The sequence below is a fragment of the Ptychodera flava genome, chromosome 17 (genome assembly GCF_041260155.1).
Source record: "Ptychodera flava strain L36383 chromosome 17, AS_Pfla_20210202, whole genome shotgun sequence".
Taxonomy (NCBI): domain Eukaryota; kingdom Metazoa; phylum Hemichordata; class Enteropneusta; family Ptychoderidae; genus Ptychodera; species Ptychodera flava.
Genome location: NC_091944.1, coordinates 25,250,647 through 25,322,735, shown reverse-complemented (window position 1 = coordinate 25,322,735; position 72,089 = coordinate 25,250,647). Strand labels below are relative to the sequence as shown.

The window sequence follows — 72,089 nt, the reverse complement described above, 5'->3', positions numbered from 1 at the left end:
AGGAATTGTAGGTCTTATGCTTATGCAAGTATCAATTTCCAACACTATATTTCTGCCATTCATAAGTATTTCTACCTATTACTGGCACAAGAGAAATACTTGCAGTAACAGCATCGCTTTAAAAGATTAAAAATAAATGCATTCTATGTAAGACATGGGCAGAAACACAGAGAACTCATCGCCTGTCAACAGCTTGCAGCATTCTTCCATTACCAATAAGTTGGTTTCAATTTATATCACAGGCTATAGACATATGGATGGTCACGTGTCAGGTCTTCGTATTTGCGGCGCTACTAGAATTTGCCATCGTCTACTACCTGAATTCGTTGCAGAAGATCATCAACAACATGCAACCAAAACCAACGCATCGGCTCACTCCGAGCAACGGCGTACATGTATATCCAACAAGGGGTCCGCGGTACGCCGTACCGACGAATCCGGTAGGTATGCACCGGCGATACATATACATTGTGTGGCTGCTTACAAAAATCTAAGTGCGGGCACCTTCGTACCATGAAGAATAGCAGTCTCTGTATTGGCACTCTTTCAGAGCATCGTCCTCTGCACAAAGTTGTCGTCGCACACCTTCGTGTGCGCTGCTCTGACATGTACACGGAATATACGTTGGACAGTGGCGGAAAATGTGGATGATGGTGACGGTGTTAATGATGATGATAATGATGATAATGATGATGATAGAGAAAGTGGTAATGATAAATTAGATGCAATAAGTACATTTTTGACGATAATGTTTACAGTGGCGACAATGAGAATGCATATATGGAATTGTTTTCCTTAACGTAGACACAGTTCGCACCACTATTTACCAAAAATGTAAGGAGCACCACAATAGCTGTTAAACATGTCTGAAGGTTTTAAGAGCTATGATATAGAGAAAAAATGTTATTAGAGGGCTCAAGGATAGGGGAAATTGTAAGAATTAGTCAGTGTCAGACCAAAGAAACTTGTAAAAGGTGCTATCATAGTGCGATACAATAAAGTTGCTGTTTATTCTTTTCAAACTTTTTTTCCGACCAGGTACCGTGAGGTCATGAGTACATGTTTCCTGCACTGAAACAAAAATGTTGAAAATTCGCTAATTTCTGACATTGATTCGCCCTTTTAAAATTTTCGGATCGTTTGCGCAAAAACGAATACATCAGCCACAATTCAGGTTATCAAAGTTTGTACTGAAAGAAATTTAAAAAAGCCGGTTTAATCAGATGAATGGCGCTGTATTAACCCGTGTCGTGGCTTGACGGCCAAACTGACGGCAAATTATTGTCGCAAAGTACATCATATCGTCAAAGCACTTTAAAAAGTCTCTAGGGTTGTCTCGGTAGTTTCTTTGACGTCTTCACGCTGTGGTAAACTTCTGGCACTCGCTAATAAGAAAAGCCGCACGAATGTGGTCAAGTTGTTTTGAAATTCTTCGTAGCCCAACTAAAATGGACATAATGAATAATTAATATAAGTCTGCTGCTATTCAAACAATGTATGGCCATATGGCCAAGCAATATTGCTAGCACATTAAGTATTTAAAAAACAAAAACAACCCCGGTGACGTTCTTCTTATTCCGCTGAAATTTTACTAACAATAACATCAACCATCAAAGTATAAGCGTTCTAAATATGGATGCATCATATCACTTTTGCGTTTGTTTTTACATGATTATTCTTTGAGAGCTGATAAAAGAAAATACCTCCCCTAGAGACTTACTCTCAACCAATAAAACAGGGCAAAGCCACGTGCAAGTCCAGCCTCATTCGCTTAATATTTACACTGCAATCGTCCATAGATACCGCAAAGTGCTGCCGTTTTTGTTATTTTTTAAAAATCTAATAACTGGATATTTCTCTCCAATCTCCAGTCTTGCAAACAGTGGATAACAAGATCGTCGAGCCTGGGCAACGTTACGCAACACACATTGAATCAGGAACCATCACTGCGCAGGTCCGGAAACATACGGGAACTGGAGGGAAGGAACGACTCTTCTGCGATGGCAGATGCCGCAGTCGAGAAATTGCCAAAACAGTATGGCGAGATGGCAGCTAAAAGTGACAGATACTCACGCATACTTTTTCCAATCATGTTTCTCGTATTTAATGCATTCTATTGGTACAAATTTTTGATTTTACCCGGAAATCATTAATCTGTGACAGTCGGCCATTTTATCTCCAATTATAAGATTACATGTATTCAAGTAGCATTGTACTGTTTTTTGGCTCTGTTGAAATATACATAGCATTAACTTTTTGTAATTTTCGAGAGCATGTTTTTGTATCTTTTCGATATTTTCTACAGAAATAAGAATACATATACATGTCCATACATACATACACACATACATACACATATGCTTGATATACGTTCAGTATATTTATATATATTGATATATACGGAACACAAGGTTAGTGGTATACTTTACGTATATCTTTGTATATGGAACATATCAATACGTTGATATACGTAGCGCATATCTATGCAGAACTAGAGTCTAAGTATTGCAGGTCTTTGCACACCAAGTGTACACTGTATTTGTGCATTTTATAAGTATACGCACATGTATACTTAACGTACTTGACAAATGTACAGAGTCTGTATATGTGTGTATATTGTCGTATATCATGCATTTTGCCCTATACATGCATACATACATACTACATATATGCAATTTTATATATACAAGTATTACATTATATATATAGTAAACCTTATTGTACAATGTCCTTTCTCTCTTCATGTGCTCCATGGTTTGATACTCTCAATTGAACAACTATAAAAAGCTAAAAGAGATATGCTCTTATTTTAAACTTATAAATATCAACCGTCAATAGCTCACTTCGCTCAAAAATACATTAAAATCAATGTAACACAAAGCTTTTCATTTAATGTCTCTGATTGGTGGCAAACAATACCAAAAACATTTTATCTCGTAAAAACGACAATCTATATACAGACTTATTGAACAATCATACCGGGAAGAGACCAACTATGATGTGTTTATCGCATGTGACACGCAATCTAATGCTATTTTTATGTCACGAAATTAACAACATGTGGGGACATCAACCTGCATTTAATTGTAAACATATGGACAGATTTCTAACTACAGATTATCAGATATGACCGCTTGTGTGCGCCAAGAATATAATGACCTCAGATGATCATGATAACAGCGATAAGTTAGTACGCACCTAGAAATTGACTTACATGTAACCTTTTGCTCGCATTCTCCTTAACGACGCTTTCAAACATTCACAATACCAGTAAAGAACAAAAAGCAAGGTTCTCCTTACAAATCTTGGTTTTTAGAAATGCAAATTTACACATTTTTGAAATTCAAAGTGGCCGCTATAATTTTTTACTAAAATTAAGATGGTGAAAACTTCACTGAAGTGCATCAACTCGAGCTCCACAAGCGGTATACCAGAGAATAATAGTGGGAGTTTGAGAAGCTGAATATCCCAAGGCGCATACAACAAGCAACTGACAGCAATACGTTTTTCACTTTTACGTTAAGGAAGGTCCTGTATCTGTTACTGTATTTTCAATCACTTCTTACTACTCTTAGGCCCTTGTTCTGTCCCCCCATAAAAAGAGTGTCGAAATGTCAGACTTTCAACATGCCAACCGAGCCGTTGAAATGAAATTTTGGCTTTGGCTAAAATTCATTTGTCGACGATAATAAGATTGCATATACACTACTATGCATCGTGGTTTCAGGGGTACTACTATCTCGAACAGACTTTAGAAAGAAGAGAAAAATAAGACAAATTAAATTGCTTTCAAGAATATCAATAATAAAACCATGATCACAAGTTACAACATACTGTCACTTAAATACGATTGAGATAAAGTGTTCTATTATGGACACACGTTTTATTCGATCGATCAGTATGGGTCGTTTTAACTTGTCATTCATCGTTGGTGGGAAAAAAATTCACGATTTTTTACCAATTTTCTGATGCCAACATATTCCATTAAGAAAATAGTGCATGTACACACAATCTACACGTGTCGGCTTTATTTTGACTTTGGAAATTTAAAGGAACTTACTGTCATTGCTGCACCTTTCAATATTCCTGTACTTACATGTAAATGTTACGTAAAGTGACAATGATAAAACCATAAAATACATATCATTGATTGATCATTTTACTTCAAATTAAACGTCTTCTTTTGTTTTGTCCTTGCTCATTTTCGTTTATATTTCAGCAGTTCCGAAGGTGCTATTCTGAAGAAGATAACTTAATTTTTTGTTCGCACATTGTATACTGTACTTCGGTCGGCTGATGATGATGACGCCCTCTACGGTAATATGGAAGAACATCGAGACGTCGCCACGGTCGGGTCCATTTCTCCGCTGTCAATCAGAACACTGGCATCTCTCGCTAGTGTTTATAGCACATTTTCGGAGCATTGACCTTTGGTGACCTTGCACAACACAAACAGTCTGTCTTTTTTCTTGTGATTAGTAATGATAGGTGGCTGATTTGAAACTTGACTCGGGGCTACTCGGGTATTCACTCTACATCTACCAGAACTCTAATGCTGTACAATCCTGCACCCCCGGAAGAAACCATTCAATTCCGTTTGTTTTTAAATTCATTCCTTCGTTCCAAAATAAGTCTTGGTTTCTTACATATAATTATATTGACGTTTTAAAATTCAAGGAGGTATGTCATCAGATGAAAGCCTAGAGATATTCTTAGGAGCACGGTAACATCATGTTCAGATAGAGAAAAACAATAATGTCTGTTTCCGGTAAACCGACCGACCCCAGTAGAAATCCCGGCGGACACTAAAACCCCTTTTTCCCGCATTTTCAAAAACATTTTCGAGTTCATTCTTCAAACACTACTGCATTTTGTGGTTCACAGCCAACCCGAAAATTACATTGTAAAAATATCCTCCTTTTTACATACGCTGATTTTCGGAGGCATATTACCGGAAACACACATTTTTTTTACAATTGCCTACAAGGCAAATAAAAAGAGAAATAAATAATGCTGTTCCGATAACATTGTTTCAAAAATAGGGAGGTAGGTCGGCAGGAATATTTTGTTCCAAAATATTTTTAAATATGCATTATTCAGGGTTCACGGCGGTCAAACACTGGCCATTACATTTCCAGAAAAATGTATCATACATATAGAAGAAAAAACCCATAAAAGACATCCTCGTTCAAACAAAATCAAATGCAAAGTAACGAACGCGTGATTTTACAGTTTTTTTTTTCTTTTTTACTTCCGTGTTTACGTAGCTCTAAAACGTTTAGGGTCGGCAGGTAAAAATAGGGTAGGTCGGGTTAGTCGTAACTGCACAATTTGTTTTGTTCGGCCTAATTATAAGCTGAATTTTGATGAAGCGTTTAGAGTTAGGCTGACGAAAATATTTCGAAAGGATCGTTTTCGAAATGTGTAGAGATATAACCATGTTAGCTAACTTGGGGTTATACCGCCCTCTATGCCAGTGATCGGTGTACCGTTTGTCTTTTCATATGAGGGATAAGAACTTGAATTGGGGCAAGGCAATCTGAGCCTAGCATTACATAAGTGAGACTCACTATGTGAAAGAGAGGAAAATAGCCATACAGATTGTATATGACAAACAATTCGTGGACATATCAGATATCGCCCTAATAAATAGTTTGGAAAGAGAGAGGGAAATACCAGAGAGAGAGAGAGAGAGGGGAAGGAAGAGAAAGAGAGAAAGAGAGGGGTAGAAACGGAAACGACAGACCGACAGAGATAGAGAGAGAGGAGACGTAGAAAGATAAAAAGACAGACAGTGGGACACAGAAATATACACATAAGGCAGACTGAGAGGCAGGGAGTCGAGGATGGAAGATGAATGAACAGTAGCCTTTGAAAATAACATGGTTATTGATCCTGGCGCTTTATAAATGTTTCTGATTGATTGATTGATTGATATAGTCCCTTTTGAACTATTGTTCTGTAATGTTATCAGCTGAATACTTCTGACACCCTACCAGAACCTTCTATCTTTTTTTGCCAAATTGACTATTCTGTCAGACTTTATATACCCACAGGGTCAAGTGATCAATAGAACGATATTAGTATATAAATTAGTTAGGCAAAAAATGTTTCTGGTCCTTGACATTCAGCAAACTTTGATGCGGCGACGCGGTTTTCTCTTCTCCCCCCCTTCCTTTTTCCTTTCTTTTTTTATTTTAACAATGCTGGTTTGGCACTATTGATGCAACAGTTATTGTCCTTTATCACCGGCTGAGAAATACTTCCATTTTCTTTTTTGCATTTTGGACATGCAAACAGGCATATCAAGGATAGCTGTACTGATGAGTATAATGACGCGCAGGTTCTGAAATGATGCACGCGGTGAACAGAAACGATTTTTTTTTTGGCCTTTAATATAATTTATTTTCGCCAGTCCCACTTACTCGTTTGACTCCGTTGTACACGAACGTGACTTAGTGTCAGGGTTGAATCCTGACACTGAGTCACGGTTGCCTTGCAATCTTCAATTGAGGCGCGATGCCAAGTTCTTTCTAGATAGATTCAAAAGCACAGCCGTTAAGTTGACTACTAACAGTTGTCGTTTGATATAATAAACGAGATGCCAGGCAACTCTAAACACATGACTTTATTATTTGCGTGCTCATGTTGTAAAAGTGTTCTGTGTACGAGTTCGGCCCTTTGTGAAGTGAAGGCGGTGTACCAACAGTTCCTCGTCAAATCCGTTGCCTGCGGCCCGATGTACGTCTGTTATACAGACAACATAGTCGTCGGAATAGTCCGGATAACAATGTAGGGGCTACCAGTGTACGTTCGTAGTCCGAAAATGGCTTCTTCTGCTGCATAACGTGCGTAATATAAAATGATCTGTCCTTTCCGCTTTGACGGATTGCTCTTCTTACACAGTGTTAGAGAGTCGTGTATGTAGACAAACTCAAGTATTGTAAATATTTGAAGCCCTCATAAAAAGGGTGACAGATGTCTAACAGGAGTACCGTGCCGCGCGAATTAACTAATACAGTCAATATGATGGCACCGGAATTTGGTCAAATAAAATGAGAGAAAATGCCGCGTAACGTATTTTCTTTTCAAAGTCGCTGAAGAAGTAAGACAGAGCAATTAATCAATACAAAATTAATCAACAAATGACAACACTCAAAGGATCGTATGTGTGCAATGTACAATTCTGAAAGGTGAACTCATATTCGTTGGTTATAAGTCGCTATGTCTGAAACAGTCGATGGCATTCGCACTGTCCTGAAGCCTGTCCTCAATGTACTGGCATGATATGGCTAGCGTTTCCCTCGTTGAAATAATCCCGTTGCCATGGGTTAGTTAGGAAATAGCTATATACATCGGATATATGTCATGTGTACAGCATTAGCTGGCGACCGTACGGTAATCAACACAATATGTTACATTGTGTCACATCCGCGTCTTCCACTGACACGCGAATTACCCTCTGAAAAAGATACTGGTATGCCAACCCGTCGAACAATGGAGATGGCGTGTGCGCTGGTGTCACTTAGGTGACCTTTGAAACAATTGCTCATGAGCTATCAGATCTTCGTAACTTATACAGCTAATATTTTTTAAAACATCCGAATCTTCCTAGCCATTCGGATAGTTCATGCAGCAACATTTTATAACATATATGGTATATATTCTGCTTTTTAATCCTGTGTATGGAGGACATGTACAAGAACTTGACGGTAGAATCGATACTTGATCTGTAATATACCGTTAAATCCCGTTAGTCAATCAGCACTGCATTTAAGACATGAATATTTAAAAGGATTGTTCGCCGGTCTCTATCGACGCGATCGCGACCCGCCCACCACCCGATGCGGTACGCGTGGTGTCAGACGCGACAATTAGCGTCATCACTGGCCGGCGCCAGCTAAAAATGTCGGGCAACAGCGGCCACGGTGACCGGGCCGAGCAGAAGTCTGTTAGCTGGCGAAGCATCCTATGGAGTACTGGATTTAGTGTTACGTTCTTCGCTGTCATAATAACGATGTTTTATTTGGAGAGCACCTCGCCGAGGCCACACTTCATTCAAATGGTAAGCGCACGGCAAGTTCAATTGAGGAAAGTTCATGAGATCTTGGGTGGGTCATGGTCACCGGGTAGTTGGATGCTGTACTTAGGCCATGTTTAATTCTGGTTAAAATGTAGTGCCCTGCCTATATATATGTTGGCGCATAGGTCTTGCTCTAGAGTCTATGGTTGGTGCATATGCGTCACTGACCGGCATAAACACTTGCCACGTGTACGGGGATCCAAAGGTCAGTTGCCGCGACTTGCCAGTCAGCTGACGTGTGTCCTTAAAATATCTTCAGACACATTATAAGACCTCGCATACACCGGTTATTGTCTCACTCGATATCAGCCTTATGATTGGTTCACGGTCAACACAATGGTAACGGGTCCACAAGGGGTCAATGTTAACGTTGTGTGGTTGGTACGGAATTTCAATACTATGAAATGTTGTTAGCTTTGTGTTTGGACTGTAGCTGAAATTATCTGTGTGCCACTATGTTGAGACTTGAGGTAGACGTCTCGTTTCTACCCCCATGGTGCTATTAAACTCGGTGGAAATACACAAGTGCAATGCAGTGGGACACTAGTGTAGTGCAGTGGGATATTTGTCAGTATATCATGACCCAGGCGCATGATATTTTTTCATATTTATACTCGTTCAGTGGCATTTGTCAGCATTTTGCGACAACGTTCCTCCATCACACGTTGTAAGCGTTTGGTTACGCAAGAAAGCAAACTTTTAGTTTACACTTTTTTTACAGTGCTTTCGGCGCATTCCAATGGTCATTGTTGTTGCTGGTCAAACGAGGAGGTATAGTTCTTTACTTCTATGCTCAGCGTGATTGTTTTAGTGTTCAGAGAACAAAGCTTTGTCCGAGCATGTACCAATTTAGAGATTGTATTGATTTACGTGATTGTTAATGATTAACGAAATCGTCTGGACGTCCTCGGCGAGGATAACCGTGTGTCCCTCCGCCAGCATCGTGGGATAACGGATCATAGACGCTCGAGCGGATTGATGACATGCGGTTTGGAACATCTCTTTAGGGGAGAGTCATTTGATTTCGGGGGGGGGCTGGAGGATTTTTGGGTTAAAAATTGTCGGCAAGTGAAGAAGAAAATATGATCCAGCAATGCCTTGAGAAATATCGATCATAGCAGCCCAAGGAAAAAAATTGTCACAAATTTTGGGAAATCTGAGTCTCTCCTTCTCACATTCTCTGGAAGTGCTCCGCCTTCGGCGGGGCTGCCATTAACATTTTCAAAATAAATGTCGAAGTCCAATGACTTTTTGCCAGTATCCGTGATATACACACACGCAAAAGTTGGGTCAAAATTTGTTCCACAAAAAGCTTTTATGGTAAGCTACGTCATGGCAAACACATTTCATGGTTTATGTTGCAAGTAACAGACCAAGTTTCTTGGGAAATGGTTATCGAAGGATAGGTACGATTTGTAACACATCTTCCGATTGATTGATAGACCTTATTACATTTATTCCGCTATTTGTAGTTAATTTGTCTGTTGATAATCACTCATGTACTTGCATCTTGAAACTCCCTCTAGACATAATGTAAATTTGTTTTCCTATAGGTAAACACCAATAACGCAAATAAACCAAAACCGAGACCCTCAGCGAATAACAGAAGTGGCAATTCTGCATTTTCCCGTGAAGCATTGCGAAACCTGACTCTCGAGATCCGCAAAGTGGTCGGCGCGTCGGAGAAGCAAGGGCTGGCGTATGGCTTGCTTAAACCTAAGGACCACCACGTGATACCAAATATCGCTCATTTCATCTGGTTTTCTTGCCACCCTTTCAAATTCGAGGACCTTATCAGTGTTCTGAGCGTGCACAGGGTGATGAAAGCAGAAGCGATATACTTCCATACGGACTGCGAACCGACGGGGAAATGGTGGCTTGAGGCCAAGGAATTTATCCCGACACTGAAAGTAGTTCATAGGACGCCCCCTGCCAAAGTTTTTGACAGGAAGCTCGATCAAAAGTTATCCGATCGCTCAGTTGATGTCGCAAAGCTACAGATACTTACCGAAGGGGGCGGTATTTACCTCAATACAAGTATATACGTAGTTGCTCCCCTTGAACCTCTCCGATATTACGACTACGTGGTTGGGAAAGCGGACAAAAATGCTTTCAGCAACGAAATTATCCTTGCAAACAAAGATTCAAAATTTCTTAAACTTTATTACGAGAGCTTTAAAAGATTTAGAGAGAGCTGCTGGGAGTGTACTGTGGTCAAAGGTCACTACGACCTCGCAATGAGAAACAGGAACATTCTGCATATAGAGCCAGACAGTATGGCCAAACCTCCGAGTTCGCGAGGCAGAAATCTCTTCGTCAAGAAATTCGACTGGCAAAACAATCTCTTCACAATACGAAACGTACTTAATCAAAACAAAGACAGCGGCGACGAGCGGGAACTAACCGCAGAAAGTATTAAAACTCTGGACAGTCCTTTGGGACAAATATGCCGTTATATTTACTATGGGTCGACTGATTTGATAAAGAGCGCCACCTAACTGTTATTTATTAACAACTTATGTTTATATTTTAAGAAAAAAGAATGTCTTAAGAGACTTTTTTATCGAGTAATTGTGATTTTTGATATGTGTGCAATTTCGCTGTTTCATCACGTGACTGCAGATGTACAGCATGACATAAATCGAGATATCTGTATTTATGATGCACTGTCATAGCCCCTCGTATGCTCTCACGGCTGGTGACTCACTGCGCACGCCAGGTTGCCAAGCAAACACCGGCCTCACCAAAGGAGCAAAGGAATTCTACCTTCAGTCACCCTGGACCGCTATATCACGAACTTCACATCACATGAGGTTATGATGTCTCCATGGATATACGTGTTCAAACTTACTCAAAAGTCTCTTCTGTAGGTCAAATCTAACCGATAATCAAATACGAAGGTCTGAAATATCAATCGACAATCCATTGTACCTAATATTAGAGAGCGATTTTAAACGTAACTGCATACATATTTGTGGTCATTTCTATGTACACACACACAGCGATACAGACACTGACACACACCACACACACAAACACACACACATATACACACACACATATATATATATATATATATATATATATACAGATATATACATACAGATATATACATACAGATATATATATATATATATTTATATATAATCTCCCAGTATTTCGAACGAGTGTGACGTCATCGAAGACGAGGGTTTCCCCCAACATAGCGGCAGTATCCCTCCGAGCCGGTAGGCGAGGAGGGATACAGCTATGTTGGGGGAAACCCGAGTCTTCGATGACGTCACATGAGTGAGAAATACTGGGAGATTATATATTTATCACATGCATAGACCCACTTTTTTTTATTTTCACTTTCCCGCGCGATGTAATTTGGACCTTTATTATGTCGGCGTGGCGGATGAAGTGGTACGGCTCCAGCTGATTCCGTTCACATTCGGACGCACGTTCCTCTCGATGCGTCAGAGTAGTGTCTCGCTGTCGGATTTTCCGCGCAAAACTTGAATGGATATAGCCGTTATCAGCGAGGACAAGGGAAAGGAGGACGATATAGTATCTTCAGATGTATTATTTTGTTTGAAGGTAAAGTAATAATGTAAATAATGCATCGAAATTTAACCTTGTCTTGCTGTTCATAGCGGTGCTTACACGTTGTTTACACTGTACGATTCGAACGAACACGCTGTGCAATGCTGCAGTCGTCATTCATTTACTGCTGTCAGTTCCTGACTTCGGTCATAATATGTGAATAAAACCACAATTGAACTGTATCACATCGTTCTTGTTGGTCATTTATGCAACCACACTGTACCTAGGAAAGTTATATTGCTCGAAACTGGCGAGGACTGGAGGACTGAGTACGATGCCCTATGAAGATCGTACGTTCGCATATTCTCAACGCCTTGGACGTTGTTTGAAATTGAGAGGAGAAGTGTATCATCGTTCGTTGTAATTATGAATGAAACTAAAATCATAAACAATCACAGTAAACAAAGCGCAAAAAGAAACTTTTAACATTTGCCATGTAATGTTCATTCGATCTCGATTTTACAGGTGTTTTATGAAAACACTTCATTGTGGCCGCGGCTCCTATCGAGCTGTCGACGAAGTGGCACAAGCTACTGTACATGGCTACGGTAAACATTCTCGCTTTATTACAGCCTACCGCAGAAGTTCAACAGCAATACAACACTTTGCCGATGCTAAAAATTTAACCCGTCACCTGACAGGATGAGATGTTGATTTTGATACATCATATTATATGTTGGATTCTTGTTCGGTGATAAATTTGTCGATTTTGAGCGATGACTCGGCTGTTACGGCTCGTGACGAGATAGCACAGTACAGTGGTATAGTAGCAAACGTAGGGAGCAGACGACAGTGAACGCTCTCGTTTTCCCAGTAGGAAAAAAAGACAAACTTTCACAATCGCTACCAAAAGCCTTGACGTTTTCGCTATTTATTACCTTTACCGCATTTTTCAGTAAACTCCTTTGTGCCCACTCAATTTTCATCTGCACGAGAATGCTTACAAACAGTTTCAGTAGAAAAAAAAAGTGCCGACCCCGTATACCCCTACTTCTGACGTCAGAAGTAGGGGTATACGAAATCCTGTAAACCGTATACCTATAGTGTGCTACGTATTAAACCGTGACTCTTAAACGTACTTAAGTTGGCAAACACTCACTGTACCAAAGTGCTAGTCTGACCTCCTATCCCCGGGTGGGCAAATCATGGTTAAATTTTCGGGGCAAACTTTGACTGCAACAAAGGTTTTCTGACAATTATTATACAGTAAAAAAGCAGGGACTTCTTATCATTGATTACGATAGGACGGTCAGAATACGAATTTTCCCAACTTAAAGTAGAACGAGCTTCGGGAAAAGGTATTCGGACTCTCAAGGTAATTTGTTTTCATGGTACTAAATTTTGTACAGTCCTTATTGTCAATCTTCAATTTGGAAAAGAATGGTATAAAATTTTGTTGAGAAAAAAAAACATGAGTGAAAGTTGATGTCTTCCGAGTTAGAGGCGCACAATACCTGAGCGTCCGACTGATACTGGTAAGCGTGGTGAGGCGATGCATTTCAACACTTATGTGCTTTGCTTATAATATGAACCAAAGAACGTAAACTGGGATCGTATTTGTGCAAGGAAAATGCACAAAGGCGCAGATACTCGAGCTTGTAAGCCAATTGTCCATGCATGTATATTTTTACGTATGATATGCAGCAAATTTTAAAGCCGGAATTCATAGAGTTATTGCTGCAATACAAGTGTGAAATTCTGCGCTTTTTTGTATTTTCTCATTTTCTGTGTGTAAATGAAAAATCTACGTTTGTCACGACTCAAAGTTCCTCGGTAGCCTTCACACAATTTTATTTCAAACGTGTTTTTGATAAAAGAAATATCAGCTGGCAAACCTCATATGAGTATTACGAGCGACGACAAAGCTACAGCGCTGCGAGTCACAGTGTTCCCTCTACACCGCATTATGTGTGACCTTCAACCAAATGATATTAAAGAATTACATAAAAGAAATTAGCAAAATGATAAAGACTGTCGCCCTCAAATGCCCTTGATATTGCCAGGACTTGATTCGTACAAAAAGTCGAAGTTCCATAAATTTAAATTCCCGACAGTCTGTTGCATATGAAAGAAGCAAAAACTTTGAACTGGACGTGTACACTAAGGCTATGAACTGTTTTTAGCTCCCATTTGCATATGTATATATGCAAATGGAGGTATTCTAATAAGGTGGCAAAATGTCCTCTGTGTGTATGTATGTATGTATGTATATCCGTCCACGTCAAAAACTCCTAAACCGCAGCACTTACTGTCTTATTTGGTGTACAGGTGCACCTACGGGTGGAGATGTGAATTTGTTCAAATGAACATGTCAGTGACAAAAATATGCACACTCTCAGTGCCTGTAGGCCTATACTTAATTATTTTATCATTACATTCAGCTGTTTTGTTATATCTTTATCACTCTCCATGGGCCAAGGTACACTTGGGGTCAATGTCATCACTCTGTGCCAGTCTGTGTATGTCAGTCTGTCCGTATGTACCGGTATGTCCATGTTTCATACAATTGTTGGCTTGTTTTGATAACTACATGTATATGGGAGCGAACAGTGATATTGTTACTATTTATTTATTTTAAAACTGCATTCGCATAGCATCCTGTATGAATTTTAGAAGAAAACATATCTCTGCGTAAAGCAATCCCTGCAAACCATAATTTTATGACAGCACGACTGCAACCTTCATTAAAATTGAACGACGGTTACTTTGCGTAAGGCATTCTGGCGATTTCCTTGTGGATTACTATCACTTTATGCATTATGCATTTGCCAGAATTTTTAACATCTCTTCATGTTGAGTTTTATCCCATTATTCAATATTTGACGCCTAAACTGGTGCAAATTGAAGTCTGACTGTTTTAATATAGTGATATATTGACGTTGTTAACAAAGTAATCTTAGATCATAAACTGATAGACTGGATATCTTAATCATATCATAAACTAATCATAAGACAGAAATCTGTGCTGTGAACTGAGATTCAAAAAAGTAGCCCCGAGTTTTATTTAAGATAAAATGAAAGCTACAGCTTTATTAGTGGCAATGGAATATTTCGTTCGTATGGTGTACACCATCAAGTCGGACTGAACGGTGTTATTTAACTGACGAAATATTCGAACAGCATCAATAACTCGACTATTTTGTAGTTCGCGCCTCCAAACAAAATGACTTAAACTTTTCTCAGACTTTTCACGAGCAAACCAGCAATAATCATCTTTTAAAATCAAGAATAAAAACTAGTTTTGCCAAGATAATTGTGGTGTCAGACAAAGGAAACGCTATGTACATGCACATTCACAGACACTTGAAATTTAAGATAACCGCTATCCCTGTGTTATGTCCATAGAACACGATTGGAACTAATTTGGGATAATCGGATGGTGAAGTAATGTCGATTTTATGTACAATTGTTATCTTATCTATTTTTCTTTTTATATTACACACTTGTTTTTATGAGTAATTTCCGATTTTGCAACATTAAGCTATATGGCACCTAACACTTTTGAGAAATGTGCAAAATATGAAAATCAAATAATCCCAAATTAATTCCAATCGTGTTATAGGAAAAAAAAATCTTTGTTGAATTACAAATAACCAGTGAAAATGTTCAGTTCATGAGGAAGTGGTAGTATCAAAACACCATAATTGTAAAGGTACGTTAGTTCGATAATCTGTCCCTAGTCCAATTCTTCCTTAGTATGGATGATTGCAATCATTGTCGCTGTATTGTTGTAATAATTTTAAGCAAGAAGATTGCAAATAACCCACAATGGGACAGTAGATTTCATGTAGAATTTGAAAGGAAACAATCTGAGAGGACCAAGACATTAAAAACTAATTGAAGATTCATAGTAATGGTTATTACATTTTAAATATTAAAGGGACATAAGCTGTAACTTCTGGCAAGTTTTTTTTAGTATTCTGCTTCTGTATATCAATTCCCGTGTCTGACCCTCATCCGTTTGTAATGCTGAAATTTCGAGTATTATTTTTGTCAACACAGTTTGTATGTGTATAGTGATCATTGTTTATTGTTTACAAATAAATTCTAGTCCGGACTTGAATACAATTTTCAACAATAACAATGTAGATTATACTCATATAGGTTGTTTTTTAATGCTAAGTGTTTGGCATAAAATTACAGTTTAGGGATTCAATGCAGAAAGTGTAGGGAAACCAAAAAACAACAGTTCTGAAAAAAATAGCCAAAAGTTACTGCTTATGGAGCTTTAAACATTTGATATGACGCAAGACCTAACTGTAAGGCTTTCTAGTCTTTTCAATAACTCTAAAGTATTTCAAAGAATAGGATCTTAAGCTTATCTGTTTACCCGTGTCTTCTGTTAAATAAGTCAGCGCTCTTGATTACTGCTACAACGGGCGGTTGACGCTCGTGCCATGAATAATAATGAGAAAAAACCCAAACTTGTCAACATCTTGTTTGCCGCCAATTTGTTTTCCTGCTACAGTGACAAACTTCGACGTCGAAAATTTGTAGTGACTATTGAATGGGGCATGTCAAGGTCAAGGTGAACAATGAAAAACATGTGGGCAAATTTGTAGTACCCCATAAAATACGCGAAGAACAACAGGAGGTAAAGAGTTCAAGCTGGCTGATATTAAAACGTTAATATTTAACATTTTATGATCATACTAAACAATGTTCATGTTTTAAGAGCGGCCTTTTCCAAACTATAATGACAGTTTCCAAAACTTATGAATAAATCATCATTTGCGGCGTGCTTCAATTAGTATAAACAAAAGAAGACAGCCGGGCCATGTTATTCTGGATGAAATTCAAATAATTGGAACAAGGTTATTCTTCAGTGTGTCATTTTTCTGCCCATGTTACTATGACTACAGAGTTTCTCTTCATTGTACGATATGATTTAACAAAGTAATTTACCCTTTACGAGGCAGTGTATAGCGATAACGTGTTGCCTGTATTCAGAATTAATTGTCAAGTGATCGGTTTTGTTTGTTTTGGCGGGGGAGGGAGGGGCTGATGAATAATTTCAACTCATAAAATGTTGTTCATTATATAATGAATAGTTCAAATAGAGTCACGATATTCCATAGGCTCATGTAGTGTTACAAGTGAACTATTTTTGGGGACATTGACCTTGGAACGGCATGCGTGCAAAACGTGAAACATGGGTGTCTACGTGGTTTGGAGTAAAATGACCAAGGCTATTATAAATTATCATTACTTGCTACCTCCACTAAGAGCTAGATACATAATTTATATGTTTCTGATGCTGCATGTGTTAGTTATTAACCCGTCGTGGTGGTTCAAACTGTTAATTCAATACTTCTACGCAGTGTGGCATTCATATTTATTACAGGCTAGACTTTCTTATGATGTTGTATTTTAAACTAATATCTTAAAATGTTATGGACGTTTCGTTAATTAAACATTTCGCAGTATTATTCGGAAACGATATTTTCGGCGTTAATTACCTTACGTTTGTGGTTTATGTAGGGCAGATAGCATAGCAGAAGTCCTGCTTATGTGCAGCTGGCTCGGCAGGTTATATCTGATTGGTTTATTGTCACAAAGTAGGGAGTCTATTGTATAATAGTATAATAACCGTAAGATTCAGCCAACCAATCGGATAACAGCTTCCGAGATGCCGTCATGACAAGCATTACACATGCGCACCCATGGAAGACAGCGACGACGACAACAAGATGAACATTGCTGCACGTAGAGTACTTTGAAGTGTTTTCTGAACGAAGCTTGTTGCTGGATTTCATCAATCACTTTGAATGGCAGACACTCACTTCGAAGCAAAGATGTCGATCGTCATAATTCGCCTGTTGGTCATTATGGGGTGAGTTACCTTAAACAGGGCGACTGCATGATCTTCGCTGACTCACTATGCCTTGCTTTCCATCGATCCAATTCAAGCGAGTTTATCAAGCTGATATTGCCCTTGAAAAGTTGGATATGACATTTCATGATTTCTTTTTCGATATACATATGCCAACAAGAACTGTGGGCTCATTTTGTTTGTCATGTGGCAATGTAAAACATAGATAGTCGTGAACTATTGTATTGCGTCTGCGTTTAAGATAGTATTTTTGTTTGGTGCAGTTTCCGAGTAGCGTTCTTATGATAGCATTTTGTAATATAAGGGCGACTCCTCCGCCGGCATGCATACCAAAATGACTGAAACTGATCAGCCGGGTAGTTCAAAACTTAAAAAACCATCCCATGTCTACTCATCTCTACAACGATAAGAATCTGGGTTCCAGGTTCCTATTTTTACATATTAAACGTATTTCATTACTGAAGAGTTAAAATTACGTTTAATTCTAATCAGCTGTCGTTCTGCCATGACTATGTTTTATGGTGAACCAATTCCTGTAACTTCAATTATCGCGTAAAGGTAGTTTTGCACGCTTGGAAGTCGCAATATCATTAATAATACAATATTTACAAAATGCGCTTTATTTTCAAGCGTTTTCGTTCTACTTCGGTTCTCGCATACGTACATGCTCTTGTTATCATAAGTGGTTGATACCCTCTAAACAAAGAAGTACAAATACAATGTACAAGTACAAATGTACATGTTGTAGCAATGACGGGTCCACAAATGTCAACAACTCAGAATCCCGATGAGTGATAACACGAGGCTTACAAACTGCATTTATCTAATAATTGTGTATTTTCATAGCTCTGCGTCTGCTTACGTTTGAGCCCACTTAGTAATACGGAAAAAGTAATTTCTTTGAACAATGTTCGTTTATTTCCATAGGTTTACGTACACGTAAAATGTAAAGAGAAACTTAAGAATGTAGGATATATTTTATCACTCCAAACACCCTTCCTTCTGTACATTCATCAATCCACCTTTACATTTATCTATTCATTTAAACATCCATCCATCAATACAGAATATTGACGGAAGTCGAAGGTTTCAATGACGTAGGCCAGAATGCATCAGTTGATGACGAATCAGCGATATTGCGACAACTTGCAGAAATAAACAATATTCGCAAGCGTCCAAGTACACATGGTAAGCGTTTCAGATATTTCACTTTGCACACAAAAACGTCTACTCAAAAAACAGCGTGTAACGCACGAGTTCTTGCTACTTGTTTTAAGCTCTAAACATTGGCTGATTTCGTACTTGATGTCCAGCTTTAATTTTCTAGTCTTTCACTTAAATCAAGCTGTAAATCTGGGTCATGCTAGATTTGTATTAGGCCTTGACAATTTTAAATACCTTAGTATTTTGTCGCAAATACTTAGTTCATCAAAACGATTCCGGAAAGGGTCAGAATTTATACACTTTGCAAAAATGAATATCATAGTAGGGAAAATTTAGCAATAGATTGCCATACAGGCGTGACAGTACCGATAAAAGTATTCGGTATCAAATCTTAAAGATCAATACAGTTCTTCAAGTCATCATACTATGCATCAATTAGTGAAGGCCGAATCATCATGAAGGCTCATATAAAAGAAGCTCGTAAAATATTGCAAATGATGCAGTATCGTTACTTTGGACAGTATGCTCGTAAAAGACAAGTAACCTCATTGTGAATATCGCCGCCAATGACTGAGGTTTGTGGCTACTTTGTCTACAAATTGGCTTATAATTGAGATGCTACTATACTGTTATCATTTATGATCATTAATGACATTGCTATTTGACATTTAGTCTTCTGACGTCTATGAAAAAGTGAAAGAAAATTTTGGAAGAATTCACCTCAGTGACAAGGCTAACGCCGACAAATTTTTCTTAAACAAAACGAGCTTTGACCCTGGATATTGATCAGATTTCCTTGACCTTCAAAAAATGTCTTGACCTTGCGACATACTTGATTTTGGTGAGATTGTTTTAATATGCATAGAAGAGAGGAAAAAAGTCATTAAACGTGCATAAGGCAATGCGGCATACGGTAGCTTCGCCGGCTATCTTTTAAGAGCACAACTGCGTATGCCAACTTTTCCTAAAACATCCTTTTAACGTTTTAAACCATCCGAAATATGAAAAATACAACCTATCTAAAGGGGAATTTCAAAAAGAAAGCACTATCTTTACAGGCAAACCAGTCGACGTTCACATCAATATTTTCGTGGCAAGTTTTCATTCAGTCTCTGAGACAGATACGGTAAGTACCCAGGCCATTGAACACAGATTTCTTTAAACAAAAATTTCAACAATGGATACATGTGACACCCTATCGATAAAATAATACTCGGTAAAACTTCACCATTTTAGGAAAGTCAAGAACAATATCTAATAGCAATCGGGGACACATATAGAAGAAGTCTGTCAAGGCTAAATATGCTCCCTTACTTTTCTACATAGATTTATGGACAGCATTGTTCACAATTAAAAATGGCAATTAAATGCCACAATGCAAGGATATTCAACGAATTCAGTTACTTTCTTTTGCCAGTACCCTGACCTTTCCGCCGAACATGAATGCTCGTATTAGATGGCAGTATATCTAAACTTGACAAAGTATTGCCAATAGAACTAGATGGTAACACAGGGCTCGAAATTAACTTTTTATCCTGGTAGTCCACTTGGGCTACCATTTTCTGAAGTTGGTAGCCCAGTGACAATGGCTGGTAGTCCATGAATATTTTAGTTTAGTATAAGCCCCGGTTCAGCAACACAAAATAGAAGTAGAACTATATAGGGGCTTCAACTCGAGAAACCCCATGTTGTGTGTCACGAACGCTTAATTTATGCTAATTTATGTATATTTTAACACTTTCTATCACTTTCAAAATCGGCTTATACATCCAAAGAAATTGAAACTTGAGTAAAGAAAAAAATATTCTCATGAACTTATGAACTGGCATGCCTTGTTACACCCGAGTCTCTCTGTACAGAACGTAATACATTGATAGTGATCTACAACCATAGATAAAAGACAGCGAAACTCAGTTAACTGACACAGTGTTTTACATTACTATTTCAAATCAAACTGATTACGCACGCCAAGTATTTCATGTCCCGGGCTTTGGTAGTCCGTGTGGGCTACCATTTCATGGACTTTGGTAGCCCCAGGGAAAAGTTGGTAGTCTGTGGACGCGGGACTACCGCTAATTTCGAGCCCTGTAACAGCCTTCTTTGCAGTTTTTTCCTTTGACATTATTTGGAATTTTATCAGTTAAAACATGACAGTTTGGCTTTGTTTTTTTATAACAGCTAACCAAACATATATGGTTCATTTTACGTAACAAACAATGCGTGCGCGCCGGCGGCAGACGGTCGTATTATATGCTACACTAGCGACAAGTATGTTTTGTCCTTTCAAATAGGATTACTCCATAACAATGTACTATAGACAGTTTTGGAACGACCCGCGCCTTAGGCACAACGCCACAGTTCTTTCGGTCGACGACGACGTTAGAACAATGTTCTGGACCCCTGATACCTTCATTTTGAACTCTAAAGAGAGTGTTGTTCATGAATCGCCAAAGCAAAATTCTCTTTTTCAAATCAACCCGAATGGTGATATAGTCTACAGTTTACGGTTGGTACATTTATGTTCAATTATATTTACGTATGTATGTATGTATGTATGTATGTATGTATGTATGTATGTATGTATGTATGTATGTATGTATGTATGTATGTATGTATGTATGTATGTATGTATGTATGTATGTATGTATGTATGTATGTATGTATGTATGTATGTATGTATGTATGTATGTATGTATGTATGTATGTATGTATGTATGTATGTATGTATGTATGTATGTATGTATGTATGTATGGATGTATGTATGTATGTATGTATGTATGTATGTATGGATGTATGTATGTATGTATGTATGTATGTATGTATGTATGTATGTATGTATGTATGTATGTATGTATGTATGTATGTATGCATGCATGCATGCATGCATGTATGTATGTATGTACATACGTCGGTAGGTAGGTAGGTCGATAGGTATGTATGCATGCATGCATACATGCATGCATGCATAAATGTATGTATGTACGTACCTACGTAGGTTCGATTCGTACTTACCTACGTACCTATGTACCTACGTACATGCGTGTCATGGTTAATTCTCCATGATCTTAACTTTCACTTATTTTTCAGGATGTCACTCACGTTAACATGTTACATGAACTTGAGCAAATTTCCATTTGATCAGCAAGACTGTGGAATGAAGATTATGTCCTGTAAGCATGAAACCTAATCGTTGGCATTTTATGCTTTTCAGATTTAATATGTGCAGTTGCCTAACGGTCATGTTGCTATTTTGTTTGACTCTCGGTTTTCTTTCTCGCCTCTAATTATCGTTGTGTGACTGTTCGTGTATTTTTTAAGACAAATGTAATGAGTTCATTTTGTGTAAGCCCCTTCCAAAACTTTTATGCTCAATGCCGTCTACTGAGGTGTGCAAAAGAAATATTCGTTCTTCTTCGACGAGGAAATAATTTTCATGTGTGCTTTAAGGTACTAATTGATATACATTTTAGGTGCAGGCAAGTAGTAGAAAAACATATTAATGACGCTTGGGCATATTCATGGGACTGGGGACGGACGATTTTTCTTTCCTTGCTCCCATTTTTGTCTTTCTTTAGAAAATTAATGTTGCGTACAGTGTATCAATAATATGTCATGACCATGCTACAGTGTATCTGGGAAATAAAACATGATGATAATGATGATGATGGATGTTGTTATTGTTGAAGTTGTTGTTGTTTATATTATACGGAAACAAGTTTATTGAAAAAATTCAGTGACATCTATAAAAGCTTGCTAAATGCCTCCCATATTAAGAGAACTTTTTTCAGAAATAAACTTTCAAACTTGCTCTCCCGACATTTGACATGGCTTTGAATTCTTATTTGTCCAGATGCACATAGAACAGACAAGATAATGTTGCATTGGCTCACAGGCGAGAATGAACCGGTAGAAATTGAACCAAAAGTCTCTTTGCCGCAGTACGCCGTGACTGGAAGCACAGTGGCAGATGGCGTAGAGCAGTATATACCTGGTAAGAACCAATATGTCAAATTAATAGTTGCAATTTGCAATTTCGATTTGCAATTTTAGGATATGGTTGGGTAGGTGACATTATAATACAAAACCATGCTCGTCAATTAGATGAGACACGTTCAGTCGTCAAATAGGGCAAACTGACTGACTTTCATGCACTATATAAGGAATGTCTTCAAACAAGTAAAGTAAAGTAAGCGTACGTGTCTATTGTTGTTCTATAATCAACACTTGCTTGCCGATCTTTTTAGAGCAAGTTGGTCGTACACACAATTTATTTTGAGAAAATGGTGGTTGTTGTGGTTTGTTGGTGCTGACGTTTACGGTTTATCCATTGTTCAGCTGAAAGGATGGCCATATTATGTTACACGTATCCTGTTATTTTTTATTATTTAGTGTATGTATAGTGATTTAGAAGTCTACGCGTTAGCAGGTCAGTACCATGCTGCGCTATTAATGGTCCAGAGGAACGAAGTTCAGAACAACTGTCAAGGTTCTCAGAAAGTAGATTAGTGAAATCATTTAAGAAGTTCTACGGTAGATACGGAGATGTTGTATCAAAATATGACCTGTCTGTTACTCAAATGATGAGTGACAGCATACCAAATTTTGACTCACAAAAGTAATTTGGTGAATTCACCAAATAACAATGGATTTGTCGCTTTGGGTCAATCTTGACGGGTGCGGCTAGCTGGCAGGGTACGCTTACCCATTCCGGACACCTGGTACCACCACTATTTTGTGGTTCAAGATGACCCCATTGCCTTTGTCATTTTCAATATGTTCCTTGGACCTGGTAACTTTCTTAGTTACCTTGAATGATAACGATTATTGGACCTGATTTGATGTCTATTACCCACCTATATAAGACTGACTTATGTAACAGTGTAAATATTTTATCACAATAAAACGATTTCGGTTTTGATTACTATATGTTGCCAATTGACAACGGCTTCTGATTATAACTCCTCTCTACGAAAAAAGGATCTAAATTAAGGACATGCTGCAAGATCTTGTTTGGGGCAATACCAGATATCACATTTATTCTCGACCCACATAGAGATAAATTGGAGATACTTAACTCATATGCACGTGAAACACTTCTACCCTTTACGGAAATCGTACTCGCATGGTTGTGGACACAACGCCTTATGTGATGAACGTTTTACCTTTTGGATTAAGTATTTAATCTTACTAGGGGGAGTTCCGGTAAGCAGTATTGTGATTTCAGGAAATGAGGACTTTTGCTTACCAAGGACTTCATCTTGTATCTGCATTAGGCATTCTATTTGTGAATACAAGTAAGACTTCATTTTAAATAGGTTGACCGTTGTGTTCATATCCTCTCTAATAAAATGAATATATACGTTACATTCGATTGCGCAGGACTGATTACTACTTGCTCAGTGTTCAATTGTTGTGATTGTGAATATTTTCTAAGAGTTCCTCGATAATTTTGTATGTTTTTTTTTATTTTAACAGGAAATTTTAGTTATCTGACAGTCGATTTCCATCTCGAGCGCCTGCTGGGATTCTATCTGCTGGGGGCATTCATACCTAGTTCAGGATTGGTCGTCGTAGCGTGGCTCAGTCTCTGGATAGATCCCGTAGCATCACCGGCAAGGGTGATGCTTGCGATTAGCACACTCCTTGCTCTCATAACTCAGTCCAACCTGTTAAAAAGCGGACTTCCTAAAGTCGCATACATAACGGTATGTCACTCTTATAAGAAGTAGAATGACATCTTATCTGCATGACTGAAGACTTGCTTAGATTTATGATATTATGGACACGGTCGATATGACGACATTGTGGCCAAATATGACACCTCGGTCACCCAAAGGATTAGCGACAGCATGTCCGGCTTTGACTTATTATAGTGATTCATATCCTGTATCATTTCATACAATATTTAGACAATTTTGGGACCAATCCGGACGGGTGTAGCATGCTAGCAGGACACGCTTACCCTTTACGGACACCTGGTATCATCACTAACTATCAGTGGTTCAGGATGGTCCTACTTAAATTTGTAAATCACAATTGTCCCACGGACCTGGTAATATACTACCTTGAATGAAAATGATTATTGGACCATGTCATATTGTATAGCACTGTAATCTTTAGTAATTTTGATATCGTAGTACCAAGCGATATCAAAATTGATTTGCACAATCACGCTTATTTAAATGACCGATACTGAGAGAAATTTTCAAAGCATATACTTGCACATACATACATACATACATACATACATACATACATACATACATACATACATACATACATACATACATACATACATACATACATACATACATACATACATACATACATACATACAGCTTCGATTGGATAGAGCGACGTCCACTGTTCTCACTTACAGAACACGTTCAGTGTAGGAAACACTAATCGTTGTATCGACTCGTACGCACTGTACCGAGAGAAAACCTATTGTTAACGTTCTGTGCATTTTCATAGCCGGGAAATATTATATAGAAAATATAAGAATGTTCTAGCAGTGCACGTGTGATTTTGTCAATGGGAGCGCGGAAACACTGACGTTGACTGTGGCACAGAGAACGGCCTACTGTATTAAAGCCCCAGTATTTGTAACTTTTAATAATTTTTTTTCATATTTTTGATTAAAATGACATCCTCAGTATGTGAAAGTAGACCATAATTGATACTGAATCGCATGGTTTGCATGCCCAGCCCGCCTCACGATTAATAGTAAAAGGAGTGAAAAATGACTTCTTGTCCGGACCAGAAGTCAGGCTTTGTTGACACACGAAACGAAACGTAATCACACCACCGCGCATGCTCAACCACATCTACGCAAGTTTTACTGTGGCGTCCATAGAAACTTACGCTCTTCGAAAAGGTCTGGTCCATCGAAACTGGAGACTCAACTAAAAACGCGCGAAAGTTGGGTGAAATACCGGAAAGATATAAATATGTAAGTGTTTACAGATTGTTCCGACTATAATGAGCCGTGCAAACAAAGTCTTGCACAGCTAAACTAACGACGGAGGCAGTCGATTGCAAGCTTCATGCACTGCATTGCACGTTGTGACCGACGGTACGGAGATCAAGTTTGCTGAATGAATTGAGAGAGAAACAGGAGAAAAACATATATGAATAAAAATTCAACACTTCACCATTGTAATCATTGAACTAGTCGTTTCTTCCATTATGGAGTATAATGAAAATTTCGTTGAAAATAAATGACGGGACTGATTCTGCTCCGTCTACTCAAACGAAGGTTTGTGTACGGCCAGGCTACGCTGCGCGCTGCAGGCAACACAGCCTATCAACTTCGCATATCGTTGCCGTAATTGAAAACGCTCAGAAAGGAAAAACTATATCTTGAATGCAGTGCAAATGTCTTACTTATTAAATTTAAAAGTATTTCCAAATAATATCGAACGTAACGGGCATCTAATCCTCACAAGGACTACAGTTGTGGTACAATTATCGGCTAGCTGCGATCCGATGGAGCTCCAGGCATGGTAGAAGTTTGAACACAAGAGATCCCGGCCTCACTGCAAAGTCGTCCCCTCCGCTTCCGGCCCGACAGCAAACTAACCTTTTGGTTTGATTCTGTTGTTTACATATTTTTTGTATAAAATTCATGATACATACATCTGACTTTCACAACTGTATAATTTGCTTAGGACTGTGATTTTGGCTGTAGTCTACAGACGATCGGAGGGAGCGAAGGCAGGCCCCAAATTTGCATGGATAATGCCCTCAGGGCAATTATACACGCAGCTCGATGAGAAAGTCATTCACATAAACAATACAAAACTTTTAAACATCACTGGTTCTGAAAATTTATGATCAATGGTTCTGACCTACGGATTTTACACTGCGGCGTTTTGTGGTTTTTTTTTGGTTTTTTTTTTGCGTTTGGCCGGCTACTAGTCCTGTAAGGCTGTACTACATGGTAGTAGACTGTACAAGTGTAGCGGGGCCGGGCCGAGATTGGCGTGGGGCCTGCAGCAAGGTAAAGTTGACAGCGTCCATTGCAGAATGCCCGCGTGTTCGCCTTTCGCGTTTGGGAGGAAATTTACCGCTGTATTCAGAATGCCTTTTTACCAGTATAAAAGCTCAAAAACTGATGCATCAAAAGCCAAGAGTCTGTAAATTTCTTAGCAGTAGCTCCATTGTTTTTTCTAAATTTTCGCTGAGATATCAGCCGTGCGTATACTGGTCCCGATCGTTCTGACTCGGGCGTTCACAGCTGTTTAGGGAGACGTCATTATTTACCACCTGGGGGTCGGAGGAATTACATTAGAAACTCCGAAATTTTGAGTCACACCCCAGCCAACCATGATGACTTTGAGTAACCCCCTCTCTAACAGAAATTTTGGCTTACCTGAGCCCATGTAACAATATGTAGATATAAAAGCTCACCTAATAACCAGTCTCCAACCATATAGTATTGTTAAATTTTGGATGGGTAGCATGACATTATGGTATGGTTAAATGTCCAAATGGTTGTTGAACTCAAGTCAATTAAAATTTACATTTCTATGATAATATAAAGGATGAATTCACAACAGTTCAGTTTTGTCCTAGATCCTGTGCACTTATAGTGATATCTGTCGAGAACATTTCTCCATGACCCAGCCTCTCCTTACACCTCTGGTAACGACTGTAGAAAACTACTGTGTGACATCATCTTCTCACATTCCTGGCCGCTGGGAGTGCGGGATCGACAGTGTGGGAAAAATCGATCCCACACTCTTAGAAACCGTCCCACACTCTGCAGTAAATATTACACGAGCTCTGATTGGATGATAAACAGTCTGTTTTGTTCCACGCGCAAAATGTTATCCAATGGCACGACGAGTAACACATGGACTAGAACTACAAAGTAAGCAGGTCAAAGTACAGAGGCAGACGACAGAGTTGTCACGATTTTTGATAATATTGTACGTGTCCAATATGAATTTAACGCATTTTGTGGTCATGTGAGAAAAAGAATCTCACACACCAAGGACCTGGGATCAGATTTCTCACACTCGTTGGGGATATTTTGTCTCACACTCGCCTACGGCTCGTGTGAGACAAAATATCCCCAACTCGTGTGAGAAATCTGATCCCAGGTCCTTTGGGGTGTGAGATTCTATTAATCACCACTGTCGATGGTCATCTTTACTGTTGCTAGTGCCATTGAGTACATGAACAACGATATCATTCTCATCATCACTATCTTCTCTCAGACTTTCATAATAAGTATTGCTAGTAGTAGCAGCTACTTGTAGTTTTTTTGCCTTGCTTCATCTAGTTGATATTTATTGTTCTGTTACAGTATTTATTTTCTTTTTATTTAACATGTATCAGAGTAAAATATATATTATCAACTAATTATTATGTCATTGAGCACAGAGTAAGACAAAGAAAAAACATTTTGAGCACCCCCTTATTAGCTTTAAATTTTAAGATGACCCCCAGGTTGTAAATACTGACGGTTCCCTTACTTGCTGCCAAAGGCCATCGCGTTCACTGCATTCGACAGCTTACCATACATTGCCAAACTATGTTGCTTCGATTTCGCGATCACCTTGCCGCTAAAGCAACAATCAGCTGAAATTTATTACTTCAAGTTACTCAATTTTGATAGCTATTTGCCTACAGAAGTTAGCCAAGTGTATATAGTGTCGTCTTGATTTTACATCGGTACCGGGAGTGACCAACTGCAGGGTACGTGCGCATCGGTGCACTGACGACTGCAGTTTAGAATGTCAGCCTCCTCTGCCAAAGTTCTGTATCCTCTGAAACACAGTAGCAGTACGTATTTGAACAGAGAAGAACAAAATAAAACCATTCGCAGGTCATTCAGCCGGCGACCATGGGCGATTACCCAGGCGGTGTTGCGTGCATGGCATGGCCCCTGTAATGTTGCAGGCTCAATGATGTCATCAGTATCGGCGTTCTCGGTCACGTGCACAGCCTACAAGTTGTCAACAAACCCGCGCGGCAATCCAACTCGATCGGGCAATATTTAGCGTTTGTATGTCACTACAGGAGCACAAATTTGGCTTATTTCTTTACTGAACAACATTTCACGATGGATGTAAGAGAATAACATGTAATTTCGAACATAAAAAAGGTTAAAAGTTACAAATACTGGGGCTTTAACTAGTTGCAAAATTTATCAAAGGAGAACGTTTGTAATGTAGGCAAGCGGCGTCATTTCTATCACCAGAAACGTTTTCTTATCAGCCAAGCACATTGTAACTCCCAGCTATTTTGGAAATTCACTGTCAATATGTTAAACAGATCTATTTACAGACTGTATCACTGCAATGAAGGAATTTAATATCAACTGAGAAATGCTGCTTGAATCCTGAAAACTGCCGAAAACTACTTACTCCATTGCAAGCAGCCCATACTTTTATCAATTCGTCTTGTCTATAACTAATTTGATACATTGAATGATATCTCTATTTCAGGGACATTTTAATGTTGCTTGCATAATGATACATTGCATCGGTACTAACTTTAAGATATGGCATTGATATTTATATATATATATATATATATATATATATATATATATATATATATATATATATATATATATATATATATATATTATTATTATTATTATTATTATACATCTTATATTCGTGACTGGGGCATCAAATTGTCAGAGTAATGGCCGTTTTCACACAATGTCAACAATTTTTCTTACGATTTATAGCGCAAGTGTGGAGCGCTATCTCGGACGCGCTTCTGCAAGGTATGGGTAGTGTGTGCACTACACACGTAAACTTATTACGTACAGAGCGCGCGCGACACATGTTCTGGCACTCGTCCAATGAGTCCCTTGAAACCGTTCAACAGTGAATGCGCAGATACAGCAGCGGGGGATGCGGCGCCTTGAAATCGTACGTGTTACGGAACGGGCGTTCTGTATAGTCCAGTCAATTTAGGGTTTAACCTAGGACTAATTGCAACAGAAATTATTTCTTCACCATGACCTTTGGAAAGGTCTCACTAATGACATATTAAAAGTATAGGAAAATATAAAGGGTGCAAATTGGTTAAATTTGCATATATTCAAATTAGCTATATATCGCCTTAAAATTACTGCTATACTCACATTTTGGACATGTAAACTGAATTCAAGTGACTTTTTTCGTTGCAACACAATTAGGTAAGGTTCAACAAGTTATTTTCTAAATGTCTTGAACAATAAAGATTATGCAAATTAAGTAATTTGCATATATTCGCAGTTTTTTCACTATTCCAGACAAAATGAATGTTTAAGCTCATATTTAAACAATTTTTTTCTCAATGAAATTGTTAAGGTTTTGCAAGAATTACCTAAAACAAATGAGGTTGACCTAATTTGCATGCTAATTATTTTAATACAAAAGGCCTAATTTGCATAATTGACACAAACTGTCTTCTGAATACAATAAGACTACAATAGCTTTCATGACATTTCCTGGTTATTCAGAAATGCAATGAATAAAGAGAAGAGTTTCAGAGCATTACTATTTAAATAAAGGGAATCAGAATTCTTTCTTTGGATATTCTTCTTTCTTTTACGACCATAAGGTTATTCATAAAAAATCATTGGACGTGTTCAATAATTTGACATCAATTGTCATTTTTAGTCATTTTATCCTACAACATGTTCGATTGCAGTAATATTTTTGAAGGAATATTTTATGCTTTTGGTCACTATCTTCAATGACGATGGAAATATTCAGTTACTAATAGATGGTTCCCCACACTTTTTTTTTTGTATTTAAAATTGTTTATTGGTAACATTTTTTTAGTAACATGAACTTAAGATAAAAATGAAGTACAGTGCTTAGTTATCTACAATTTGTGTAAAATTGAAATCCATTTGTTGCAATGTCTCTCTAATTTGTCTTTTTCCAGAGCTATTTCGTACTCTAGATGGTAGTTGAATTTCACTTGCAACATAAAAGCTGCAAAGTGTGGTTTACTCTGTTTCATTTTCATGGCATAGATGTGTCTTTTGGCTAACAGTAGCAAGTGATTATGAATGTCAGAGTAACCGTCAACGCCAAAGAGCACTTCATTTAAGTTATGTCTCGTGAACAAACTGAGAGATGCCTCGAAAAATGTGTGAAACTCGTTCAAGAAGGTCTCAGTGAATTTACAGGTGTAGAAAAGATGATCTAGTGTCTCGTTGCTGTTTTGGCAGAATGAACAGAGCGGTGATTGGTCCATGCCTCTTCTAGATAAATCGTAGTTTGTGTATAGAATATGATGAAGAAGTTTGAACTGGAATTCACGTGTTTTTGTGTCTATGGCTACCTTAAATGGTAGACTATATATGGGAGACCATGGTCCAGTAAAGTCATATTCTCTTTCATAATATCGTTCATTAATTGGACTTAGTTCCTCTTTACTGTAAATGGCGTTTCTGATGCTCTCCCTGGTAACTTTGTGGGAGGGTCGAAAGTTACAATTAAAAAACACATATTCATATTCATCTTTAAACACCGGTTCAACCAGCAATGGCTCCGGCCACCTAACTCTGAGACATGTGATTGCTCCATAAAGAAGGAGGACTTCGTTCCCTTGAGGTTTTTGTTGGTTAATTTTTCCCATGACAGATACCCCTCCTCGGTAAGTAAATCGAATATAAATTCAAACCCTTTCTGTCTTAGCTTTGGATTATAGACAGAATGCCCTCCAATTAGAACATTTCTGTTGTTCCAAATTGTTTGACAAGTAATGTCAATCTCAGAGTCATTGACCTCAACATTGCATACCGACCAGGATTCAAGCATTTCTTGGTAGAATCTCGGTAGGGGCAGGCTGAGTGAGTGAAAATCGAAGTTACACTTGAATAGGTACTTTCCACCCACAGATTTTAGGCGATGGTCTAGAAAGAGTTTCCAGGGGTGTTCTATGTTTCATCTAAATACCTTTAATAAGGTTTATACGCATAAGCTTGTGTGTAGTTTTCACATCGGGAGCCTTTAAGCCCCCCTCGGAAACCCCTCTGACCATTACCTTTCTGGTTATTCTATCTTTTCCATTCCAGAGGAAATTGAAGATAAGCTGTTCAAATCTCTTAAGAATTTCAGGTGTTATTGTGGTCATTCTCATGACATAATTAAGTTGTGATAGGGCGAATGTTTTCAAAATCTGAACTTTGCCCATGAGTGTCAGGGATCTCTTTTTCCATGTTCCCAGAGTTCCTTCGATCTGCTTGAGTGGTGTTGCATAATTGAGAGTGGTGTTTAACTCTTGGTTATACGAAATGTAAATTCCTGCAATTTTGATTGGTGAAGTCGGCCATTTGATGCCAAATGGTTTTTTCTTACGTCTTTTCCACTTACCAAGCCAAATAGCTTCCGTTTTAGTAGGGTTGACCATCAAGCCTGAGAGTGAGTGGAACTCGTGCAACATTTCAAATATTCTCTGACATGACTGTTCATCTGTTACAAAGGTCGTCAGGTCATCCGCAAATGCGGCATATTTGCATTCACCTATTCCTGACCTGATACCCTTGACAATTGGCGTCATCATTCAAGTTAATTAAGAATATTTCTAGCGCAAGGATGAACAAATAGGGTGACAATGGGTCTCCTTGTCTCACCCCCCTTTCAATGTTAAAATATCCGGTACTGAAACCATTGTTCATAACGCAACTGCTCAAGTCTGTGTAAAATGTAATGAACCATTGTTTAAAGAGTGGGCCAAACCCGTATGTATTTAAACATTCCATAATGTAATCCCATTCTAAACTGTCGAAGGCTTTCTCAAAGTCTATGGCAAGCAGTATTCCGGGAGGTTGTTTTCGTCTGTATGCCAGAGAATTTCCTCTATCAGCCTGATGTAGTCACTTATATCTCTGTCTTTGACAAAGGCACTCTGCTGGCAGTTAGTGAGGCTAGGCAAAACATTTTTCAGACGATTGGCGAGACACTTTGCAGCTACTTTAGCGTCGGCGTTGATGAGAGAGATCGGTCGCCAATTTTTGATGTATTTGGTGTCTCTCCCTTTCTTTTCTATTAGTGTGATCACACTTTGTCTCTGGGAGTTGGAGAGACTCCCGTTTTCGAACCCATAGTTGAGAGAATCAACTACTGTTGGCCTATTGTCGGCCAAAATGTTGTGTAGAATTCTGCTGGCAATCCATCATTGCCGGGGTCTTATTTCTTGGCATCATGGTGAGGGCACAGTAAATTTCATTGTGGGTTATTGGTGACTCACAATTTTTCATGAGCTGGTGCCCAAGTTTGGGGATGTTGTCATTTTTCAGGAAGTGGTGGTCAGTAATATCCCTTTCTGGGTTGGTTTTGGAGGAGTAGAGAGTACTGTAAAATGTCTTCAGCTCAGAAAGAATGTCTTTCTGCGATGTTTTCAGTTCATTGTTTGCGCCAATGATTCTTTGATATGCCCTTTTCTCCCCCTCCTCTTCTCCAGCCCTAGAAAATACTTATTGTTTTTCTCCCCTTTTTCATGCCATCTGACTCTTGAACGAATAATTGAACCTTCAGTTAGGTAGTCATATTCCCTCTCGAGCTATGCTTTTGCATTTTGGAGTCTGAGGATGTCGTCCTCTGACGCATTTGGCCTGAGGGAGGTCTCTAGATTGGAAACTGCTCCCTCAAGTTCATTGATACGTTGCTTTTTGAGTTTCGCAATTTGTTTTGAGTATGAGATTGAAAATTTTTTAATCTCATATTTCAGGAGGTCCCATTTGAGGCCTTTGTCCTCTATTCCGTCGTAATCTTGGAGCCATAGGGTAAACTTTTGGGAAAGTTCGTCAATGTAAACACTGTCCTGTAATAAGCTGGTATTTAGTTTCCAATATGACGGACCAAATGGTGTGGTGACAGGGTCAAAGGTCAGAGTCACTGCTAAATGATCTGTGCTAACGGAAGGGATAATCTCGGTGGAGCTGATATCTTGTTGCAGTGACTTGCTGATAAGGAAGTAGTCTAAGCGACTTTGTGTAATGGAAGGCCTGTGTCTACGCCAGGTGAAATGAGTGACCCCGGGATTACATACTCGCCATATATCAATCAAAGTGTGATGTTCTAACAGTTGCAAAATGCTCTCCTTGGCTTTTTGCCAATTAGGACCACTGGAGCCCGATCTGTCGATTTCATTATTAAATGTAAAATTAAAGTCTCCGCCGATGACAATTCTGTGTCTGATTGAACTTCATGAGACGACAGAATGTCAAGAAGTTCCTGTGTAAATTGAACATGAGATTTTTCATCATTGGGAGCATAAATATTTAGGAGCAGGAAGTTTCTGCCATCAATTGTTACATCTAGCAAAATGTACCTTCCATGCTCGGATGTTAGTGTTTTGTTCACAGTATGATTACAGTTGCGTAAAATAGTCATGACACCTCTACTATTGTGTGTCCCGTGAGAATAAAAGCAGTCGCCCGAAGCCTGGGATGACCAAAATTCTCATTATCTGACGTGCTGTGTGTTTCCTGAAGGAAAACAATATTTGGCTTCTTATGTTTTAACCATGTTAACACCTTCTTTCTTTTTTAAATTCCCTGAGACCTCTCACGTTAAGTGATAAGAATTTCAATTTCTGCATGTTTGATGAAATTGGGATATTTTAAAAGCACACTTACTTCCATTCTGTTGGTTGTTACCTTTTTGGGGATAGAATAGTAAAAACAAGGATAAGAAAAGGACTAAAGGAGAAAAAACAATTCCTTCTAAATCTAATAAAAAAGTTCTGGCAAAAGTTAAAGATAGTTGTTGTCGCATGACTTGAGTGAAGATGATGTGGCAGTGTAGCTCTCCAATCTGCTGGTCGAATGTTCATGCAGTCGCATGGGTGGTCTGAGGCGCGGTTCTTAAACCACATCGAGTGTTGGTGGGGGTTCTGAGTACTTGACTCCGTCGATGTACAGCATTCCATTCCGGAAGATTGGTTTCTTTCCGTCCTTGTAAGCTTGCGCCATGATCTTGTGGTACAGGCGTTTTTTCTTGTAATCTGCGGGGAGCAGGTCTTGTTTGATGTAGATTTCTGTTCCGACTAGGGCTTGCTTGGCTTTGCGTAATATCTGTTGACTTTTCGCCAGTAGAGTGAATTTCACAATGATAGGTCGTGACCGATTATTGGTGATGTCCCTCTTACTGGGGCTCGGAAGGCTTTTTCTATTCCGTGATCACTTACTTCGAACTTGTCCGTTAGCAGTTGTCGGGCGACCTCCATTGGCTTTTCGTTTCTTCTTCCTTTACACCGTAGAAGCGGAGGGAGCATTCTCTTAGTCGACGTTGTGCTCGAATACTTTCCTCCTGAGTGTTTTTTAAGTTTTCTGTAAGTTGACAGACTTTCTGTTCGAGGGAGGCGATCCTGGTTTCATTGTCGTCGGCTTTGGTAACCGCATATTCACTCGATTTCTCGAAGTCGTTTTGCCTCTCCTCGAGTTTTGTTACTCGATCTTCGACATCTGATAATACCAAGAGTTTGGTTTTGATCGTGGTGACATCTGTTTGCAAAGTTTCCAGTCTGTTGTAGAGCATTTCCATGGTGATTTTATCTGGAGAAGGTTCTTCCCCGTCGCTGGCCTCATGTTCATGAGGGGTGTCGTTTTGGCCGTCGCTTTGGTCTGAAGCAGGTCCAGTGAACGCTGTGATGCTTTTTTGCTTCTTTTTCTTGCCTTGCGGTGGTTGGATTCTCGGCATTTTCGGTCTGCGGGGTGACTGGGTATTCACGGAGGTGATGATTGAGTATTGGTACTCAGACTTTCTGAGATGAGCTGAAAACTTTGGCAGATTTGGAGAGCTGAAGGTTTAACGCACTTGCCTAGTTGTACATGGTCACGTGATCCTTCCCCACACTTAACAGTTGTGCCTGTGAATCATCTTTCTCATTATTAAACTATCATTAGTATAAATACGAACATCATTTGAATCACCATGATGGTAGTGGTGATGACAATTATTATGATGGTCATTATCATATCAAAATTTCTTCCTCTTCCTCTCTGTTTACATCTTCCTCTAGGTGGTTCATTTGTTTACAGCCAGAATCCTTTCGTTGACAACAGAAAGTCTAGATTTTGCTTTCTTCTGGGGTTATTCATGCTGCTGCAGTTCATGGTAGAACCCATAAGTATGGGAAGGGCAACTCAATGAAAAGATGTGAAGCATAGGATGATATAATTGTACTGCGTATCAAATCAGATCTTAGGTGTGCAAGTATCACTCATGGGGCTGTTATGTAATGGACTTCCATTTGCAGATTATTAGACTTTTGTGTTATCACCAATAAGATCGATCACTTAAGGAATTGAGAATCTGGCAAATCTGAGGTGAGACTTCCATAAGGTTCAAAATACAGGATAACCAATTTTATGATAATTTGATGTCCAAATTTGATATCCTAATTGATAAACTCGTTAACGGCAGCTAATAGTAATACGGGGTAAGGGTGAAAATAAAAGAAAATAAAGCTGAAACACAAATTTTCTTCAGCCTCACTTAGTACAAAGTGCTGGTTATTTGGCCAAGCAATTTGGTATGCATTAAGAAAATCCAAATCTTCCAGTAAGTTGCCAATGTTATTGACATTATGCAAATTCTCTAGATAATTGAAATGAACTATACGAATAAATCATTGTTTATTTTTACTGGGCTTTTCATTCTGTAGGCCCTATTTGTATATAATCATTACAATGAGTTAAAATACACAGAAAATAAATAACCACGTCAATTTCTTTGTACTGAGCAAAATGTTCATTCAAGTTATAAAATGGACATCTTTCGATAGGAAGAATTTAAAGTATTAAATAACTTAAACAAGTAGTGTCTCTTAATGTAACTTCTCATTTTACTGATAACATAATTACTTAAAATAAGTTGACGTCAATTTGAAAAATTAAAGAAAATTATTTTAATGGTCATCATATAGGATTTATGCACATGAGGAATCGCTCAAAATTAGGTAAAATATATTTGGCAATGTTAGTAAAAACTTCCAATCTCTCTTTACGATATTGTAAAACATTTCAAGTTTCAATTATTACATTTAATACAGCGTAGGCATTTCCTATAAAATCTTTTAAAATTAGCCCTTTGTACAAGACTTTGAATATACCTTTCTTGGATCTTTAAGTATTTAAGGTGAAGAAATAATTCGTATTCCAATTAGAAAAAGGAAGTGACATGGTTGACTTATTGGACAAATGCAAATTATAATTTTTTATCGCTGTAAGATATATTTGAAAACATTCTCTGAACTAAAAACAAAAAATGATGTTACATAGTCATTACAATGTCAACTTATCTCTTAAATCACTTTCGTAAATAGATTATCAGCACCAGGTTTGTATACCATCTATGACCCATTTAGAATTTGGGTAAATTAGCTGTCTTATGCACAACTTCATTAAATGCACTTTTCGCGATCCCTGGGATCGCCTTTGTTCTAGTCTGTAAGAGAATGATTGAGGTGTAATAGCCTTTTGTTTTCCACTGAAATTGTAATCTGGTGGGTAAATTTTCTGATGAGAAAATCTGGTGCCAACACAGGCCTTTAAACTTGCGATATGTAACTCTCATGACCCTACTAAAATTTAGTTCTAATGATCTCCGTTGTTTTTTAACATTATACATTGTCATTTATACTATAGGTCAAAAACAGGGAAAAGTAAAGTGGTAGGAGGGGCACATTGCAGTTATGTAAAATGAGGAGTCTTAAATGATTTTATGCATTGCCTACAAACACGAAAAGTACATTAAATAATCAAATTGCTTGAATGAAATATCAATTTGCTGAATATATTTTAAGAAATATATTAACAGCAACTATTTTGTTCCCTTTTCTAAGTTTATATTTATTCAAATTATGCACTGTCTCCCCTCTTAATAGTCATTTTGTTTGTCATTCTCCACATTCAATACAGAGTGGAAACAAAAACTACTCAAGTTGTTGTGTAGATTAAATATAATTTTTAAGTGAAGTGCAGTGGCAGCTATACTTGATTTAGGCAAATTAGAATATTTCTCGGGCGATACAGTGTATTCAAAAATATTGCCTGGACAAAAATTAAGATAAATGCATACATTACTTGAACATGATGTCGCATTTATCTCAATTCAATATGCATATTTCTTTTATCAGTGAATGTATTGCTCCATTATCCGTTTATATCTATACATATTAGGTAATGTTATACCTCTTAGATTGTATTGGACTTTTAGTATGTCATTCTAGGACCTCTCTAAAATACACAAAGAAAAATGAAATTCTATTGCTGTCAGAAGTAGCTTATATAGTTACTAATTAGGGACATACAAAGAAAAGCGAAGTGTTGTGGCGGCCATATTGGATTTATGCAAATACAGAATATTTTATGACGACAAAATATTTTAATCAACCTTGCCTGAATCAAACACAAGGCAAATAAGCCCAAAATCCGCATATATCATGTTTAGCCGAATATTTTTAGTAGCAACATTCTATCAGCACCTAGTTAATAACCATAATCTTTTTACATATATGCAAATTAGGCATTGTTTACAGTTCTAGATTGTACTAGGCTTTTAGTATGTCATTGTAGGACTTCTCTGAAATACACAGTGTATAAATAATTCTATTGCCGTCAGACTTAGCTTAAAAATAGTTATTAATTGGGAAAAATACAAAGAAAAGTGAAGGTTGTGGCGGCCATATTGGATTTATGCAAATGAGGAATATTTCTATGACGACTAGATATTTCCATCAACATTACCGAAACGAAAAACAAGGCAAATAAGCCAAAAACCTGCATAACATATCATGTTTAGCCAATTATTTTAAGAAGAAACATTCAATCAGCACTAAGTTTGTACCCATAATCTTTTTACATCTATGCAAATTAGGCACTGTTTACAATTCTAGATTGTACTCGGCTTTTAGTATGTAATTCTAGGACTTGTCTAAAATACAATGTGAAAAAATTATTCTATCGCTGTCAGTAGTAGCTTAAAAATAGTTATTAATTCGAGAAAAACTAAGACAAGTGAGTGTTGTGGCGGCCATATTGGATTTATGCAAATGGGGAATATTTCTATGACTACAAAATATTTTCAACAACATTGCCTAGACCAAAAAGGAGGCAAATAAGCCAAAAAACCTGTATCAAAATCATGTTTAGCCACATATTTTAAGTTGAAACCATCTATCAGCGACAATTTTATACCCATGAGCCCCCTTACATTTATGCAAATTAGGCACTGTTGCACCCCTGAGATCTTATTATACTTTTAGTATGTTATTTCTAGGACCTTTCCAAAATGCATGGTGAAGAAAAAATTCTGTTGCAATTATTCCTAGGTTGACCCCTTTTTTGGCGTAGATTGACTGGACTAGTAGGCCTACGGCTTTTTTAGCGCACGCAAAATTCCGTTGTTCTCGATGGTAGATGTAGAATATATATAAATATATATATATATATATATATATATATATATATATATATATATATATATATATATATATATATATATATATATATATATATATATATATATATATATATATATATATATTATCACATGAACTGGCCCGTATCTCCACCTGTGTGACGTACACCAGCACAGATAAGAAATCCATATTACCCCTGTTGTACGTCATCAACCGGAACTTTTTTCCTGAAACACAGAATTTTGACAAAAAGGTGACCCGGCGCGATAAATCCAGATATGGAAACATAGAAGGCATGTCCAACGAAATTGCAAGTCGCTAAAGCTTTAGCTATTCCCAAGAATCTGGGACGAATATACCTAACAGCAAGAATCGAATGAGGATATCATCGATCATTTGGCTCAGTAACGTCACTGCTCCAGTCGTAAGGCTCAATGTTGACGTCGTCGTACCTGGCGATCGCCAAGCGACGTCGTACCTGGCGATCCCGGTTGGCGATAAACCCTAAAGATACACCTCAACGAAAGTTCAACTTAATAAATGAGTACCGTATAATCTTCGGGAAAGCGACATAGAAGGCACAAGCATAAAGTCATTCGACGAACAACGATAAATTTCCTTCATCACACAAATTATTCCGTCGTTTCTCGATCGAGATCAAACCTGCAGCGGAAGGCTGTAGTGAAGACATATACATTCTGCAGTGCAGCGCTGTAGAATCCGATTTATTTTGAAAGTTGACTCGGACAACACTCACTGTACAACAGAACAGAGTTCCATCAAGTAACAAAATTGAGATGCACCTACGGGCGATACGTGTCACAGCAAACATCAAAGTCCATAAAACGAAACATTGATTGACGACTGAGATGGCCACCGGCGCGGCGGAGACCGGTGACGTATACGGCAGTGCCAACAACAACAAGCGTACACTCTGTGTGTCATCGATCTGAATCTTTCGGGCTCGCTATAAGGTCGTAAACTTGTGATATTTTAAAAGCCACAGCATATCTAAGTATGATAACTACTGTTTCGATAGTGCCATTGTATTAACTTCATAAATGTAATTGTAAATATTCTAAATAACTCAAAATACTATGCCTATCCGTCGGTAGCACGGTACGGTGAAAGCTATGATGGCAGACTTGCCTTGGCATCGCTCCAGCGCGAGACAATGATTGACACGCGCACGTGACCGAATCCGGATGTCTGATTAGTGGAGATACCTTTCGCTGTAGCGAAATTTCAGCTTAATCGGATTTATGAATAAAAGTATACCTGTAAACATTTGCACATCTCCTGGGTGACGGGCCGCTTTACTCGTTAAATGAAAGTAATCCGCGTAAATAAAACACAAAATCGCGATAAAAATCATGCAATTTGTTAAAATAATTTTGATCCATCCACATCAAAGAAAAATAAGACTGTTCATGTGATAAATATATAATCCCATGGAATTTTTCTCTGTTTGACGTCATCGTATACTCGTGTTTTTCGCGGAGCCGCACAACTTCTCGCCTTCGGCTCGAAGTTGTACGGCTCCGCGAAAAAACACTCGTATACGATGACGTCAAACAGAGAAAAATACCATGGGATTATATATAAAATATATATCTATATATATATATATATATATATATATATATATATATATATATATATATATATATCTATCTATATCTCTCTCTCTCTCTCTCTCTCTCTCTCTCTCTCTCTCTCTCTCTCTCTATATATATATATATATATATATATATATATATATATAATATATATATATATATATATATATATATAGAAAAGCAACGGAAGCATTCGAAGATAAGATAAGTTGAACCATTCGTCTGATGATCGCTACAGAGAGCACTTGTAGCGTGAAACTCTGAGTAACGCCTAAGTCCTGTGTTCAAATTGCTATGAATTTTTACCGTATATTATATATATATATATATATATATATATAATCCCATGGTATTTTTCTCTGTTTGACGTCATCGTATACGAGTGTTTTTCGCGGAGCCGTACAACTTCGAGCTGAAGGCGAGAAGTTGTGCGGCTCCGCGAAAAATACGAGTATACGATGACGTCAAACAGAGAAAAATACCATGGGATTATATATTTATCACATGAACAGTCTTCTTATTTTTCTTTTGACGTAGATGGATCAAAATTATCGTAACAAATTGCATGAATTTCGTCGCGATTTGTGTTTTACTTACGCGGATTACTTTCATTTAAAGAGTAAAGCGGTCCGTCACCAAGGAGATACTTTCATTCATAAATCCCATCAAGCTGAAATTTGATACATCCAATGGTATCTCCACCAATCAAACGTACGCATTCGGTCACGTGAACGTGTCAATCATTGTCTCGCGCTGTACCGATGCCAAGGCAAGTCAGCCATCGGTGGACATAACTTTCATCGTGCTAGCGACGGATAGCTATAGTATTCAGAGTTATTTAGAATATTTACAAATAGATTTATGAAGTAAATGCAACGACACGATCGAAACAGTAATTCTCATTCCGTGAGATTCTGATTCTGTGGCTTTTCAAGCGCGAAAGATTCCTTTCGATGACATACAGAGTACCTCATTGCATGTTTGTGCCCACAACGCTGACGTCACGGGTCGCTACCGGTGTCAACTCGTTGATCCCGATCTCGGTCGTCAATGTTTTCGTCTTAAGAACTTTGTTGTTTGCAGTGACATATATCTCAACCGTAGATACATCCTGATTTTACTTGACGGAAACTCTGTTTTGAGTGTTGTCTGAGGCAACTTTCGAAGTACATCGGAATCCACAGCGCTGCACTGCATATACAGCTCAACAGCTGATGTCTTCGCTACAGCCTTACGGATTTACGGATTTTTTTATGATGAAAGACATTTATGTTGTTAGTCGAATGAATTTATGCTTGTGCCTCCTATGTCGCTTTCCCGAAGATTATACTGTACTCATTTATTCAGTTGAACTTCCGTTGAGGTGTAGATTTCAGGTTTATCGCCAACCGGGATCGCCAGGTACGACGTCCACATTGCATTGAGTGTTACGACGCGACTCGACTGGCGCTGCCACGTTACAAAGCTATGCGATCGGCGGTATCCCTATTCGATTCTCGGGACAGCTATCGTTTTAGCGACTCGAAATTTAGCTGGACATGCCTTATATGTTTCCATATATGGATAATCGGGTCACCTTTTGTAAAAATGTCACGAGAACTCGGCATCAATCATGACAAATCGGTCTATGTCACGTCGCGACCCGCATATAAACGGTACCATGCAAGAAAAACGTTCCGGTTGATGACGTACAACAGTGGTAATTCGGATTTCTAATCCGTCCTGTTGTACGTCACATAGGTGGGAATTTGGGCCAGTTCATGTGATATATATATATATATATATATATATATATATATATATATATATATATTACTTCAAGTACAAAGTAATGGAATCTGTTAAGTTTCATGCTTATTTCATGTTATTATTTTTTACTTACTGACAATCTCCCTGCTCTTGAAACAGGCTATTGACATTTGGTTGACAGTGTGTCAACTTCTGGTCTATGTGATTTTGCTGGAATATGGATTGGTTTACGTGTTGTACACGACTGGGGGCATGACATCTAATAAACGTTGCACAGATAGAAACTTGGTAAGTATATGCCATGAAATGCGACGATGCTCGATGTCGTTTTCAATCGTTTAGTTACTAGCTCTAAGAAAGCAATATACACGATCCAATCGACTGCCGACTTACAACTAACATGTCGCTGTGTCATGTAAAGTATATTTCCTGATAATGATTAACATTGTAGTCAAAGTATCCCTTAGTAGCTCAAGAAAGTATACATGTAGCTCTTAATTACTGGATTACCGTGTGCTCAACCGTGAAGAAGCTACATGACTTATGATACTTACTACGAATGCCTTTATAAAAAGTAAGTAAACGATGTATACGAACAATAGCGCCATAGCATCATAGTCAAAAGATTCATAATGACAAAATATGACAAACACAAACAGCAAAGAACAGATAGACACCGAACAAGTATCCCTACACACATCAAAGCGAAATCTGTTGAAGAAAAATGTATGGACCTCCGGTGAAGAAAACAGGTATTTCGAAATTAGTAACTGCATTGTGCCCTATACGTTGGACCCGCCAAATATCAATCTCTAAGTCATTTTAGCCACGATTATAGACAGATAATCAAATTTATTTACATGCAATTGTAGTTGTCATATTTTCAGGTGTAGGCCGCCCTCTACGGCGAAAAGTTCCATTCATTTATGCGTTGGGGGTAATACAATCTACCTATTTGACGATCGCGTTTATGCGTGAAACTCGAGTAATAGGTACCAAACATACTTGATGTGTTCTCATATATATATATATATATATATATATATATATATATATATATATATATATATATATATATATATATATATATATATATATATATTATAGCTTTGTCAATACCAGTGAAGTTTGTGACGTCATATCCATACTTTATTACTGATAATGTATTCCATTATTCAGCACTGCGGCCCCACAGCGAGCAAGTTTGTGTTTTTTTGGAAAACGAAAAAAAGGACTGCGCATTTCAAAGGAGGGAAATTATCGGATAAACCATGTAATACACAAAACTATAAATCTTGACAATGGTTCACAATGTTGATAATAATGTCTTACTGTACGATTTATTACATTTTTTGAGTCCTCATGCACGCACTTGCCGTCTGTCTGGCTGGCGCTTAGCATGCAGTCCCCGTCCGATACGCTGGTTGTACCGACTAGCCACTACGTTTGTTTACAACATGGTTCGCTTCGTTGCCGTATAGGTGAAACAGAACTCAGTACGTTTGCAAACTCCTAGACGATACTGGGTTTGACACATGGCATATTATGTATGTCAGTCGCTATGTTAACGATGCAAGCGTGAAAGGCTACTCGAACCCGCCGTAAACGGGCCAACAACGGCAGCTTGCTGTCATCAACCTTGACCGGAAGTGTCTACGGAAATTACTACGGAGCCATTCAAAATCTCGGTCCAAGGTCAGCTATACCAACAATCATGACGACCGTGGACTCTCCGTTGATCTAACATCTCGGCCACCTATTTCTGATGCACTGACTGTAATCGGAGACAACTTTCATTCATCGTTTTTTTCTCCATGTCTGTGATTTTACCTTGCCTTGTTCTCGATAACGCGACGGTACCGAAACCCTCTAGTATGTTTGTCAACTGTACCTTTCAAGCACCCGTTTACGTTATAGCTCTTCTCAAGGAGCCATCGAAAATTAAATTTATAGACACAATTATTATTGAAATATAAACATTTGAATAACAATGTTGAACTCTTTTGATATCGTTTGCAATGAATGCTGTACTACTAGCGACATAATAATGATCGTATTGATCAGCTGATACCATGGCATGGAGCTCGCTGATCATACTGATGTCGATGCATGAACATTCCGTTTTCTTCATCTCTGGCATTTCACCGTGTCGATTTTTTGAATGGCATGATATTAAAGGTGATGTTTCAAGTTTGATATAGACGATAGGGATGCAGTTACTTTTCATTTCCTTCGAAATACATCGTTTTTCAATTCAAAATGAACCGTGAAAGTGCTGGTCATTTTATTTTGTGCTGAACGTGCGTGTTCAGTGCAGTGCACTGTGCAGTGTGGAGTGCATGTAATATGTACAGAGTCAGGGCCGATCATACTGGACGACGCTCACTGGCTTCAAAATCAGTTTAAATTTCCTTTTTTTATTCGTTTTCTACAACTACAAATTCACTGGCATTGCCAAAACTATAAAATAATAGTAATAATGTACCCCTCCCGGCCCATAATGGACTCAAGCAAACTTTACATAATGTACTCGGCTTCGCCTCGTATATTACGTCGTGCAAAGTTTGCTTTCGTCAATTATGAGCCGGGAGGGGGTGCATTATTTTATATATATATATATATATATTATATATATATATATATATATATATATATATATATATATATATATATATATATATATATATCACAAATAACTTCAAGTACAAAGTAATGATAGCAAGCGCAGCGAGAGCGGCCGAAGGCATTTTTATTAATTTTGGCATTTTTTAACCACACGTATATACAGTCAAAGGTAAACAATGTAATATGTAAGATTGTTGTTCGGTAGTAATTTTTTTTTCAAATTTGACCAGTTACTTTGGTATTTTTCAGCATTTTTATATTAATGCATTTGTAATTATCAGGACAAAAATATGCAAATGGATATAACAAGATGTCCGGCTTCAAGCAAGATGACAAGCTTCGAGAGGGCAGAACCACAGACAACTCTCACAAATAATCCCAAAAGGTTCATGTACACAGATGGAATAATGGAAAGGGCACCCGAATCTGGCATGTTTCAAACACAGTATGGAAGCCGCCGCGAAAAGAAGATATCATTAACAGAAACGTCTGCATATATTGGCTTTGGCAAACGTGTCGACAAAGTTTGCAAGGTTACATTTTTGGGCATTTTTATTATTTTTGCCATTATATACTGGAAAACATATTACTTTTAAAAGGTTCTCTTTCAACGTAAATAATTCCATTTGGTCATGCATTTTCTGAATCCATCGGCCTCATTGCTTTCAAGATTGTATGTCTTTTTAAATTTTAAGATTATTCAGAGATGTGCAAATGATATTAAAGTGTGTGTACCTGATGTTATGCCAATGATCAAAACGTTTATCTGAAGGAATTAAAGAAATGGCATGTAATTTGATATAAGTATTCCCAGGCATGGCTTATATCAGAGATGTTTGAAAGGCGACGGTATTTGTACATATTGACCCAGCAGGTTATGATGACGTTTATTACAACCCGGTTTGTCCAATAGTAACTATTAAACATGTGTGTACATTTGTATATATCGTATTCAAGAGATACTAACAGTATATAGATATGGATACATTATATTTAGAGACACTTATCACTCAGTCTATCTTTCCTTCATCCTTAAGTCTCCAGATATAAATGTAGGTGCAGAAACGAATACAAATTCAATTAAAACATTACACTAGCTGTAGTGACGATTGGACGAGAAGAGAGTCGGAAAAATGAATTCATTAAGGCATTCCTTAATGTTTCTGAAGGTACAGTGCTTTCAAAGATTATAAATTGATTTAAATTGTGTATCTTCAATAAGGCTTAAATTTTAGTGATTAAATAATTGTTTTAGATCAATTTATACAATGTAATATTTATGAAGTCGACAAGTAATTAAGAGGATGTGTGTATGATGCTATCTGAGGGTATTTCAAAAAGAATCTCACGAAAATGTGTTGACACCATCTTAGATAATCATATCATTCTTATAACATTATAGAATAATTTTGTTGATACAATTACATTAAGTGTTTTGTTGTATGTCAAAATACTGATCGAAAATAATCTGTTCTCGTGAAGTGTTTTATGATTTTGCTTTTATCGCAGATCCCATCAGTACAGGAAATAAGTGGGTACTTATTTATATGTCAAAGTGTAACGTAGTGATAATAAATAAATCAATAAATCAATAAATACTATTGAAATGCGATTTTAGAGGAGAAGTTTGTCTTTTGTCTCCGGAAACTTCGGGCCTACGGATTACATACGCGTTACCTCCCTCATCAATGGTATCTTCTAAATAGGAAAGTATATATTAATCGAATAAGAAATGACTGAATATTAGTGGAAACACGTATGGTTGCGAGGTAAACGTATTTTCTTGGGGGGGGGGGGGCTCCAAATAACGCTAACCCTCTCCCTGGCCCTTAAAATTAACCCTTATCCTAGGTTACTAAGAATTCAAACGTTATTTCTATATGTCAACTGATCTCCTGTTTTGCTCCAAGGGACAACATCAAGAGGATCGTTAGAAATTGTAATTGTTTTATTTTATGTGATATTTTCAATGTAACCTGTTTGTCAGCAGATCATCTCCATTAAGCAAATTCAGAAATCTCCTTTTTCTCGTGAAATGCCTTTGGGGACATCACTACACTAAACGCCTTTATAAAAAAGACGAAATATTTGTGTGTGGAATGACCAGCTTCTTAGAAATACCAAATCCATATACGCAAGAGTGATTTATCCCATTGATAACTTGTATCTGTTTTTTTTTGTTTTTTTTATGTATATTTTATTTCATCGTATAAAGTTTTCCATTTCTTTTTAGCTCTTTTACGATCTAGAAAAGATTCACAGAATATGGTAGTCTCCAAATCGTGTTGAAACACAGCTTTACATGGCTTTTGTAAACACCACGCTTTAAATATCGAATACATTGCAATAGTGATCAAATGTGTCACCGACTTGTTTGGCATGCCGACAATCAATGATCGCATATTGATTATGGGATCAATGTCAAAATGTCTGCTGATAAGAAGTCTAACCTCATTCCAAAAGGACTGAACTTTAACACAGTGAAAGAAAATATGTACTTGGTTCTCTGTCACGTGGCAAAAAGCACAAAATGGAGAAGTGCGTATTTTCCATTTGAATAGTTTTAGACCACAAGGCAAAATACAATGTATAAATTTAAAAACAAAATTACACAGTTTTCTATCAAAGGAACATCTACTGCACCTTGTTTCCCATATATTATTCCATTTTACATTCTGCAAATTGCATGTCTTGGACCACATAGCCTCAACATACGATTTCTTTATTTTGTATTGAAGCAAGTCAAGATAGAAAGACTTAGTTGTAAAATTAACAAAAATATTTCTATTGAGTGTAAAATTTCGAGAGGTTTCGGTATTTTCACTTAGCAGTGTAATCCAGGGTTTCAGTGCATTTTTAAACAAAAATAGCTCATTTACATAATTACGTTTGTTAACAATGATATTTATAATTTTCTGCATATCTATTTTCTTCCCAGTAATAACATCTTTTACAAACAAAATTCCAGATTTAATCCACTTATAAACTGGTTAGACCAGATTACTTGTTGCAGCAATGACGTCACGGAATTAGGCTTTTCAATTTTACCTTCAAAAGATTCGTGTAGATAAAGGATCATTTCTCTATAAAATGTTGGCAGAGAACCAGTACAAGGACAATCTACTGGTTTTGTAAAGTTGCTGTAGAAACTGATCACATCAAGGTTATTTTTACATAAATAAAAATTAGGAATAAAAATCCAACTTGGTTGTATGCTATCCAATAATGTACAGTTTTTATCTTTCAAGAAACGTTTCGCCCAAGATGCTTTGAGTGCTTTATACTGAGTCAAAATGTCAGTCATTTTAAGACCACCTTGATGATAATCAGCTATAATCGTATTGCGTGAGTTTTATGTATTTTGGAACCCCATAAGAATTCAAAAAATAAAGCATTAGCTTGTTTTAATTTGCACTTTGGAAATTCAAGCATTGACAAAGGATAAATAAGCTTCGAGGCGGCAAATGTTTTCAAAACAGCAATTTTCCCATACAGGGTCATATTCCGCTAACTCCACGCTTTTAAAGCAAAAGAAGCTTTTTGTAACGATTCTTCCCAAATCAAATCTTTACACAGCGAAACATTTGAGTGAAAATACATTCCAAGTGACTTGATTGGCGCATCGGGCCAATTAATGTTAGCTATGCTGTCTGATCTATTTTTCCACTTCCCAATCCAAAGACCGTCGGTTTTTTGTGTATTTAGTTGTGTTCCTGCAACTACCCCAAATTTTTTAACAATATCAATAGCATGAAAAACACTCGTTTCGTCATCTAAAAAAAGAGTCGTGTCATCAGCGACTTGGGAGATCTTTATCTGCCTTACCCCTTCAAAACCTTCATTTTATATTTTGATACCTGATATATTTGGATCATCCCTAATAACAGTTGCCAAAATTTCCGCAACAAACAAAAAAGCAAAGCTGATAGAGGACAACCTTGTCGGATTCCTCTTGATGGTTTAAATTTTTGGGAAATATAACCATTATTAATAACAGCAGAATCAATATGATTGTACATTGTTTTTACATAATTAATAAAATTATTACCAAAGTTGAATTTTTTTAAAGTTTGAAACAGAAATTGATGCTCAATACAGTCAAATGCTTTTCTGAAATCTAAAAATAAAATGATACCTGGTAAGTCTTCAATGTTGGTATAATCAATTACATCATAAATTAAGCGAATGTTTTGCCCAATAAATCTTCCTGGAATATAAGCCGTTTGGTCAGGATGTATAATTTTATGCACAATTCGTTTGATTCCGTAGGCTAAAATGAAGGCCAAAATTTTGTAATCAGTATTCAAAAGACTGATTGGGCGCCAATTGTCAAGATTTGTCTTATCATTTTTCTAATAAAGAAGTCTTAAGATGGCAGTACGTTGGCTTGAGCTAAGTAAACCATCCTGGAGACCCTCGCTTATTGATTGAAAAACCAAATCACCGATACTTTCCAAAAAGGTTTGATAAAACTCTGAGGGTAAACCATCTAGCCCAGGTGTTTTATCTTTTTTCATTTTGAAAACCGCATCCTTACACTCGTCTTTTGAAATTGCTTGTTCTAAAAGTTGCTTATCATCTTCTGACAAAGGCTGCTGAACATGAACATCGTTAAGATAATTATTCATCGATTCAACCGAGGGGTTACTAGTGGAGAAAAGTGCAGTATAATAATCCACTAATTTCATGACCATTATCATACAATTTTGAAATTGCATTATTTGATCTCCGTTTCTTTTCAAGGTTCAGGAAAAACTTGGTCGCACGTTCGCCTTCAGTAACCCACCTGGCGCGTGCACGGATTTGTGCACCGCGAGCTTTTTCTTTATAAAGAGACTCAAGCCTAGTCTTCACTTGTGCATATTCTTGTAGAATAGAGGTATTCAATGTATCATCAATATGTCTATCTAATTTAGCAAGCCTATTTTCCAGAGAAGTTATTTCCTCTCTGCGTTCTTTCGCTTTCTTTTGCGTAAAATCAATAGAAAACTCTTTCACTCTTAACTTAAAAATTTCAAGTTTCATTTGTGCAGATAGATCAGAAAACTCCATATTAACCTTGTTCAGGATTTCTTTAACTTTTTCTACATAAATGTCATCTTTCAACACAGACGTATTCAACCTCCAAATTCCTTTTCCTCTGCCTAAATTTGTAAGATTAAATACTATATGCACAGCCCGATGATCTGTTAAAATTGCTGGGATGATAATGCATTTCTCAATGTATTCATTGAGGTGTTTCGACGTGAACAAATAATCAAGGCGTGTAAGCACCATGGGAGATTTGTGGCGAAAGGTAAAAGCTGCAGTGTGTGGATTTTTAAAACGCCAACTGTCATTGACATTAAACATTTGACAAAGTGTTTTCAGTACTTTGCTGGATCTATCCGAGGTAGGATTTCCTCCCCGCTTATCAATTCTACTGTTGGCAAGGCAGTTAAAATCACCGCCAATAATCAAGTTTGACAACTCAAAATCATTCAGTAGGTCAAGGGCGCTTTGGAAAAACGAGAAACGCTCTTTACTTTAGTTTGGGGCATAAACGTTACAAAGTGAAAACATAGTTTCTGAAATACTACAGTTTACAAATAAAAATCTACCATTTACACATTTGGTTTCAAGCACTTCAATATTCAGGTCTTTCTTAAAAAGAACAGAAACTCCACGACTTTGGGAGGAACCAAACTCATGAACACATTTCCCACCCCATTGGTTATCAAAATTAAATACTAAATCCTCAGTAACGTGAGTTTCTTGAAGCAAAATAACTTGTATCTGTTAATAAAAACAGTCATTGGGCAGATTAACAAATTATTCGAAACTTATTAAACTGAAACATTGATAATCACATTTCAATAAGATAAACTGATATTAGTATCACTACAACCTTTTTTCATTTCAATTGAAGATCTTATTAGCTACTCATGACATCATTAATTACTTGCTCTGCTATTTGATAATCTTGATAAAAAAGCGTAATTTTCGAGGTAGCATATTTTCAGAAATTCTGGGACCTCATGCGTAGGCCACGAGAAATATTAAATTTCAAATTTTACGATATTTTCGAGTGTTGTCTCTAATTTTAATTGAATTGATATCAAAGAATAGATGAAAAATATCAATAATCTAATTTTATAAGAACATTAATGCTGCTGGTTTGCATGCGAGCTTATTCCTTTCCTACTGGCAATTCAGGGAGGTTCATCACAATATCTAAGCTCCCATAGCTGCAGCATATGTGATATTGCACTGCATAATGAACCCTATAACACTTACAAGTATTGCAATGGATACTGCCTTATTTTAGCTGAGTGGTGCATACACAGAAGAATACAGTAAAGAATGTATTGCTTGTATTCAGCACGCGTGTATTCATGTGGACATATGTGAATTCACGCACATTACAGACAGTATCAGATTCTGTATCTTTGCCTTTTGTAACAGTGTTGTAGATCACCAGGTGCATACCAAACACTTCTTTATCTTCAAGGATTGATACACCATCGATTTTTATGTACTACTAAACATGTGTTATATCAGTCATGAAGAACAAAGATCTAAGAGTGATAAGTAAATATTTCATATGATACCATCACCAAACATCCGAAATGGACTAATGAAAATGCCTGCGCCATCCCATGCGAAAATTCTGCAACCACAGTGTATCGATGAGCATACATTGAAACGCATTCACCGAGGTACCGATGACTCTATTCCGTGCAAGACACAAATTGCAAGTATTAAATGTGTTGGTAAAATAATGGACATGACATTCATCAAAATATCAGCAACATATGGACGACAACCTAATTGCTTAAGTTACGTACGGGGACAACTCATAGCGCTTAATGGTTGCACAATAGGGCAGACTGACTCTAAACTTACGTTGAAGAGCACATGCGCACGTCACATTAGTATAATTGTGATGTGTGAGGTGGGAGATATGAACTTCTCTTGGCATGATGACTCACTTAATTTGTCTCAGGCGTGCTTTTATTACTTCAATAATTAACATTCTGGTATGGATGTCTTTTTTTGCAGTCTTGCTGTCGGGTTGGGAAAATATGAAAACAATAAGTTTTAAAACGTGCCTCATATATATTTCAAATATAGAGATTCCCTTTTGACAGTTATCTCTTTGTTTTTTCCCCAAACGGATGGTGTTTCTGTGTTTCTGTGTGTCTGTCTGTCTTCTCTGTGTTCAGAAAGTAGAAATTCTATTGATAACAAATGGCACAACGACGTCACTCGTTTATTTGTAATAGAGATGAAGGAGACGCTGAAGTTTGAGAGTTTTGACTTGAACTGGTTTGGAGTCAACAACTAGCGGCAACATTAACACGATCTAATTATCATACTCAATTTTTTTTCACAAAAGAATGCTTTAAGTTTCTATTATAAAGAAAGGTAGTTTGTTTCGTACATCCCTTGTTATTCGCAAGTAGGTGATTAATAATGGACACCAATCACATTATAGATAGAGTTGCATGTGGAAATTTATTAGTATTTTGAAAATGAAAAACAATTATCTAGAAAGGTGTTCTGCTCTATAAACGCCTATATTCTATAAAAATAACCATCATACAATCATATTCTGAATACCTCATGAAGTTCTTGGAAATTCCTCAAATGAGATGAAAATCAAATTAAGATAATGTAAAATGTTCCTTGATGCCTAACGAACTACAGGTACATTAATAAGACTTTTTAGTCAATTGACATCGAGGGTATATTAATTATTTAAATGTATAGAGTCACACGATGAAACAATATTTGTATTATTGGCGAAAAATCGATTGAGATACTCTTAAAATTTGTTGATGGAACTCGATAGATTAAAAAAAATATTTTACAATCAAAACAATGAGGTAGCGGTAAGTTTGCAAAATTGATCATCAATAATAGTTTGGAAAAACATTAAGATGTTTGCAAGTCCGGCCGAACACGGATATTAAGATATTTATTTTTACAGAACATTTGACAAATAAATAAATAAATAAATAAATAAAGAGGCACAAAATATTTACAGAAGATAATCAATCTTGGTACAGTGCACTATAGCGATAGTATATGTACATCTCATAGTTGTTAACACAATAATTGTGTACATTAATTTTTGATAAATTTATGACAATTTTGAACTCTTACACTCGCAAGCCGAAACAGAATGTCTTAAATTATGGGGAAATTTAACCAATGTGGTCAAGAACATACAGATTATTTCGTTGGTAAAACCTTATAAGAGCAGACAGAAGATTCTGACCAGCTGTCACGCCTCCTGATATTATCCAACCGACGAAATCCCTGACAGTGTGATGTTCATTATTTTTACATCAGCAAAATTTGGCACCTTTCTACCGGTAGTGTTTCCAATGCGTTTGAGAATGTTTGAACTGAATCTAGATTGCGGCTGTTGATTTGAAAACGGTGGATAAACATATAAGAAAGGTTATTTATATTAGTTATCAATTTTCTTATTGTAATGTATCTTTTAGCGGCTGTGATCACTTTTTCTGTGGAGTTTGTCGCTTTACAAATAAATTATTATTATTTAATTATTATTATATGCTAGTTAGTCAGGCATTTTTGAGTTTACAGGATACCCTATTTACATACAAAGATAAGCTTGAATTTTGAATTTTTATATAATTTTTCTTTTCTAAAATTTCTGCAACATACCGTGACTCTATTTTATTTATTTTTTTATTTTTATCTTTTATTTAGACTTAAAATTTATTTAATCGCGATAAACTGTTGAGCCAATGGCTCTTCTCACACAGTGTCGAGAAATCATTAAAATATATAATATATACATAAAAAATTGCACACATCCATGAAGACATGAAAGGCAAAACATACAATATGTACAAAAAAATGAACAAATGGACAATAATCAACATTACACTACTGAACATCTGTGACACATAAAAATGAAATTTACATCTGCCTTTAAAAGCCTGCAATGAGGAACATGATTTTAAGTCAACCGGTAAACTGTTCCGAATTGTTACACCACTGTATGTAAAACCTTTCTTAAAAACCTGTGTTCTAGGTTTCATAATGTGTAAATCTTGCCTGGCAGCATATCTAGTATTCCGACTGTGAACATTGTGTATCCTTTTAAAAACATTCAAATAATCTGGTGCTAAATTGTTTTGTAGTTCATACATTAAAATTAATTCATGATATAAAATCCGTTTTCTGAATGGCATCCAATGCAATGTACGGAATAAAACATCACTAGAAGTATTAAAATCACAATCTAAAATAACTCTCGCAACAGCTTTCTGGAGTCACTCAATGCAGTGACCCCATATGTTGGAACAGTAATCAAAATGGGATAAAATAAGACAATTATAGAAACTCATCATGGCCCTTTTAATTAGAAAGGGGCAAATACGTTCGAGTTGAAGTAACTTAAAAGCGATACTTTTACAAGTAAGATATTGTGATCAACAAGATCAAACACCTTTCTTAAATCAACAAATAGGATGCCTATCAGATTTCCATTATCAATTTCTTGGTACCATGAGTTAGTGATGTGTGTTAATGCAGTTTGACATGAATGAAACTTGCGAAAACCCGATTGTTTGTTTGATAATAAGTTGAAAGTGCACAGAAAGTTATAGAAGTGAGTATGAACATGTCTTTCTAAAATTTTGGACAAAATAGGCAAGACAGAAATAGGTCTGTAATTTGATACAATATCTCTTGCACCTTTTTTTTTTTTACAATGTGTCACTTTTGCCGATTTCCATTGATCAGGCAATGTCCCAGAGGAAATTGCGTAATTGAAAATTGCAGTGAGACTAGATGTTATTTTGGTCGCTCCAATCTTCAAAAAGCGAGAACTAATGCCATCTAAACCAGTTGACTTTTTGCAATCAATACTACTGAGAAATTTTGTTATTTGATGGACAGAAAATCAATGTACCTAGAAACAATTATAGTTTCTGTTTTTGTCCTTCGATATTACTATAAGATTAATCTTTCTGTGAAATTGATTGACTGAACATTAAAGATGTTTAAGTATGTGTGAATAATCCAAAGCAAGTTTACTTTATCCAATTCAATAATTTATAATTATCAACAAATTAATGCAAAATTTATAATTATGCTATAAAATGATGATACTATATAAAAAGCTTTTACAATTGCTAAAGCCATTCTGAGTAAATGCCATTTTAACATATTATCGGCATTTATTACATAATCGACAACATATGGCCGATTTTTTAACCGTCTTCATGACATAGCATTATAAAAGAGTCATATTTCTTGCCGCTTATAGATGAACAAAATGTCGATGATGATTTGAACCAAACGTAGTTTAAGTGCGCATGCGCACGTCCTATTGGATCTCCAAAACCTGTTTTACGTGATCGCAATGTGAGGTGGAAGATATCGACATTCTTAAGTGCGATGCCTTTCTGCATTTATCATAAGGGTCTTTTACCCATTTTAATATTTGCCGTGCTCGTCTGGATGTCTTCTTACGCTTTGGCGTTAGGGTGAGTAAATAATACAATCTATGAATATTCAACGTTCTTTCTTTTATCAGCCGTTTCACCATACGGGCGAAACAACACTAGCGACGTTTGCGTTGCTTTCCGCCTTCTGTGTTTCTGTAAAAGCTGTTTGATACTCATCGTCCCGTTCACTATGATCGAAGGTATGTAAAGTTATATAGTCTCAGTGTATGCGGTATCCAGTCAGAATAGCCTGAAAATCCTATTGGATCTCCAAAACCTGGTTTACGTGATCGCAATGTGAAGTGGAAGATATCGACATTCTTAAGTGCGATGCCTTTCTGCATTTATCATAAGGGTCTTTTACCCATTTTAATATTTGCCGTGCTCGTCTGGATGTCTTCTTACGCTTTGGCGTTAGGGTGAGTAAATAATACAATCTATGAATATTCAACGTTCTTTCTTTTATCAGCCGTTTCACCATACGGGCGAAACAACACTAGCGACGTTTGCGTTGCTTTCCGCCTTCTGTGTTTCTGTAAAAGCTGTTTGATACTCATCGTCCCGTTCACTATGATCGAAGGTATGTAAAGTTACATAGTCTCAGTGTATGCGGTATCCAGTCAGAATAGCCTGAAAACCTTTTCAGGTGCCAGTTGTCATGGCATCCGATACGTTACCGTCGTAACTGTCTCACAGCAACGTCTCACTGGCTCAATATTCTGCAGTGACGCAGTGCAAACAGCAACGAGTAAGGGGCACCCACCGATGTTTTGGCAAAGTAAGAAGACTGCAAAGTTTTTAATGAACCTCCGATTTGAAACCTGGAGAATGCATCCTCAAAGTAACAGTCTGCATTGGTATAAGTCAATTTTATTAAGCTAAATGTAATTTCAATTTGTATAGTTCTTTCCCTGTTGAGCCTGAAGCCTTTGCCTCCCTTTACAAACGGGTCATTTGTATGTGTCGTTGGTCGTACGTAATGTAACATGTTATCATGAATGTGACACAGACCAATATACAATGCCGAAATATAGGTTTCAAAGGAAAGATACTTTTTGGAATCACCTAAAACTCTTATATACAGTACAAGGTGTCACTTTACAATGCCAAAAGTTGGCGAACCTGACGTATACTGATTTCATAATAGCAATGCGGGAATCATTGTGTAAAATTTAAAACGAATTTTCCATCTCTAGCATGATGTAGACGTCTCTATTTAGCATCAGCCTGAAGATTGATTTGAGACAAAAACAATCATAATTGTTACAGTATAGTGTGATGGCTATGAACCTTTCAAGTACTAAGGCAAGAAGTCTTAATGCTCTCCAGTCCTCGATATTTGCATTCGGCAAATGTAAAGAATGAAAAGGTCGTGGATCTTCAGGTGTGCATATACACAGCATGTACACAATGATTTGTTTACAAACAGTAACTTTAAACTACAGGCCCTTGGTGGTCGCTACACAGAGTCCGCGTATTAAACGGCAAGTTTTTGACTTGCACAACATCTAAGTCGTGCCGCTTCCTTTTTACTGAAAAGTCAGAAAATACTGCTCTATAATCGTAGGGAAGTTTGCGTTCAAAGACAAGGGTGCAACACGCGTAACTCTTACTCGGCCAGCTTTTTGCGTTAATTGACCTGATCTTTGAAGGAATACGGAACTCTGGTTGCGACATGTACATATTTTACCCACGATCCTATACCCATAAGTAAAAGATCCGGTTTCTTGAATATTGTAAAATATATATTATATTATATATCATACAAATGTACAATATGTATATTTGTGGGCTGCAAAGGCTCCCAACTCGACCTGCATAATAAGAGTCGTAAATTTGAAAATGAGTTTTTCTGCGTTGACTGTATGCCTTTTAAGACATTAACTAGTGAGCTGACACGCGTCGAGTTTCCCTTAAATTAGGGTTAATATTCATCTTAATATTTATTCCCTCTATAGCACTTTACATTAAAATAGTCTCAATGGGATTTCGTTTTACAATAAAAATGAACAAACAGAAGAATAAAAAATAACATTGTTTCAAAGGTCATGGTAAAAAGCAGAGGAAACAAAATGGAATATAGCTTCATTAAAAAAAAGACTCATCACAAAAACAAAAACAACGAAAAATATGGATTAAAAGACATGGAAAGTTGAGTTTTGAGTTTACCGTGAGAGACATCATACACTTAAGTCGCTAGAGTACTAAGTGACATGTACGGTAAAATGGCTGATAAAACTGAACTTTGTCTTTCATTGATTATATTATTTATTCACCCCGACATCAAAGCTGCAAAGAAAGACATCCAGACAAGAGTGTGAAATATTGAAGTGATAAAAGCACGCCTGAGACAAATTATGTAAGTCATCACGCCAAGAGATGTTCATACATGTATCTCCGCCCTCACACATCTCAATTATAGGTATGCGTATTTGATCTCTGATGTGGAGTGCGCATGTGAAGTGCGCATGTGCTCTTCAACGTTAGCTTAGACTCATTCTGCCTTATTGTGCAACAATTAAGTGCTATGATTTAAGTCATTTTACGTACTAACTAATGCAATCAGATGGTCGTCCATATGTTGATGATATTTTTATGTATGTCAATGTCCATTATTTTACCAACACATTTAATACCTGCGATTTGTGTCTTGCGCCGAATAGAGACATTGGTACCTCGGTGAATGTTAACTTTTTAATTTATTTGCTTGCAGATTTTTCTCAGGTGGTGGCACCAGGTAATTTCGTTTGTTCATTTCTGATGTTTGGTGATAGTATGTATAGTAAATATTTACTTATCATTCTTAGTTCTTTTTTCTGCATGATCAATGAACTTCTTCGTCACTATAACAAGATACATGTATAGTAGTACATTTAATCGAAGGGGTATCAATCCTTAAAGACAGAAAAGTCTTTGGCATGTACCAGGGTATGTATGACACTGTTTTAAAAGTCAATAACACCGATTAATTTACACAATCTGTGTTGCTTGTATTATAGAATAATGCATGTGAATTCACACGAGTCCACATGAATACTGGCTTGCTGAATACAAGCAATGGATTCTTAAATGTATTCATCTGTCTATGCATTATTCAGCCAGAATAAAGACAACAATCATGCAAATACTGTAAATATTAGACGGTTTATTATGCAGTGCAATATGACATATGCTACAGCTATGGGAGCTTAAATATTGTGATGTTCCTTCAAATTAAGTGAAAAGGATATCATGGTATGAACTGCCCGTTAGAAAGGGATAAGCTCACATGCAAACCTGCAGCACTGATAATGTTCTGATAAAATTAGATTGTTGATATTTTCGAGCTTTTCCTTTTTGTTTGATTCAATTAAAATTAGAGACAGCATTCGAAAATATCGTAAAGTTTGAAATTTAATATTTAGCGTGTTCCATGTGTGAGGTCCTAGACTTTCTGAAAATATACCGGCTATCATAAAAATTACGGTTTTGTAGCAAGATTAAATTAATTTTATAAAGCGGTGCCACTAATTGATGTTGTAATGAGTAGCAAATCAGATCTGCCATTAATATAAGATAAAAGGTTTTAATGATAATGATATCCTTTTAATTATCTAGTTTTAATGTTCAATGTTTCCATTAAATAATGGTTACAAATATTTTGTTAAGCTACCCCGTGACTGTTTATGTTAATAAATACAAGTACTCAATCAAAATAAATTACTCTGGAGTATATTGATTGTTTTACAGAGCTGATAATTCCAGACACTAATATTTTTTCTTTATATCTGTCATCGGAGCTTTGGATGCAGTGTTGTCCCTGGGAGGCAGTTTGACAAAAAGACACCTGAATTGGCTTCATGAAAACCGGTTACATTGATATTACCGTATGAAATCAAACAATTTTCAACGATCCTCTTGATGTTATCACTTGAACAAAACAGGAAATCGATAGCAAAAAAAATGTTTGAATTGTTAGTAACTTAGAGTTCGGGCTAGTTTTAGAAGTATGGGGTAGGGTTAGGGTTTGAGCCGACCCCCCCCCCCCCGAAAATCCCCCTTAATTCTCAACCAAAGTGTGTCCATTAATCTATTGTTATCCCTTGTTCGGTTATAATGCTTTCTCATGAGAAAATACCTTAAAACCTCTTGACGCGTATGTACTGCGTAGGCCCGAAGTTACCATAGTATTTATTTATTTATACATTTACTTACTAATTAATTAATTTATTGATTAATTACATATTTATTGATTTAGTGAATTATTTAATTATTTATTGATTTATTATTTATTTATTTTTATATGTTTGTTTATTTATTGCCACTGCACCACGCTTCTGATATACAATTGGTTTAAATAAGAACTCACATATTCCCTGTGGTGATGATCTGTGATAAATGCAAAATCATAAAACAGCCCATGAGATCAAAGTCCTTTCGATCAGCGTTTTGCCATTATACAATAGTTAATGTATCATTAATTTTTTTTCTATTATACTATTATGGTGATAAATCATATGAGAAGATGTGTCGGCACATTTTCCTGTGGTTCTTTCTGACATACTTAATCTCTGAGAGCATCATACACACATCCTACAAATAACTTGTCAATTTCATAATATCACATTTTGTAAATTGATCTAAAACTACTATTTAATCATTTACATGTAAGAATAAATGGTAGCCCTATTGAGGATACACGAATAAAATCAATCTTTAATGTTTGAAAGCACTTTTGCTTACAATTGATATCAATTGTAGATGTTTCTTATAAACTATTACAATCGAGTGCTTAGATTATGAATTAAAGACCTCTATATTTAATATCTCAATATAAATGTTACTCTCCTGCAACATATATCAAACAATACTTCATTCAGCTGTTGTTATTAGCCAATTAAATTATGTTAAACACTTACTTTTTATCAACTTTGTTCTAAAATGGTTTCCCAACAACGTTTAATATAGTATTGCTGTAATTTCTAATGAAAGTAGCCTATAAGTTACAATATTTTCAAAATTAATAAAAATCGTAGTATACTGCTAAGCTCTTTTTGAAAGCTACAGTTCCATATTCAAAACGTCTTAGAAACTGATATCTTTATCAGCTTCAAAAGAAAATATATAACATCAAATATATACAATGAATTTAAGGACGAAATACTAAATATTAAAAATTGAACAAAATCTTCAACTTTACCGAGTAAAGACACATTACATTCTAAAAGCGTAAAACATTTATTAAAAACACATTGATTCAGTGTTGATAGGTATAGTTTTCTTCCGAAACATTAACAAATGTCTTAATAAATTTATTTTACTACTGTTTTCTCGCCCAATTGTCTCTATACAGATTGTTAACAGTTTTTCGTGTCATTGTATTAATTTTTATTCCTATATTCACATGTGCAGACTTTGGGATGAAGAATAGATGGACTGAGTGATACGTTCGTCTAAATAATATGTAACGCATATTTATATACCGTATTTCTATCTTGAATATATTGTACGATTTATACACAGGTGCACAGATGTTTAATAGCTACTATTGGACAAACCGGAATGTTATAAACGTCATCATAATCTCTGGGGCAGTGAACGTCGCCTTTCAAACATCTCTGATATAAATCATGCTCGGGAATACTTATATCGATTTAGAATACCATTTCTTAAATCTTTTCTGATAAATGTTTTGATCATTGGCATGAACACTGGTTTTACACTTTATCATCCTTGCACATGTCTGAATGACATAAAAAGAATTAAAAAAACAAACAAACATGTAACCTTGAAAGCAATGCGGTTGATGTATTCAGGGGGAAATGCAATTGCCAAAATTATTAAATGGAGTTCTTTAAGTTGACAGAGGACCTTTTAAAAATAATATGTTCTCCAGTATATAATGGCAAAAATACCAAAAACGGCTAAAAACGTAACCTTACAAATTGTGTCGACACGTTTGCCAAAGCCAATATATGCAGACTGAACGGTCATCGATATTTTCTTTTCACGGCGGTTTGCATACTTTTTTTGACATATGCCAAATTCAGATTCCCTTTCCAACATTTCATCTGTATACCTCGCGTGAACATTTGTAAGAGCTGCTTGTGATTCGTTCCTGTCGGAGTTTGTCATCTTGCTTGAAGCCGGATATCTTGCCATATCCATTTGCATGTCCTGTTAATTACAAATGCATTACAATGCTGTAACAAAGCCGAGTAACTGGTCAAATTTGACAAAATTATTACTGAATAAGAATCTTATATATTACAATAAACAAATAAGGCTGTCGAGCAACTGCGATACATACATACATGCATGCATGCATGCATGCATACATACATACATACATACATACATACAGAATAAGAATAATAGAATGGCCATTAATTGTGACAAGACAAAGACAATGATTGTAACAACGCAACAAAGACGTAGACATTTGAATAAACAAACTTTAGACTGTAATCTTGGTGAAACGGAATTGCAACCAGTACACTGTGAAAAGATTCTTGGTACGCTTGTCGATGAAAATCTGTCATGGAAGCAGCACTGTGACAAGATTTTTAAAAAAGTAAATAGTAATATTGCTTTGCTTAAGAGAATAAGACAGTTTTTACCTATGAATATAAGAAAACTTTTTTATAATACCTATATTTTACCACACTTGGATTACTGTTGTCATTTATGGGGAGCACCACCGTTTATGAAAGGGTTGCATAGGTTTCAGAAACGTGCTATCAGAGTGATGTGTGATGCAAGGTATAATGCCTCGACCGAGCGTTTATTTAAAACAATGCATATAATGCCATTACCAGATAGGATAGTTTATAAGAATGTTTGTACGGTTTTTAAATGTTTAAATAATCTTGCACCGCAATATATGACAAGTCTTTTTACCAAAATTGATCATAAAAGAGTTACAAGATCCAAGATGCAAAAATTGTTAGTGGTTCCTGCAACAAATAAGGATTTTTATCGAAAAGGGTTTACTGTAAATAGTGCCAATCAGTGGAATAATGTCGATTCAAATAAAAGATCTAGTAACTCATTAAGCAGTTTTAAAACTGCTTACCTGAAAGCTTATTGGGTATAATTTTTTGTGTTTGTGAATTTTAGTTTTCTTGTTAAATTTGTTTTTGTTATCTAGTGTGATTGTGCATTTTTTTCTCCTGTGTGCAGGTGGTGACTCCTGGCCACTTTTTTCTGTTCATTGTATTGTTCTAGCTATGTTAGTCATGTTTCATGTTGTTCTGCTCTGTATCAGTTGTATGTTCATTTGAGGGCCCTTGAGAAGATAAGTATCTTTACTGAAGCTTACCAGGCTACCCTCGTTAAACAAGGTTTAATAAAATAAAATAACATACATACATACATACATACATACATACATACATACATACATACATACATACATACATACATACATACATACATACATACATACATACATACATACATACATACATACGTAGGTACGTACATACATACATACATACATACATACATACATACATACATACATACATACATACATACATACATACATACATACATACATACATACATACATACATACATACATACATACATACATACATACATACATACATACATACATACATACATACATACGTACATACATACGTACATACACATACATACATACATACATACATACATACATACATACATACATACATACATACATACATACATACATACATACATACATACATACATACATACATACATACATACATACATACATACATACATACGTACATACATACATACATATATGGCGATTGCCACATGTAGGGCAAAATGCGGTTACTATATTCGGGAAACTTATCTTGGTTGTCTTCATCTGAGGTCAATATTTTTTTTCTACAGCTCATTTTTCTTTGTTGTGTATACCGATACTTGTTTGTTGGGTATCTGTACTGTGCTGATTGTGTTCGCAAGATTTTGTCATTATTGAACTTATGACAGTTATGTAGATTATTGCTCGGTACCATTGTTCTTATACAAAGTTTAGTAACTTATGATTAGGGGAAACATTCTTCGTAAGTGTCTTATGTCATATCCTTCACTGTTTAGCACACGGCAATCTTCGGTCATCGAAAGCTATACTTACCGAGTTTCTATCTGTGCATAATTTATTAGATCCCATGCCCCCAGTGGTGTACAACCAGTAAACCAATCCATATTCCAGCAAAATCACATAAACTAAAAGTTGACACATTGTCAGCCAAATGTCAATAGCCTGTATAAAAAGGAAGAGGATTATCAGTAAGTAAAGGAGAATAACAGCAAAAACTCTTCCTTCATATATATATATATATATATATATATATATATATATATATATATATATATATATATATATATTATATATATATATATATTATATATATATATATATATATAATATATATATATATATATGAAGGAAAAAACTAGCCATGCCATAGTCAGCGAAATTTATGCGAAGAAAATATCAATGCTGTATCTTAAAGTCATACCATACAATGTGTCATCGCGCAGGTCATACATATATTGCATTGTCCTTGAAATCGAGATATCACTCAAGTCATCAAATTACTTGTAGACAAGAGGACTAAAGTTTAACAAAGTATTGGCTTCTGGCAATGAAGTCAGTAGTTGTCGGCAGTTTTCAGATCGAGACAACATTTCATAGTTGATATCATATCCTTTTACTGTCCTTAAATAGGTCTGTTTAAGATATTTGACTGCACGTGCTTGGAAAGACGAACAGACTCCAGTCATCGAAAGAATGAAATAGATCTATGATATGAAAATTAATGAGGATCACAGTGTTAACCCAGTGTCATTAATGCACCATCAATCTGGACAAATCTTCAGTCGTGCAGATATGATCTCATTCTACTTCTTAGGGCAGTTGTATACCGTTATATATGCGACTTTAGGAAGCCCGCCTTTTAACAGGTTGGACTGAGTGATGAGGGCAAGGAGTGTGGTAATCGCCAGCATCACCCTTGCCGGTGATGCTACGGGATCTATCCAGAGACTGAGCCACGCTACGACGACCAATCCCGAACTAGGTATGAATGCCTCCAGGAGATAGAATCCCAGCAGGCGCTCGAGATGGAAATCGACTGTCAGATAACTGAAGTTTCCTGTCAAAATTTTAAAAAAAGATACAAAATTATTGAGGAACTCTTAGAAAATATTAACATCCACAATAATTGAACACTGAACAACTACTAATCAGTCCTGCACAATCTAGTATAACGGATCAATTCATTTTATTACAGAGGATATGAATACATGTCGGGGTCAACCTATTTATAATGAAAACTTGTATTCACAAGTTGAATGCCTAATGCAGGTACAAGATGAAGTCCTTGGTAAGCAAAAGTCGCCGTTCGCTGGAATCACAATGCTGCCGACCATAACTCCCCTTATTAAGATAAAAATACCTCACCCGAGAGGCAAAACGTTCATCGCATTAGGCGTTCTCTCCACAACTATATGTGTATGATTTAAGGACCTATCTGCGGGTCGAGGATGAATGTGCTATTTTGTATTGTCAAAATAATCTTTCACAACGTGTTCGTGATTAGGTCTTTCACTTGCACTGCATAGCTATCTTGTGTTCATTTGTACTAACATTTCCAATAAGGTTCGCATGGTAGATAATGGTAACTTTTTACTTTTGAGTAATCTACTTCTCAGTTATCATGTTTTTCCACGTTGTTGAGGATAATTAAATACTCATGCTTGCAGGCCATGCTTTTTGTTCGAGGACAAATTCCCTTTTCTTATAAAGAGAATCATAATCAGAAACCGTTAAGTAACTATATTACCATGTTACCTGTCCGTTGCATTTTAATTGGTCGAGTTGAACCATGTGACTGACTCCGAATACACAGTAATGGTTTGTTTACATGGCTGTGAATATGAATGATGATGTTAACATTGTAACTTTACAGTTAACAAGTAAATTGTGATTTGCACAAAGATAATATTTACTCTTAAGAAAGAAAGCACTTGGGCTAAGTTTAGACACTTAAAAAACAATCTCCCGATTTTCAAACTTTTTACAGCGCGCGTGACAGTGCGTCGCGTATTGCACAAGGTTTCGGGCACCGTTGTCTTATGCATTGGAAACTGTTGTCAATTTTGACGATTTTCTTGTGTTCGATGATAGTATTATGGAAATAACAGACTCCGCCCTGACCATTAACGTTTATTTATGGGCGTTGGCGAGAGAGGCAAGCCAAAATCAATGGGCTCGGCAAGCCTCGGCCGTTAATTTTTGGCTTTCCTCTCACCCTTGCCATTGATGAACGTTAACGGTCAGGGCGTCGCCCATTATCTGCAAGCAAAGGCGACATCCTGACCATTCATGTTTATTAAATGGGCAAGGACGAGAGGAAAGCCAAAATATTAACACCAAGTCCGTTAATTTTGGCTTTCCTCTCGCCTGCGCCCATAAATAAACGTTAATGGTCAAGGAGGAGTCTGTTATTTCCATAATATTATCAACAAACCAGAGAACACCGTCAAAATTTAAGAAAAAAATTCCCAAACGAAAGACAACAGGGCCCCAGAACTTGTATTGTAAGTGTTGTATTAACTGAACAGGGACGTGCTGGCCTGTTTGACATATATTCGAGTTCAGTGCAATACGCGACGCGCTGTAAATATTTTTCAAATCCAGAGATTTTTTGGAAAAGTGTCTTAACTCGGCCCACAAGTGCTCCATTTTATATACAGTGATTGATTATGATCTTTTTGCAAATCAAAATTTACGTTTTAGCTGCGAAGCTAAGATGTTTACTATTCTATGAATTGTTAGTATTCATATTCGCGGGCATGTAAACAAATCTATTGCTTTGTGTTTGTGGTCAGTCACGCGCTTCAGCTCGACCGATTAAAATGCGACGGACTTTGGCATTGTAAATGTGGATTGCAGAACAACAACATACGTGCACTTACTTTTATTTTGCTGGCTTGAAAATATCCCATACATCGTGTATTATGGTCGGTCAGTTTTCCCTATTTGACTAATGTATTTGTGACACGTCCCAAATAATAGACATTCATGGTTCGGTATCATATCACCTACCCAACCATATCATTAAAAATTGCAAACTGAAGTTGGAAATTGCAAGTATTATTTTGACATATTTGTTCTTACCAGTTATATATTGCTCTACCCCATCTGCTACGTTGCTTCCGGTCACGACGTACTGCGGCAAAGAGACTTTTGGTTCAATTTCTACCGGTTCATTGTCGCCAATGAGCCAATGCAATATGATCTCGTCTGTTCTATATGCATCTAAACAAATAAGAATTCAAAACCATATCGAATTTCGGCAGCGCAGGTTTGAAAATTATATTCTAAAAAGTACTCGTAATTTGAGAGGCATTTTGTGAGCCTCTATGTATGTCTCTGAATATAAATGTTCAATAAATTTGTTACCGAATAACATAAACAACAACAGCATCAACAAAAACAAAAACAACAAAATTAATATTAATCATCATCATCATCACTATTACATGTAATATCACAGATAGCATGGTCGTGACATATTTTTCAACATTTGGAAAGAAAGAAAAAAATTGGTGAGCAAAGAAAAAGAAATCGTTGGCAACCAACCAGTCGAGTCCGTCCCGGACCAATAAATATGCATAAATGTCATTAATATGCTATTGCAACAACATTTCTGTACCTAAGATGTATATTAATTAATAGCTTAAGTAGCAAGTGCACATAAAAATTATTTTCTCGTTAGGCCAAAGTAGTGCAATTCTTTGTTTTGCGTCCACTCAAAATGGGAAAAGGTATGCGTCTAAGCGGCTGAAAAACACACACAAGAAAAATAACACAATGTGATTTGATTGCAGCAAATAAAAATATTGTAACAAAATATTAGTTCTGAAAAACTAAGCGGTCATGTCCTAAAATGTCCTATTCAAATACACTGTGTGTATTTTTCATGGAAACCTTAAAAACCTAAGCGGGTGGGGACGCAAAACAAAGATTTTAAATACTTTGAGCTTATCAGAATAAGAATGAATCTCTCCTTTGCACGGCTTTTGGACGACATTGAGCATAGACGTTTTGGAAAGGGCTGACAGAAAACGAACTCATTTCATTTGTCAGAAATAATATAAGGACAGTCACAAAATGTTAATCAGAAACGAGAAAGAAATCAAGCGTCACACCGTTAGGCATACAACTATACACATTAAAATAAAAAGGCAGAAAACTTTCAACAATTAGGTTTCATTCTTACATGACATAATCTTCATTCCACAGTCTTGCTGATCGAAAGGAAACTTGCTCAAGTTCATGTAACATGTTAACGTGAGTGACATCCTGAGAAGTAAGTACAAATTAAGATGATGGAAAATTAACCGGAAAAAATTGCCTGCTTTTCCTCCTCCCCGCATCACTTGTTTCCTAAATGTTAATGCAACATACGTAGTGCAAAGCCAGTTTATACGATATAAGTTAAAAATGTTGTTGCGTACTGAAGTCAAACCGCGCATGAAAGTATAAGAAATGTCCATAATAACTTTCTGCTGACGAAGAGCATAAACCCTTCAAAACAAAAGCTGTTAATGTACTCACAATGCTTTCGTCTTGATTACGATAAATTGCCATATAAATTCTAACTGCAGGACTTTACGATGTATTTGAGTTCTTCAGAGACATTAGAGTTTAAGATAAGCCTTTTGTTTCGCGGGCTGACCACATATTAATTCAGTAAACTCTCGATGAGATTCGAGCTCACGACGTACATGCAAGCACTGGGCTAAATCAAATAATATTATATTAACATATGATGGCGCCACTTGAAACATGTAGCCATCTGCGTAAATAGCTATGTGTACCCCCTTGTTGATGTATATTCACACTGGTTTTGTCTCCTGACGAGTGAGTGTTGCAAACTAAAGACAAAAATCACACACTACATATGATTGTCTAAACTTTCGAACCTTTAGGTCTTGAAAATTGACCCTTGTAGGATTCGAATCAACGTCCTCCGAAATCATTTAGGAAGCCCTACCAAATGCACTGCCGGATAATATTGAAAACGTTAATTTTATAATTACATAATAAGGATTCCTTAAAACAACTCCTTCAGGAGGGTAAAAAGTGTAAAGCCGAGGTCTCTTTCGGAGAAGAAAAAAGGCCAACAGGACAGCGCAAGAGCATGGGGACATGAGTTCTAAACCTAAAGGGCAATTTTTAAGCCCACGAATTTTGCAGTGTAGAGACAATCTGATATAGCTGTGAGCTTATATATATATATATATATATATATATATATATATATATATGTGTGTGTGTGGTGTGTGTGTGTGTGTGTGTGTGTGTGTGTGTATAATAACTGTATAAATTCATACATACATATATACATACATACATACATACTACTAAATATTATAATAACTGTATAAATACATACATACATACATACATACATACATACATACACACATACATACATACATACATACATACATACATACATACATACATACATACATACATACATACATACATACATACATACATACATACATACATACATACATACATACATACATACATACATACATACATACATACATACATACATACATACATACATACATACATACGTAAATATAATTGAACATAAATGTACAAACCGTAAACTGTAGAGTATATCACCATTCGGGTAGATTTGAAAAAGTGAATTTTGCTTTGGTGATTCATGAACGAAGCTCTCTTTAGAGTTTAAAATGAAGGTATCAGGAGTCCAGAACATTGTTTTCACGTCGTCGTCGACAGAAAGGACCTTTGCGTTGTGTTTAAGGCGCGGGTCATTCCAAAACTGTCTATAGTACATTGTTATGGAGTAATCCTATTTGAAAGGACAAAACCATTCTTATCGTCAATGAAGAATACACATATCTGGTAGTGGCGTGCATGCATCGTTTGTAACGTAAAACGAACGATCGTGTTTAGCCTGCTGTTATAAAGACCAGTAAACCCAACTGTCATGTTTTAACGGATAAGATTCCAAATAATTTTTAACTTTAAAAAAACTTCAAAAAGGCAGTTGTCGTCTAGTTTTATTTGCAATTCTTTGTCAAGTTCTGATGCTATCCACGTGTGCTATCTAATACGAGCGTTCATGTATGGCGAATCATTCAGGGTACCGGCAAAATAAATTTACTGAGTTTGGTGAATAACCTTGCAATGTGGTCTTTCCGTGCAGTCTTTAAATATGACCAATGCTGTCGATGAATTTAAAAAAGTAAGAGAGCATGCTTAGCCTTCGCAGACTGATACGTGATTGCTGTATTGATCAGTTTGACGTTGTTCTCGAATGTTCTTAAATGGTAAGTTTTACCGAGTATTATTTTTGTCGGGGTGATGGTATGTTCCTGTCTATCCATTAGAATCCTGGGCTAGTATTTTATTCACTATATATCAATTGAAATCCATGTTTTAATACAACTCGACAGAAATTGGTATCAAAGGACAGGGTACTTACCGTATCTGTCTCAGAGACTGAATGAAAACTTGCTACGAAAATATTTATGTGAAGGTCGACCGGTTTGCCTGCGAAGAAAGTGCTTTCTGTTTAAAATTTCCCATTAGACAGGTCACTTTTCTCATAATTTTGATGGTTTAAAAAGTTAAAAGAACGTTTTAGGAAAAGTTGGCATTCACATTTTTGCTCTTAACAAGGTGTGTATTAAAGATAGCCGGGGAAGCTGTCGTATGTGGAATTCACTGATGCGTGTTTAATGACCCAATGTTATTAATTCGTATATTCTATGCAAAATTAAAAATAATCCCACCAAAATCAAGCATGTCGTAAGGTCAAAATATATTATGAAGGCCAGGAAATCGGACAATTGTCCGGGGTCAAATTCCGCTTTGTTATGGAAAATATTGTCGGTGTCAGCCTTGTTACTGAGGTAACCCATTCCTCCGAAATTTACTTTCACCTTATCATTGACATCAGAAGACAAATGGCAAACCACTTACCAAGTGTGTTTGGACGCCTGCGAATATTGTTTATTTTCGCAAGTTTCCTCAATATTGCTGATTCGTCCACAGTTGTATTTTGGTCAAAGTAGTTGAAACCTGCGACTTCCGTCAATATTCTGTGTTGGTCGACGGATTGATGGATTGATGGATAAATGAATACATAAATGTGAAGATTGTGTGATGAAAGGAAGGGTGTTTGGATGGATAAAATGTATATTTTACATTCTAAAGTTTCATTTTAAACTTTACGTAAGCGTGAAGGCATGGAAACAAAAATGGTTCAAGGAAATTACTCTTCCTGTAAGTGGGTTAAAACGATTGTGGGACCCAAAATCGTTTTAACCCACTTACAGGAAGAATTATTTCCGGTGTAGAACAATAAAATTACATATTAAATAAGGCAGTATGTAAGCACGGTGCTATCATGCTTTAAGATTATTACATATTAGCTTCTGAATTGTTGACACGTGTGATCCCATCACAGCCACGGCTTGTCTGTTCAGCTGGTATCTATTACTTATGATAAGCAACAAGTGAAAAAGTATGTAATACAATGATAACATTACGGAAAACAATCAGAAAAACCGTCTTTTGCGAGAACCGAAGTAGAATGAAAACGTTTGAAAATCAAACGCATTGTTTGTAAATGTTGCATTATTAATGATATTGTGAATCCCAAGAGTGCAAATACTACCTTTATGTGCTAATTAAAGTTTCAAAAATTGGGTCGCCATAAAATATTTTTATGTACGAACACCGGCTGATTAGAATTTTAGTTAGTAATTTTATCCATTCAACAATAAAAACAAACGCCAATTGCAATTGTTTTGAGTGTGTGCCTGTTTGTGTTTTTTACGTTTAACCTATTGTAATCGCAAAGGCCATATTTAGAAGCCGGGATACTATCATATTCCAAGACGTTTGTAAAATTTATAAATTGATCAGATATTGTTTTTACAAAGTGGCGATTTTCAAGTCGCACTAAACGCTATTACGATTGCACTTTGTCCCGTCATTTGCCAGCGTTAATATATAACATATTCGGAAAGCCATTTCGGCAGTAAACAAATATCATCAGCTTCTTCCAAATGTGTAAGCAAAGGCAAATGGGAAGTATACAAAATATAATGACATGTGTAAGTAGTTTGCTATATTTTCATATAAGCGATGAAATATGATAAGTGAACGATAACGCAGATGCAATTGGGAGGCAATGATAGCCAGTGTCTGTAAAACATACTTCTTAAAAAACTGGCATTGGAAGTCATATCGAAATTTTGAAGTCATGCTAAGAGCTGCTCTAAAAATGAATGGATAGTAATGCTATCTGTAACTGAAACTTAATAGGTCACCTGGCACATATTTGAAGTTAAACACATTCCTTCAATTATGTATAAGAAGTTTAATAGAGCAGAGGGAGCACATAATCATCAGAATTTTCCGGGGACACCTTTCCGGTCAAGGGACAATTTTGGAGTAAAAGATATTTATTTAATTTAATACTAAATGTTTGACAAAGTAAACGACGTGGAC

At 36.7% G+C, this 72,089-nt stretch overlaps 3 protein-coding genes and 2 long non-coding RNA genes across 5 annotated transcripts in view; 3 read left to right on the top strand and 2 right to left on the bottom strand.

Moving 5' to 3' along the window:
- The window catches only part of LOC139115868 (glycine receptor subunit alphaZ1-like), a 45,832-nt gene extending 42,239 nt beyond the window's left edge, over positions 1–3,593 (top strand). The window contains exons 9-10 of the mRNA XM_070678267.1: positions 243–440; positions 1,872–3,593. Of these exons, the coding sequence (XP_070534368.1) occupies positions 243–440; positions 1,872–2,153 (480 nt within the window). The 3' untranslated portion in view covers positions 2,154–3,593. The remainder of the gene's footprint in view (positions 1–242; positions 441–1,871) is intronic.
- A 4,207-nt stretch (positions 3,594–7,800) lies between these two features.
- Positions 7,801–11,045, top strand: LOC139115867 (uncharacterized). Its single transcript, XM_070678266.1, has 2 exons — positions 7,801–8,065; positions 9,637–11,045. Exons 1-2 carry the CDS (start codon positions 7,907–7,909, stop codon positions 10,579–10,581), a joined length of 1,104 nt encoding a protein of 367 aa, XP_070534367.1. The 5' UTR covers positions 7,801–7,906; the 3' UTR covers positions 10,582–11,045.
- Positions 11,046–17,315: 6,270 nt separating this feature from the next.
- Positions 17,316–46,198, top strand: LOC139116506 (glycine receptor subunit alpha-2-like). Its single transcript, XM_070679121.1, has 8 exons — positions 17,316–17,501; positions 18,568–18,689; positions 19,724–19,791; positions 21,754–21,836; positions 22,517–22,657; positions 24,142–24,371; positions 42,585–42,713; positions 45,332–46,198. Exons 2-8 carry the CDS (start codon positions 18,687–18,689, stop codon positions 45,644–45,646), a joined length of 969 nt encoding a protein of 322 aa, XP_070535222.1. The 5' UTR covers positions 17,316–17,501; positions 18,568–18,686; the 3' UTR covers positions 45,647–46,198.
- Positions 46,199–60,437: 14,239 nt separating this feature from the next.
- Positions 60,438–64,665, bottom strand: LOC139115866 (uncharacterized). Its single transcript, XR_011548198.1, has 3 exons — positions 64,436–64,665; positions 63,642–63,770; positions 60,438–61,678 (listed from the first exon to the last, which is right to left on the bottom strand). It is a non-coding gene; the product is annotated as an uncharacterized lncRNA (long non-coding RNA).
- A 3,130-nt stretch (positions 64,666–67,795) lies between these two features.
- Positions 67,796–70,122, bottom strand: LOC139115865 (uncharacterized). Its single transcript, XR_011548197.1, has 3 exons — positions 70,054–70,122; positions 69,203–69,417; positions 67,796–67,880 (listed from the first exon to the last, which is right to left on the bottom strand). It is a non-coding gene; the product is annotated as an uncharacterized lncRNA (long non-coding RNA).
- Between the last annotated feature and the right edge of the window lie 1,967 nt (positions 70,123–72,089).

Coding starts and splice junctions, on each gene's coding strand:
- LOC139116506 (XM_070679121.1), top strand. Junction 19,792..21,753: donor CAGTCTCTGAGACAGATACG/GTAAGTACCCAG, acceptor CTTATTTTTCAG/GATGTCACTCACGTTAACAT. Junction 42,714..45,331: donor GTTGCACAGATAGAAACTTG/GTAAGTATATGC, acceptor TGTAATTATCAG/GACAAAAATATGCAAATGGA.
- LOC139115867 (XM_070678266.1), top strand. CDS start 7,907: ATGTCGGGCAACAGCGGCCACGGTGACCGGGCCGAGCAGAAGTCTGTT. Junction 8,066..9,636: donor GGCCACACTTCATTCAAATG/GTAAGCGCACGG, acceptor GTTTTCCTATAG/GTAAACACCAATAACGCAAA.